The 72,089-nt window shown below is 40.8% G+C and overlaps 1 protein-coding gene, 2 long non-coding RNA genes and 1 pseudogene across 3 annotated transcripts; 2 read left to right on the top strand and 2 right to left on the bottom strand.

The window, feature by feature from the left end:
* Positions 1-235: 235 nt before the first annotated feature.
* LOC117717184 (uncharacterized) lies at positions 236-6,218 on the top strand. The gene is made up of 3 exons (XR_004607869.2): positions 236-676; positions 5,492-5,613; positions 5,693-6,218. It is a non-coding gene; the product is annotated as an uncharacterized LOC117717184 (long non-coding RNA).
* A 16,570-nt stretch (positions 6,219-22,788) lies between these two features.
* LOC143443917 (uncharacterized) lies at positions 22,789-26,820 on the bottom strand. Its single transcript, XR_013113331.1, has 2 exons — positions 23,930-26,820; positions 22,789-23,699 (listed from the first exon to the last, which is right to left on the bottom strand). It is a non-coding gene; the product is annotated as an uncharacterized LOC143443917 (long non-coding RNA).
* Positions 26,821-27,242: 422 nt separating this feature from the next.
* Positions 27,243-57,538, bottom strand: Hnrnpll (heterogeneous nuclear ribonucleoprotein L like). The gene is made up of 13 exons (XM_034514281.2): positions 56,894-57,538; positions 49,782-49,900; positions 47,076-47,313; positions 46,098-46,183; positions 45,304-45,400; positions 45,146-45,218; positions 40,968-41,039; positions 36,126-36,343; positions 33,154-33,275; positions 31,929-32,130; positions 30,617-30,674; positions 30,428-30,526; positions 27,243-28,315 (listed from the first exon to the last, which is right to left on the bottom strand). The coding sequence occupies exons 1-13, from the start codon at positions 57,233-57,235 to the stop codon at positions 28,260-28,262; spliced, it is 1,782 nt and encodes a 593-aa protein (XP_034370172.1). The 5' UTR covers positions 57,236-57,538; the 3' UTR covers positions 27,243-28,259.
* LOC117717468 (U6 spliceosomal RNA) lies at positions 31,417-31,513 on the top strand (annotated as a pseudogene).
* Positions 57,539-72,089: the final 14,551 nt, after the last annotated feature.

The following is a 72,089-nucleotide window of genomic DNA, read 5'->3' on the forward strand; positions in this document are numbered from 1 at the left end:
TTTTTTTTTTCCCCAGAGGATAAATTGATCATTTCATTCCCACCAACAACAGTTGCCTGACCCACGTGACCCTTCCAGTCTCCAGGGTTTTCCTGCTAACAAGAATTGACTGGAGAGCTATTGTTTTTATTGTTCTGTGTTTCACGGGACTGCGCACTGTCCTGTGCACTGTCCTGTGCACTGTCCTGAGCTGGAAAGTGCAACCAGATAATGGTAGAGAGGACCAAAGGTTAACAGATAGAAAAGAAGGCCAGAGCAGCCGTGTTGGAGGGATCAGCAGATCATTATTCAAACGTAAAGCGTCTGCTCTTCTCTGCCGTGGTCATGATAGTGACCTTGCATTTGCACCGTTGGTCTGTGTGACCACACCCAGGTGTGTTTCATCCTCTCCAACACCTGGCCTGGCATCTGGTGTGTAAGCCACTGACCCATCTTCTCAGAAATGCTTCCTCCTCTTGCCTTCAGTAATGTCTAACTTGTCCGTCTCCACCCTCAAAGCTGTCTCTTTCGATGAAGTTAGCTAGATATGATGCCCCCCCCCCCCATCCCTAGAGAATACAGTGTACCCCGGGAAAGCGGAAAGCCTTTGAAGAAGAAAATTCAGGAAAAAACTGATGCATGGTGATAAAATGCTGGTGAAATGAGCCCATCCAAGCCAGAGTGGATTATACCAAAGGTAGGTTTATTGGGAGGCTGATCTCGGGAGGGTGAGTTCACTGGTCCCAAGGCCAGGGAAGTTGCTATGGGGGGTTGGGGGGTGGGTGGGAGAGAGAGAGACAGCAAGCAGAGAGCCAAGAGAGAAGTGGAGGAGGGAGGAGGCCAAACCTCTCCTTATATAGAGAAAAACATCTGGGAAAGGGCAGCCCAGCCCCTGAGCTGGGAAGTTCAGGGTTAGGGGCAGAGTATGCCAGGTAGGGACTGAGGGATGCTGGGAGAACCTGGAGGCCGGGTCTGCTATGATGTGTAAAATATGCACCTCAGTCCTTTGTCCCAGGGTCTGAAACCAAACATACCAGATGTGATCAGTCCTGTGAGGGACCTAAAAAGAAATACACTCCTGGAACATGAAACATGGTCTTTCTGGTCTTTCTTGTGCAAAGGAAGAAAAATCAGTATCTCTAGGAATGTAAAGTGTGTGTGTACACCATCACTCTGCTAAATTACTTAATGCTTTGCTTGGTTTGGTTTGGTTTGGTTTTACGTTTGGTTGGTTGGTTGGTTGGTTGGTTGGTTGTTGTGGGTTTTTTTTTTTTTTTTTTTTGGACGGGGTTTCTCTGTGTAGCCCCAGCTGTTCTGGAGCTCACTCTGTAGACCAGGCTGGCCTCCAACTCAGAATTGGCCTGCATCTGCCTAGTTAAAGGAAAGGCAGGAGACACTACCACCCAGCTGTCAGACCACTTTAATTCACTCCTGGTCTGAGAGGCAGAACAACACAGTCGTGGCATTCACTCACACAAACACACATGCCCATAGACAAAAGCCATTAGGGCTCAAACCTAAGACAATGACTAACATGCTTATTAACATACCAGAGGTGATGCTGGCCACCAGCTTCTCCCAGCATCCCTCGTCCCAACCTGTTACAGTATCCTCCTGGCTAGCACACCTGTCATTCTACCCTGAACTCCAGCTTCCCCCTTGCTAGCTCCTTTGGCGCCTATATATCTCAGCCATTTTGGCTACACCAGTCTCTTGGCCAGACTCTTGGCTCAGGCCACCCGTCATGGTCTTCTTCCCCTCCCCCTCTCCTCACATGGCCAATTCACTCTGGACTCTGCCAGATGTCTCTGCCTCTGGATATATATTTCCTTTTATTTCTGGCTTATATTTCCAGTCATGTCCTCCTTTTATTTCTTTTTTTTTTAAATTCAAAAATAATAAAGACCAAATTTAAAAATAATAAAGATCAAATTTAAAAATAATAAAGATCAATATTTAGACAATAAAAGCAACAGTGACAGGAGCTTGGAGCAGCCTAGGACAGCTACTGTCTTCTTCAAAAGAATGGTTTGGGGTTTTGTTTTTCTTTTCCAGGAAAAAAACAAACAAACAAACAAAAAACAACAACAACAAAAAAAAAAAAAAAAAAAAAAAAAAAAAAAACACAAAACCTGACTGGCAGCCTGGTTGAAACATTGTAACATTTCCCCGGTAACAGGTGTGATTTTGAAAGGCTCACCTCTTCTCTGGAAGGTTCCCAAGACCATGCATACTCTTTAGCAAGGCTCTGCCACAGCAGGCCTGAGAGCTTGCTTGCGTGTTTGTTTGTGTTTGGTCTTGTTTTGTGTTCTGTGACCCTTGTTTTCTCCCCCAAGCTTCTCAGATGCATCAGAGAGAACAGTTGTCCAAACCTAGGCTCCATCTGAAGAATAGAATCAAACCTCTAAAGAACCAGAACAAGGCCAAGGCCATGGGAGAGAGGTCAGGATTCAAAGCCCTGATCCTCCAGTTGCCAGGAACATTTGAGACCACCCAGGCCAACCTCTGCATTTCAGATAAAGAAATGAAGGCCTGAGCCTAGGCTCCCTGTCACCTCTTACCTTAGTGCCAACCCTAAACCCAGAAATCACAGCCCTGCTCTCCAGAAAGATTAATGCCGGCACTTGAAGCTTCTTTAGAATGTGTTTCCATTTGTTTCCTCATTCCTGGTCTCAAGACTTCACAGGGAAGCCCTCCCTGTGCTTGTTTATACAGTTGATGTCTGAGCGGAGAATCTGAACCTAGGCCCTAAGTTTCCCAGTTCCTCATTCTAACAGTAAACAGAATACTTGCTACACTCTGCAAAATGTCAGCAGTCATTAAGGAAGGTGGTGCTTTGCCAGGTGTTAGTGTTACACACATTGGAGTTTCAATGGCTAAGAGCCAGCCTTTAATACCACAGAATGAGGCCACATAATAGCTCTCAAACTACTCAGTCAGCTCAGCTGAGACAGGGGGAGTGTGGCACATATCTATAATCTCAGCTGAAGCTGAGGCAGGAGGCTAGCCTGTACTACAGAACAGGTTCCAGGGTCATTGTGAATTGCACGAAGAGACTGTCTTTAAAAACAAAATAAAATACTTTAAACACATCATTCCTCAATGGCTAATGTAATGAGGGCTAAAAGAAAACATGAAATATTACTGAGTAGGCCTCAGGTAATCTATAAACTTGTTCTCGATTATAGTACTGGTCTCGATTACTGTTGTACTGTATTGTTATGCTGTGAGCATGAGAACATCTAATTCTGTTTTTAATTTATAGAGAACTTAGGCCCGGCATAATGTGAGATACTTAATGAATCCTTAGTCCCAACCATCTCCCTTTTTATGGGAAGGTCCCAATATCAGAATCTATAGTTAGGGAGACTGTATGTGGAGCTGCCCAGAGGGCTCGGAAAGGAACACGGCCTCGGTAAGGGTCATGGAGTACCTTCTGGCCTTCTCTCCTCTAGTTTGGAAGTAACTGAGTCCGTTTCCACATTAGATAGTGCGGTGCACACAAGTACTGGAAGTAGAACCCTAGTTAAAATCAGTCCCAGGAGGATGGGACAAAGAGGTGACCTGCAGCACTGAGTTTATGGGTAACTGCTCCGGACAAAAGGAGGCAGAGAAAGATCCTGTAGGTTTTGTGCACCGCATCTTGAGTATCAAAGAAACTGCAAGATGCACAAGGGCAGGCTATGGGGGAGGAGAGCAGCTCTAAAGGCACTCAGCAGAGACAAGAGGAACTTGGCTCCTGACCAGCCCTGAGCCCTGTTCAATTGATAGAAGCCTCGATGTCCCCTTAGGTGCTGAGCCGCTCTCCGTGTATCCTCAGGAAGCTGTACTTTCCCTGTACGTCATTACATAACACGGCTTATTTGTGGGAGGATGTGGTACAGGTCCTTGGAGAGAGAAGATAGCTTGACCTCAGACAGAAATACGTCCTCTGAAGTTCAAGTTGCCTTCTGCTAATTCCCCTGGAGACTGGTGTCAGGTAACCGAGGACAAGATCATAAACACCGTCCCATCTGTCCCATCCGCTACGTGGCAGCATTTGGGAGCTCTCTTTTCGGGTCTTGCAGTCAAACCTTTGTATAGAAACCTTGATAGAAAGGCAGCAGAGAGGTTTGTAATACAGGAAGAAAAGTATTCTCTATTCCTGCAGCTTGGAGCTTTGGGTTAGACACCCATGGGAATTGTTAAAAACACACGTGAACTGTGCCAGAAAGTTGAAGAATTGGGAGGCGATCCAGAGAATCCTCTAGTCCTGATGGAAACTTCAAAGGGAAAGGGATTCTTTATAATCCAAGGACAGTCCCAAAGGAGAAGCACGGAGAGGCTCTAAAGTCACAGATGCAGGAGACTTACAAGACTTCTTACCCCCCACAAAATACACACACACTCACACATCACATACAAATACACTCACCACATACATACATACACACTCACACACAACTGAGGGCCAGGGGTGCAGTGGTAGAATGGTTTGCCTAGCATACTTGTGTGTGAGAAAGAGTGTGTATGTTTGTTTTTTGTTTTTTGTTTTTCGAGACAGGGTTTCTCTGTGTAGCCTTGGCTGTCCTGGAACTCACTCTGTAGACCAGGCTGGCCTCGAACTCAGAAATCCGCCTGCCTCTGCCTCCCAAGTGCTGGGATTAAAGGCATGCACCACCACCGCCCGGTGAGTGTGTATGTTTGTATGTGTGTATGTTTGTGCATGTTTAAGTGTCTGAGTGTGTGTATGGTGTGTGTGTGTGTATGTGTATATAATGTATATGTGTATGTATGTGTGAATGTGTCACACATGTATGAGTGTGTGTATGTGTGTATATATGTATGTATGGTGTATGTGTGTATAATGTATGTGTATATGTATGTGTGAATGTGTCACACATGTATGAGTGTGTGTATGTGTGTATATATGTATGTATGGTGTATGTGTGTATAATGTATATGTGTATGTATGTGTGAATGTGTCACACATGTATGAGTGTGTGTATGTGTGTATATATGTATGTATGGTGTATGTGTGTATAATGTATATGTGTATGTATGTGTGAATGTGTCACACATGTATGAGTGTGTGTATGTGTGTATATATGTATGTATGGTGTATGTGTGTGTATGTCTCTGTGTTTTTGGTGTCATGTTGTCATGTGCATGTTGGTGTGAGTGTGTATGTATGCGTGCAGGTATGTATGTATGTGGTGTGTGTGTGTGTGTGTGTGTGTGTGTGTGTGTGTTTAACTAAAGCTTGAACCTCAAGCTTCTTTGCATGCCAGGCATTCTGCCACAAAGCTACATCCCCAACTCCAATACCACACAAAATAAAAATTTAAAAATAACTGTAAGTTAGAGGCTTCTTTTTGGTTTGTTTTTTCACTTTGCCCTTAGTGTTCAACAGTTTCACCAGGCTCTGGTATGCAGCAGGTCAGGAGCTGTTTTGGATGGCTAGAGTTGCCTTTCCCTTCCCCAGAACACCCCTTTCACATCTGTTATCTATGCCTTTTCCTCTTCTATGCAGTAGCTTGGAGCCGAGATGAGAACAGGAGACAGAAGTTTGGAGCAGGCATCCCAGAGGCGGTCCAGCTCTTATCCTTGGCCACGGAGAGTTGCCAAAGGGAGATACTGGTTTCTGCTTTAAATGTCAGAAGCATGGGTGAGGGGCGGGGATGGGGCTATAGTTTCTGGTCTGGTTTCTTACTATCTCTCTTCTTTTACACAGCCACCTGAAAGCTATTCATGAAGATGTGACCAAACTATCCCTTTAATCAACAGCTTTAGAAAGGATCCCAGGGCTTTCATGATGCAAATGGGTTACTTCTATTATAATCTTCGTAGGGATACAATTAGTCTTTGGGCCTGTGTACTCAACTGCTGTCTTAACTTTGACTCCCCTCATTTACAGTTGATCTGTGTTCACTCATCTATAGTTGAATGTCTTATAGCTAGGTCCCCTTATGCTCCAAGGTCTGAAAGTCATGCAAGTCCCTCAACAACTGGAGCAGGGGCTGTCCCTGAAGCTGTTGCCTGCCTATGGATCTCATTCCCCTAACTAGGAGACCCTTGTCCGGCCTCAGTGGGAGAGGATGTGCCTAGTCCTGCAGTGACTTGATGTGCCAAGATGGGATAACACCCTGGTGTGGGGCAGGGGAGGGGGGAGGGCTCCTCCTTCTCAGAATAGAAAGGGATGGGAGAAGGGCTGTGAGAGAGAGGATCCAGACAGGGGCTGCAATCTGGATGTAAAGTGAATAAATAAATTTATCAAAAAAAAAAGAAGAAGAAGAAGAAGAAGAAGAAGAAGAAGAAGAAGAAGAAGAAGAAGAAGAATAGAGATTGCAATTCCAGTCCATCTCCTAAATGATTTTAAGACCTCAACTCTTGAGGGAGAAGGATAAGGTTTCTAAGTGGGATCATGCATAGTCTTGGAGGCCCTTGTGGATGGACCTCTATTTCATGGTTGGCCTTAGACCCCACCTCCCATCACCCTGGTAACCCTAGGAAGGGAAATAGCACAACTATTCCTCCTTGGGGCTTAAAATAGCACATGAAAAGGTGGAGGTATCAGGGTTCTGACAAGGAAAGGCCACTTTCTCCTGGATAGAGACACAACACTCTAATCAGCTCCAAAGACTGGAGCAGTACAGACCGTTTGTCCATCCCCTTAGTCAATACAGCTGTCAATCACCTGGTCAAGACACCACCCCACAAGAAAGCTGATTCACATGAAGTCATGCTGAGGCGATGGGATGACTAATCATCCCCTTGATGATACAGTGTATTTATCCCTCCCAGAAGGATAAGTCTTTTCTGAAGAAATAACTGTTCCTTTTCCTCTTTCCGACCAAGCAAGCTTTCTCTGATACATTGTATCTGCATTACATAAATCTCAGAAACGAATGGCCCAGGCTTCATAGCCAAGGACATTTAGGCTTTAAACATAAGGTAGGTAGGATGGCCCATCAGTGAAGAGCATTTGCTGCTCTTACAGAGGGCCCAAAATCAGTCGCCACCATCCACAGCAGGTGGTTCACAACCACCGTCTACAACTCCAGAGGATCTGTCATGTAACTCCAAAGGCACCAACATACATGACATACACACGCATACATACATACACATGAGAGAGAAACATACAGAGAGAAACACACATATACATATACAGTTTGATTGATTGATTGATTGATTGATTGATTGATTGATTTTTCGAGACAGGGTTTCTCTGTGTAGCCCTGGCTGTCCTGGAACTCTCTCTGTAGACCAGGCTGGCCTCAAACTCACAGAGATCACCTGCCTCTGCCTCCTAAGTGCTGATATTAAAGGCATGCACCAGCACCACCCGGCCATAAATATTTTTACATAAAATAAAAAAATTGAAGCTATATCTTTCCAAATGCTAGCTAAATATAGACAAATGATGGGTAGGTGGAAGATAGTAGATAAATTTTTAAAAGTGACTCAGTGGGTTATATGGAAAAAGTAAAATTAGGTTTATCCCTTACACTAAACACCAGGATAAGAACTGATAAATCGAAGATCCAAACGTAAAAATGAAAATACAAAAGCAAAAGAGGCAGGAGAGTGAGGGATGGCTCTGTGGTTAAGAGCTCTGTCTTCGGACTTGAGAAATGGCTCAGTGGTTAAGAGCGCTGACTGCTCTTCCAGAGGTCCTGAGTTCAATTCCCAGCAACCACATGGTGGCTCACAATGGTTGTGATAATGGGATCTGATGCCCTCTTCTGGTGTATCTGAAGACAGCTGCAGTGCACTCACATACATAAAAAAAAAAAAAAAAAACCCAGCAGTGATGGCGCACACCTTTAATCCCAGCACTTGGGAGGCAGAGGCAGGTAGATTTCTGAGTTCCAGGACAGCCTGGTCTACAGAGTGAGTTCCAGGACAGCCAGGGCTACACAGAGAAACCCTGTCTCAAAAAAAAAAAAAAAAACAAACAAACAAACAAAAGCTCTGGCTTCTCTTCCAGAGGACCCAGGTTTGATTTCTACCACCCACACAGAGGCTTACAGCCGTCTGCACCTCCAGTCTCAGGAGATCCAACACCCTCTTCTGGTCTCCCCAGTACCAACATCCATGCAGGCAAAACATCCATCTACATAAAAGAAAGTTAAAGCAATTCTTTTAAAACTATTGTTTTAAACGAGGGGAAGATACATAAAATGCTTCAGAATGCAAGAGAAGCAAACTCTTAATTATGCCTCGTAAAACGCATAGCTAATAAAAGTAATAAAATATTAACAAATACGCCTCCATAGCCATATAAAAACCAAAGTGAAAAGCTGTGTGGAGTCCCCTCAAACTGGACCAGATGCAAAGAGGCCGTGCTAAAAGAATTTCTGAGGGTGGGGGTGGGGAAACCAATAACCTCATAAGGGAGGAGAAAGCAATTCATGTAAAAAGAAAAGCAAATGGAAGCACACTTGCCACTGCTCATGAGAGAACTGCAAGTAAAGTCTGCTGAGAAGCCGTCTACCTTTCTGAAAGACAGAAATCCAAATGTTTAATAATCGACTCTAGAGCTGAAGCTGGGGCTGCTCTTAAAATGTAATGAGAATTCACAATGGTCAGGTCTCAGAGGAAGGGGGACTGTTGTAATGCCCAGCAAAATCATGTTATTTTCCCTTGGACCCAGCAGACACAACTCCAAGAATTTATCCCAAATATAGCTACCAGAATTGTGAAATCACACGTGCCTAGTGTTATACACTGTAGCGCCGTTTGTAACGGCAAAAACCAGAAGCAAGTCAAACGTCCTTTGGTGGAGGGCTGTTTGGATAAATAATGGAGACCACACACAATGGATTGCTATGAAGCCGTTAAGATGGGGCCCGATGGGTAGCTCAGCAGTTAAAAGCATTGGCTGTTCTTCCAGAGGACTCTGGTTCCATTCCCAGCACCCACATGGCAGCTCACAGCTGTAACTCCAGCTCCAGAGAAACTGATGCCCTCTTCTGGACTTCCTGGGCACAGGCATGCAGTGGTGCACTGTTGGGAGCCGCAATATAATCTGCCACCCCAAGTTGGCGCTAGCCTCGTGTTTTCCCAGAAGTAAACAATTATCTGCGCAGATGCAAAGGCAGAGAGCCCGCCAAAGTCACTGAATATTGGGTGGTGAGCGAACAGCCAATCAGAATTGAATACGTCACTCTAGACTGTATTTAAGCCAGGCCCCTTCCACAGCTCAGCCCTTCCGCGTTTTCCACGTATGTGATACTGAGTAAAGCCTCGTTCTGCAGTAACTACCCGATCTCTGCCTCTCGTGTTTTCTCTTCCACGGATGGTAAAGGGGGGGGGGGGGGGGTGCGCGTTAGAGTGCACAGACATGCATGCCGGCCAAACAACCATACCACTAAAAATAATAGTAGTAATATTAACACACAACACAACTCTCAGGGTATACTGGTAACTGGGCGATAAATGAGAAAAAGAACTATAACTTCAGCCTGCCTCTGTTGGGAAGGGAGGGGTCTTACTTTATGAACAATAAAGAAAGGATAGAAGACAATGGACTGAAAACCATTATCACTGAGATGAGGAAGAGGGGACAGCTAGATGGGAGGGAGACGGCTGTGAAGCTAACCCTCTCTGTTATAGTAACGCCTTCGTGGCATTTCACTCTCAGGAATGTAGAGCATTGCGAGGCAAACTTGTGTTCAGAAAAGACAGCCCACCCCCGCCGTCAAAACCCAACTGAGACGAATGAAGCTAACAAGACATCAAGTCGATTTCATAATCACAATGAGAAGAATCATGTCCAGTGACTCCAGGAGACAGTGTTTCCGCTGAGCGTCCTTAGAAGGGTAGAGACTGGGGACAGAGAATGGCAGGGAAATCTGAAACCATTTTTATCAGTCTTCCTGGTTATCCTACAGGACAAATGACCCAGTTTCTTCGACAAATAAGAAATACAAAAAGGAAAAGGAAGACATTGTTTTCTGGTTTAAGAAAGAATTATGCTATAGGCATAGTGGCGCACGCCTTTAATCCCAGCACTTGGGAGGCAGAGGCAGGCGGATTTCTGAGTTCCAGGACAACCTGGTCTACAGAGTGAGTTCCAGGACAGCCAAGGAAACAGAGAAACCCTGTCTCAAAAAAACAAAAACAAATAAATAAACAAACAAACCAAAGACAGGAGGACCCATGGCTGACAAAATGTGCCCAGTAATGTTAAGGAAATACTCTTGCTTTTCAGTCTGGTTTTATTGAATTATATGATTTGCTGCAATTCCTCTTCTATTGAGCCTGAATTAATTGACTTAATTTATTCTACTTGGTGTTATAGTTTTTACTTGTCTGCATGTCTTGCTTAAAGGTAGGTTTCTCCCACTAGGGCTACTATGCTTTTTTTTTTTTTTAATTATTTTAATTTTATATTTTTTCCCTTGTTTTGTTGTTGTTGTTTTGTTTTTTATTTTTTATCTTTTGAAATGGGGTCTCAGTATGTATCACTGGCAGTCCTTGAACTCTGTGTGTGTGTGTGTGTGTGTGTGCATGTCACATGCATTTGGGTATTTGCAGAAGCCTGAAGACAATGCCAGATCCTCTGGAGCTGGAGTTACAGACAGTTGTGAGCCTCCTGATATGGGTACTGGGAACTGAACTCAGGTTCCGTGCAAGAACAGCAAGCACTGCTAACCAATGAACCATCAATCCAGCCCTTACCATGTTTTTTTTTTTTTTTTTTTTTTTTTTTTTTTATTGTTTTTGTCTTGTTGAGACCTGCACGTGCTTCATAGGCTAGTCTGGGTTCTAACCCACAGTCCTCAGTACCCCGAGTGCTATCACCATCATGCCTGACTGTTAGGGTAAGTTTCTATTTGTCTGCCTTGCCCATCAAAACTCAAAGCTCACTTTATTAGAAAGACACTTATAGAGGCCCAGAGAGGTGGCTCGGCAGTTTAAGAACACTGGTTGCTCTTTCAGAGGACCCAGGTTCCATTTCGAGAACTTGTGGCAGCCCACAACCATCTGTAACTCTAATTCCAGGAGATCTGGCGCCCTCTTCTGGTCTCTGCAGACACCGGACATGCAAATGTACACAGACAAACATGTAGACAAAGCACCCTACCCACAAAATAAAAAATAAAATATGTTTACATGATCATCTTCAGTATACAGTACTGTTTCCCTTCACAAGCGTTTATTGAGACCCTTCCTCAGATAGAATCCTCCCCTCCAAGAACCTTCATATTGCTTAAAGAGATAAATCTCATCATAGACACATTCACAATCAACAATTTGGAAAGGCAACCTATGGAATGAAGGAAAATATTTGCAAGTTATATACCTGTTGAAAGTTTAATATCCACAATACATAAAGAATTTCAGCAATTAAACAACAAAGTAAAAACAGTTCCAGAATAAAACTGATAGTTCTCTAATGAGGACATACAAGCAGCCTGTGGGCACAATCAAACATGTTCACCATCAATAATTATTAGGAAAATGCAAAATAAAGCACAGTGGGATATCACTTCTTCCCCATCAGGATAGTTACAACCAAACAAGACCCAGAAAGTAATTCGCACTGGTAAAGATATGGAGAAGTGAGAACCTTTGATAGGGATACAAAATGGTGCAGCTAGGAATTCTTCAACAAGGCAAAAATTACTGTGTGATCCTGCAATTCCAAAAGAGCTAAAAGCTGGATTTTGAAAAGATATTCCCATACATATAGATAGCAGGGTTATGCACAGTATCCAAGAGATGGAAACAAACCAACTGTAGTTCAGCAACACGCAAATGGATTTTAAAACGTGCTGTATTCCCACAATGGAATATTGTTCTGCCTTGGAAAAAGCTCTGATGAGCTCTGTAACACAGATGAAATGTGGGGATTGTCATGGTTTGCATATGCTTGGCCCAGGGAGAAGCACTATTTTGGAGTAGGTGTGTCACTGTGGGTGTGGGCTTTCAGACCCTCATCCTAGCTGCCTGGAAGCCAGATGAAGATGTAGAACTCTCAGCTCCTCCTACACCGTGCCTGCCTGGATTCTACCATGCTCCCACCTTAATGATAATGGACTGAACTTCTGAATCACTTCTGAAGTGAGGAATTTCACTGCCAATTCATCTCCCCTACCCCTCAAGAGCTGAGATCTCCAGGCAGTGGCAGTGGCCCCTCTCCCAACCCCAAGTTCCTTCCCCACCACTCTCCTCCCATTCTCTCTTTTTTAAAGATTTATTTTATGCATATGTGTTTTGTTTACATGTATGTCCACTACTAGAAAGGAATGTTAGAGGCCACTAGACTCCAGTTATAGACAGTTGTGAGCTGCCATGTGAGTGCTGGGAATTGAACCCAGGACTTCCAGAAGAGCAACCAGTGCTCTTATCCACTGAGCCATCTCTCCAGCCCCTCCTCTACCTCCTCCTCTCATTCTCTTAACCCTGCTCTTCGTCCCAGAGCAGATCAACAGGTCCCCGGAACCAAGCCCCTAGAGAGCACAGTGCCCCTTCTTACAAACACTTCTGATATTTTCTCTCAAAAGCCAGCCATTTGTCAGTCTTCATAGACTTGCTGGTTGACTTGGGAGATTCCTGGACTGAGGGTCATGGTTTCAATTCTGGCTTCTTCCATAAGGGGAAAGGGAGCTTGGCTGACTCCAACTTATAGGGGTTCTAGATCTTGAAGGAGAGGCAACATTTGATCTGACCTTTCAAGGATAGGTAAGATTTGCTAAAAATAAAAATTAATACTCAAGTTAGGGTGGGAAGCAGAGGCAGAGGGCCCAAGATGAGAAGTTCCTGGCTGTAGGAACGATATTTAGCTACATCAGACACTCATGAAGGAGCACGGCATGAACCAGAGGGGAACGTGCCCATAAACACCCAGGGCTCTCCATCCTGTTGTGTCTGACTCAATCTGAGCTCAGTCTGCTCCGTGTGCTTTGGGTAGGATAAAGACAGTTGAGCAGTGGTTCTCAGGGATGGTGTTTGGGTTGGTACAGGCAGACTGGACTGGACCGGACTGGACCACTCCACTGATGCCTGTGAGGGGCTGTTTAGGATAACTATCATTCCAGAAAGAGGGGTTCGTTCATCTGTGGCCCATCTTACAAAATTAGCAAAATTCCAGAACCTGTTTTCCCCATGGGCTCCATGCAGATGTGCCAGCTGTTTCTCAGGGCACTCATATCTCTCTACAAAATCATTCTCACCTGAGGCACAATGCCTCAGGTGCAGTGGACGTCCCTAGAGCCGCCTGCCCTGGAATTCCCTTGATTCCACAGCTGTCGTGGCACAGAGAAGAACCAGTAATCGGCTGCTTATCTCTGATCATCTGTTCGAAAAGTGCCTTAGGACCCAGGTTTGTTTATCAGAAAAACCAGGGTGAATGTTTTCTGTCCTCACATAGATAATGACAGGGAGATGGTGTGTGTCCCGGGGTAAGTAGTAGATCTGTAGGCAGCACCTACAATCCTCTTCAGACCCAAAGAGCATGTGTGCACAAGGAGTAGAGAGCATTTATATTGTCAGAGGAAGAGACAGAGCAGGGCGGGTGGACAAATCGTCCTGTGGGCTTAAAGCAAACACCATTTGTGCAGAACGCTATTTGCAGCCCGCAGACATTTTGGACCCACCCTTTTTCTTCCTGCTCTTTATTTCTTATCACCTTGACACCTAAGGATTCAGATCTGCTCATTAAGTTCAAAAGGAAGTCAGTGGGAAGACACTTCCTCTCCTGAAATTGGATCCCCCGAAGCTGAGCTTGGAGGAGGAGTCACAAAATGAAACAAACTCCTGGGATGATGGAACCTGGCAGACGTGGAGAAGAGGAGCCAGCATCGAATATTTATCAAATGTCCACAGGGTGAAAAATCTTATTAGCTGCCTGGAAATTTGGAATAATGAGTCCCTGCTTCTTGCCCTCAAGGACTTAGAGCCTCTAAGGCAACCACAGGCTCTCTCTGCTGTACATCCGTAACATTAGGGCAGTCCATCATTCCAAAGCTGGTCCTTGCCAAAGGGGATGCTCAGCTCCAAAAACAAAAACAAAACCACAGCAGCTTAGCCCAGGAACAAACTCTCATGCTGTACTGAGGGCAAAACACTTAGGGAAGTCAGTGATACAGAGACACGTTTAGGGGAAGGATTCATGGGGTACCCAGAACTAAACCAAGAGTCTCAGAGAGATGAGAAACTGAGGCCACTGGAGGCAAGATTCACACACTCTATTCAAATGATAGCCAGGGAGGCCAGAGCCTTGGTTCTAGCTCTCATTTTCCTACTATCTCCACAAGTACTCTAAAAAGATGACTTAATTTAGGGGCTGGAGAGATGGCTCAGCTGAGAGGACTTACTGCTCATACAGAGGACCAGAATTTGGATCCCAGCACCTACACTGGTGAATCAAGGAAAATCAACACCCTCTTATGGCTTCCATGGATATGACTTTTCTCTCTCTCTCTCTCTCTCTCTCTCTCTCTCTTTCTCTCTCTCCTCTCTCACATCACAAGAGGGGGAGGGAGAAAGAAAGAAAGAGGAAGGGAGAGAGAGAGAGAGAGAGAGAGAGAGAGAGAGAGAGAGAGAGAGAGGTTTCTTTGAGACAGGGTCTCTCTATGTAGCTCTGACTGTCCTGGAACTCACTCTGTAGACCAAACTGGCCTTGAACTCACAGAGATCCACCTGCCTCTGTCTCCCTAGTGCTAGGATTAAAGGTATGCACCACAATACTATAAATCTTTTTTTTTATGTTTTAATCTTGTTTGTCTGGTAAATATAGATCTACAATTGTCTTTTAAACAACGAATCAGAATACAATTTGACAAAATATTTTGACGCTATTTCTAGAAGCAACAGATTCTTTAAAGGCTGTGCACACTGGAGTCTGCAGTATCTCATTAGAGACCCCATCACTGGCAGAGTATTGAAACTGGGACTCTCTGAAAGTCTGGGGCAAGGGATTGCAGAGCAAATTCCAGGTGTCTGCCTGGAATTCTCCTCCCATGTCATTTCACACGGTGAGCAAACAGCAACGACCTTCTTTATTTCCAAGGAGTGAGGCTTATGGATCAAGGGATTGTTGCTGCTGCTGCTGTTTTTGTTTTGTTGGTGTTTTGTTTTTCAAGACAGGGTTTCACCATGTAGCTCTGGATGTACAGGAATTCGCTTTGTAGACCAGGCTGGCCTCGAACTCAGAAATCCTCCTCCCTCTGCCTCCCAAGTGCTGAGATTAAAGGTGTGTGCAGTCACCGTCACTCGCCAGGGAGCGAGTTTTAATCTCCAAACACGTGCCTGTGCCTGCTTTCCAGGAATTCATTTCCTTAGCTCAGTTTTGGTTCTGAATCTCACATAAAGTGTCTTCGTATATATCATATGTATTGAAAAGGGAGGTTGTCCTTGGACATTTTACTTCTTCTAAATTAAACTCCCTATTTCCTTCTGATAGTCTCGGTTTCCGACCCTGTGATTTAGGATGCCCCTTCTCCAAGCTGTGGGGATCGATCGAGCAGCAAGCACTTCCTTTTAGCGAGGACTCGAGCAGAGTCATGGCACACTTTGGCCACTAGGGGACGCTCGAGGTTCCCTTAATTCACTCTAGTTAATCAGCTAGGATAGTCAAGGGCACAATAGTTGTGCCAATCTGATTTCCATTCTCCTTGTCTCTCTACTGGAAGCACCTGCCTCGGGTTTGAAAAAAAAAAAAAAAAGGACTAGGAAGGATTAACCAAACCAAGGTGTAACCAATCAGAAAAGCTATCGTACAGATGACCTAGCGTTTTTTTCAGCCTACAATGTTCCACAAGGTCAGACAAAGGAGACCAAAATGATTTTTTATACACCTTTGGCACAGATTTGAGGGAGAAAGACTCCTCGAGTCCATCAAGACAGCGTCTTTAAACACTTCTCTCTCCTTCCAACAAACTAAACGTCAATAGCCAGCCAAGGGTGCAAAAAATAAAAATAAAAATACTCCATCCCTTCACCTGCATGCTACGCTCGCCAAGCAACTCATTATCTTTCTGAACCAGCTTTTCTTTTGGTTCACATTGAAACAGGATTAAAACAGAAAGCTACTTCCTACATAAAAATAAATCTAGATCCTGGATGGTAAACCTTGGTTTACCATCATGGGATGGCCTGGAGTTTACACAAAGCCCTGGGCACCTCTGTGTGTTCCCAGAGACGTTTGACTGAGGTGGGAGGAGCCAGAGTGGAGCATCAGTATTTGTCTCTCTCGGTTTCTGAACTGTGAACGTCTCATGACCAGCCACCTTGAGCTGCTGCTACAGGGTTCCAAATAAACCTTTCCTTCCATAGCTGGCTCCTGCTGGGTCTTTGATCACATCAATGAGGAATCACTAATACATATTACAAGTCAGAAGGAACAGGATTTATTGGCGTTCCAGTGTGATCTCTAACCTAATGCCTGTATGCTTAGTTGTCCAGGCTTAGGAGACAAAAATATCATAGCTTGGGCAATTTACCCCTCACTCTGGCTGCACAAGTATTCCTGCTCAGACGCAAATTTGCCAGTAGTTTTTCCTTGACATGATTCTTCACAGTGAGGCATGCCATTGAAGCTCCAAGACACGCTATTGATTCACAAAGTATACCCATCTAGATGTGGATCAGAAAAGCCTCCAAGGGCTTGGTCCTTATCTGACCTTCTCCAGTTAGATCTCAGTGAAGGATTTTATCTTGCCCTTGGCGGGGCTGTCCATCCAGAACCTGCCTCATGTGACAGGAGCTACTGTGTAGCATGTGACCTCTGGCCTGCATGCTTAAGAGTCCCTGGCAAAGCCCTTCCTTTCTTCAGAATTTGCTTAACCCTAAAGCAATACAGAATAGTCAGTGTGGAAATATATACTGCCCGGAAAGGCCTTCACTCCAGGTAGCCACTGAAGTTCTGTGGGTTCACCCTGCATTGCAGACGTGTCTTCCAGCCTTTCTAGTCTCCTTGGTTGCAGGAAAGGGATGAATAGCCTCTGGTGGGGCTGCCTCTCCTGGAGTACCTATGAATATAACACCCTGCCACTACCTTGTGTCATCCCCCTCCTGTGACCCGGAGCAGGGTTTATCTGCCAGCTTCAGGGTGCCCAAGACCCTGACAACAAAGCCCACCCCACTCTAATCGCATTGCTTATTTGAAGACTGAGATCGGAGGTTGTCCAAACACCTGTCGAATGCTACTGTAAAGGGAAGGGGCGCATGCAGTCATTCCAATTTTAAAACTCTCTGTGACAAGAAGGCAAGGATGCAAAGAAAAAGAAAAATAGAGAGAGGTCTGCATGCATTAACACGCTGATCTCAAGTACTTGAAGATGTTAAGGAGCCCCATAGGCAAAAAGCACACACGGCCATCTCAACTGAGTTTGCCTTGGACAGCGTAGATGGCTTGGCTCACTCGCTGCTTCCAGCTGAGCCTTGCACTGCACTGGACACTGCAGCCCTGCCCAGCCCTTCCCAGCCCTGCCCTGCCCTGCGCTCTGAGGCCGCTGCGGAAAGCACTTCCCCGGGACCTGAACTTGGGCTTGTAACTGAAAGGTCCCCAAGAGCTTCGTCCTAGAGGACCTCAGGTCCTGACCAGAGCGTTGCAGGAGCCTGCTGGAGCACCCAGGATCCTACAGCACGAGCGACGCCCAAGGGCGCTGGCCTGCCAACCTCCTAAACAGCCGCTGTGAGACTGCGCACGCTCAGGCTCCAGTGCTCGCAGCCAACAGGTGGCGCCACACGCCTGAATCTGACCTGCCGCTCTTACTGCAGGAAGCTCACCAACAGGGTAAAGGCAAATTTGTTTAATGAGAGAAAGAAAAGGGGAAAAAATCCACACGACACTCCCAGATCGATTTAAAAATGAAAAAGAGGGAACTGGAGAGAGGTGGCTCAGAGGTTAATAGCACGTGCTGCTCTTGCAGAGAACCCGGGTTCAATTCCCAGCACATATATGGTGGCTCACAACCATCTACAGATGGTTCTTATCCCAGAGGATGCCCCTTTCTGATGCCTGCAGGCACCAGACACACCATTTGCATGGACACACATTTAGACAAAACATTCAGACACATAAAATGTTTTTTTTTTTTTTAATTTTATTTATTTTTAAAAAAAAAAAAAAAAAAAAAAAAAACTTAAAAAAACACACACAGGGAAAGTTGCTGGCGATTACAGCACTGAATATCCAGAACATGAATAGCAACCGAGATTGTTGTTTAAGAAAATGAGGTGGAAGTCCTAACACAATCCTGGAGCCTGTAGTTCCAGAACTGAGGTTTAGGCAGAACACCAGCACTCTAAACTCCAGACCAGTGGCAGCCTGGGGTATGTAGGAGACCCTCTCTCAAACAGGACAGGGATGCAACAGGGCTCTCAACCTTTGTAGACCCTGAGACCTTAGCACAGCTGACTCCATGATGGAAGGACCATTCATGCTGTAAAACTTGGCATGTAGACAGTACCACCTGCCAAAACTAAAACAGACTTAATCCATCAAACTCCATAATTCCTGGCAGTGGTGACACAGGCCTTTATTCTCTGCACTCCAGAGGCAGAGGCAGGCAGATCTCTGAGTTCTAGGCCAGCCTGGTCTACAAAATGAGTTCTAAGATAGCCAGGACTACACAGAGAAACCCTGTCTCCAAAATAAATAAATAAATAAATAAATAAATAAATAAATAAATAAATAAATAAATAAAGTAAGTCCATAGTTCTGGGAAAGTCTACATGCACTAACCTTGATTTTAGCTTCTATAGTTCAACTTCTGGCTAACTGTTCTTGTTAATTGAAGTATCTCAACCAGAACATGATTTGGGGGGGGGGGTGCTTAAAAGCTCATCCCTAGGGCTGGAGAGATGGGTCAGATGTTAAGAACGTTGGCTGCTCTTGCAGAGGTCCTGAGTTCAATTCTCAACAACCACGTGGTATCTCACAACCATCTGTAATGAGATCTGGTGACCTCTTCTGGCAAGCAGGCATTCGGGCAGAGCATTATATACATAATACATCTTCACAATTAAAGTTTAAAAAGCTCACCATGAGGAAGGTTCAACGTTACACTGGGATCCCTAACACCTAATAAATGTAGTTGCTAGCCTGCTATTGAAGACTTTCTATTAGCTTAAACCTGTGTCTGAGCAACCTTCTCTGGTGGATACCCCACAACAGAGAAAGGTGTGTGTGTGTGTGTGTGTGTGTGTGTGTGTGTGTGTTAAATAAACACACATTTAATGTATGTATTGTAAAAGTAACTTTTATTCTCCTGAAGTAATTATCATCTCCAAGGCTTACTTCCTCTGTCTGCTAACCTAGGCATAGTCCTGAAAGCTTCAAGCCTCTGTACAATCTAATGTAGGCCTAGAATGTTTCAGCCTGAGACTTAGTACTGAATAAGCTCACCCCATCTAGTTCTTTCTGATCTCTGGCTGACTGGTTCAGCTCAGCTCTTCTGGCTCAAACTCCTCTCCAAGCTGACTGATTTAATCTGGCTTCTCTCAGCCTGTCCTGAATTGCTCTGCTTAGCCTCAAACTAACTCTAACAACCTGTTCTGATCTTCTGACTCCTTCTCATTCTCTGGCTCATTCTGTCTTTCTTTACCTGTGTCTAGCTTGTTCTCTCTTCAGCCTGTCTCATAAAAATCTTCTGGTAAAGCTGACTTCTCTCTCTCTCTCTCTCTCTCTCTCTCTCTCTCTCTCTCTCTCTCCACTGCTCTCTCTTAAGCAGCTTCCCTTTCTTCTCTGTTCTTGTGAGAGTTGGGCATATCCTATTCTGTAAAATCTTCCTCTGATTCATCACTTTGTCTGCCACTCAACTAGACATCACTTTCAAACATGGGTGCTTCCTTCTACAAACTAACTTTATCTTCACTGTTTGAGATTAAATATGTATACTAGCCAGGCAGTGGTGGTGCACGCCTTTAATCCCAGCCCTTGGGAGACAGAGGCAGGTGAATTTCTGAGTTCGAGGCCAGCCTGGTCTACTGAGTGAGTTCCAGGACAGTCAGGGCTACACAGAGAAACCCTGTCTCGAAAAACAAAAATAAATAAATAAATAAATAAATAAATAAATAAATATGTATACTAAAGGCTTGTCTGTATTCCATCCAGAGGGATTAAAGGTATGTGCTAAGGGCTAAGCCACCCCACAACTAGAAACAGTCTTTTTTTTTTCATTAAATAACACAATCTTGGGGTTCACAGTGTGATCCTGCAAAAAATGTATATTTTAATTTATATATGCTTTGCATGTAATAATATACTAAAGTTAAGTATACAACTAAATAAATGCCTAGCACATAGTAAATACCAATTAAATAGATAGTACTGGGTAGATGGAAAGATGGGATTTATTTATTTATTTGTTTGTTATTTATTTTTCAAGGCAGGGTTTCTCTGCATAACTCTAGCTGTCCTGGAACTCACTCTAAGTGACCTGACTGACCACAGACTCAGAGATCCACCTGTCTCTGCTTCCCAAGTGCTGGGATTAAAGTAGTGCACCGCCACCTCCTGGCTAATGGATGATTTTTTTGAAACATGTAGCCCAGGCTGACCCCAAAACTCACTGTTAGGTTATTGTTGCTATAATAACACCATGACCAAAACAAGTTGGGGGAAGAAGATTTATTTAGCTTACACTTCCACATCATACTCATTAAGCATCATACTCATCATTGAAGGAAGTCAGGGCAGGAACTCAAAGAGGGCAGGGACCTGGGGACCAGTAAGCCAGTAAGCAGCATCCTTCCATAGCCTTCTCATCTTCTCCTGCCTCCAACTCCCGATGCTGAGATGGATTAAATGTGCACTATGCCTGCCATAGATTTTATATTTAACTTTCAATCTCTATGAATTTCTACATTTTAAATTATTTTTTAGATTTAGGTATTTTATTACGAATATCTTTTTCGTCAATGCATGTATGTGTACCTTGCTGTGCCCTGTGAGAGGGTGTCACATCCCTTGGAGTTCCAGGGCTGGAGAGATGGCTCAGAGGTTAAGAGCACTGGCTGGTCTTTCAGGGGTCCTGAGTTCAATTCCCAGCAACCACATGGTGGCTCATAATCATCTATAATGAGATCTGGTGCCCTCTTCTGGCCTGCAGACATACATGCAGGCAGAATGCTGTATACATAATAAATAAACCAATCTTTTAATAATAATAATAATAATAATAATAATAATAATAATAATAATAATAAAAGAATTGAGTTCCAGTGGAAGACTGGGCCATTATATGGGCCCTGGGAACTGAATCCAGATCCACTGTAAGAGCTGCGAGTGCTCTTAGTTGTTGAACCATCTCCATTCCCAACCATGAATTATAAAATTTTAAGAACGTACTTGAAGGAGCTAGAGAGATTGGTTGGTGGTTAAGAATGCTCACGTCTCTTCCAGAGGACCTGAGTTGGGATCACAGCCCCTCACCAGGTAACTCCAGCTCCTGGGAATCTTACGTCTTTTCCTGGCCTTCCTGAGTCCCTGTACACAAGTGGTATAGGTGGTGCCAAGGGTGAGAGGGGGCCTTTAAAAAAGAACATATTACAGCCAGGCATGGTAGAAAACACCTTTAATTCCCAGGGCTCAGGAGACAGAGGCAAGCAGATGTCTGAGTTCAAGGCCAGGACATTCAGGGCTACACAGAGAAACCCTGTCTCAAAAAGAAAAAAAGAAAGAACAAAGCGTGATTCATTCCTACAAAAGAAAGTTCCATGGCTGGGATTTAAAGGGTTAATTTTTATGTGGAACTATCAGACATTTACAAAAGCTGAGAGAATGATAGTGAGTTCCCCAAAGTCCTTCACAGATTTAATAATTATCAGCACCTGGACAATCCCATGCCATCCGTACCCCAGGCTCCCTTCTGTCAGTCAGCTCAATTATATAAAGCAAATCCCTGAACTTGCATAATCACTAGCAAATACTTTCCCATGACATGGCATTTTTAAACCCAGTGTTTATTTCATGTCACCTGTGTGTACAATCTGTTCTGTACAACTGTCTGGAGATTTCCAGAGACACTGAAAATCTTACCCATGCCAGCGTTCAACCCAGAGATTCAAACTGAACAGAAAGAATCAGTTGCGAGAACCAAAAGCAACAATTTCTTTAGCTGAGAGTAGGATTTCCACTCCTTGAGGGCTGTTTTCTAAGAAAAGAAGGCTGCCTTCCTCCCAGTGAGACTCAAGGAACATTCTTCTATCCATAGTGACAGGCTAGGCTGAATTACTGAACACAGGGAAGGGGAAACTCAGGGCAGATGTCATCCATTCCTCTAGACACAGGAAGGGTTTAGTACAACACTTGGTATTGCAGGGACATTCTGTTGTCTGCTTAAATGTTATTTTCATGTGGAATTACTTTTCTTCAGGAACTTTCTGGCACACTCCTGCATAATATTAAGAGCCCTTTGAAAAGAGAAAAATGGAAAATGGACAAATAGAGCCTACTCTGTGCTCAGCCCTAAGTTTTTTTAAAAAATCGGCACACTGACATTGTAGGGGTCCATGATTTTCGAAGAGTGATACCCAAGACTCAGATAGTGTGCAACAGGAAAGAGTGTTTATTCTGCAGAGAGCCTGTATGCAGGGATCTACCACACACTGGGGTGGAAGATAGAGGTGTGGACTTTGCAGGGTCCATGTAAAGCCTATTAGGGTAGGAATGAGTGACTTTTCCCTTGATTGTTTGGCTATTTCTAGGGTACAGGTGCCTTTGTGATTGGTTAAGGCTCTTGGGGGATTTGGGGGGCTTCTGCTGATTAACTATACGTGGCTCAAGCTAGGTAGTGGGGCAGCTTCCACAGCTCCTGATTGGCTGTGAGGGGTGCTTTTCCCTGGAATTGCCTTGTTTTAGACCTTTGCAGCTCTGGGAACAGAAACTTAGGCCTAGTCTCCCACACTGCCAGTTTGTAGCCTGTCATGGAGTCAGTCTGGCTCTGGCTGACTCAGTCCTATCCCCACTTGCTTCCTGGCAGATGCTGACATGACAGAAGCTGTATTAGAGTCCTGGTATTTTCTAGCTGCCTCTTTTGTATTATAATAGTAGTAAATACTTTTACTTCTGTTAATACATGTTCACAAAACAATGTTCTATGCTGAATCCTCCCAACTCTAGAAATCTGTATTCTATAAAAAAGACAAAAAACCGAAAATGCAAGGGGATCCAGCAATACACACACATTTCACTGTTTAGGTTTGTAGCTGGTGCAGTGTCGCACGGGTATAGGAATCTTGGTGTTACTTGCTCTCTTATTATAGACCTTTTCTTCCTCTCCAAACAGGGAAAGTGTGATCATGTGACATCAAGCAGAGTCTGGGTCTACCACGGAATTTCCTATTTCCTCCATTCCCGTATGAATTCTCTTGTTCAGGTGTCCTCTTCACACTAGTTCCACTCTCATCAGTCTTTCCAGAGCCCGAGTAAGGATTCCAAAAACCAGCATCCCATCCTTATGGTCTCTGCACCTTGCAGATGAGAACCACAGGGTCGGTGCATGTTTCTACTGAGCCATGAGCAAACAGACCAAGACACAAAGGTGCAGGAGAAAGTCCAGAACCCTCAAACACTTCCAGGAGATGGCCAAGGATGTGACTATGGTGTCTGTGGTCACTGGTCAGTGATCTGAAATTCAGTTCAAGAACTCCTCAAAATCCTTTTCAGCCTTGGAAACCTTGGTCCTCCTGGGAAGGTGTAAGTGTCCCCTTGTCCATGTTGCAGAGAGGATTTGGGCATATTTCCTTGCAACAGCATTGCTGATGCTCTCAACAGTCTCCTACGAGTTAAAGACAGAGATTGGCCTTCAAGTACCTCAGTGACGAGTTCAAAGCTGGCTCAGTGGCACACGCCTATAACCCCAGCACTCAGTAGATAGAGGCAGGAGTATTAAGAGTTTAAAACCAGCTTCAGCTACCTAGCATATTTAGGCCAACCTGGGCTACATGGGATTTTGTCTCAAAAAAGCAAAACAAACCCACAATATTCTGATGGTATGGTGGTATGTACCTTTAATTCTAGCATTCTGGAAGTAGAGGCAGGAAGCACACATACATTGTCCACCAATACTGGGATTATTGACCTGGTGTCCAGAAGGAGAGGTTTGACTATAGGGTTTGTGTCAGGTGAGATTGGAGGCTTCAGGGAAGTGGGGCTTGCTGTTGAATGTATGTTATTATAAAGCAGGGATGATTCTGTGACTGGTACTTTAGTCTAGAAAGCAGAAAGAGGAAAACAAGTGATGGCTGTACGTGGAAAGGGATCAGCAGTCCTTATTACTAGAATAAACACAGCAAGCACTGAGAGGCCAAACCTACTCCTTCTTGGGACAGGACTCCATCAAAAGAAAAAAAAAGCCCGAGAACTTGACCTGAAGCTGAACCCAAGCTCCACCCAAGTACAGGAAGGACCCCTAGGCTTGTCCTTGGCCCATACCCCAGAGTTGCTACTCCCTAGCTACTTCTTGGCAACAGTCAGATTAGTCTGATTGTTTCAGATACACTTTCAAACTGTAATTGTTCATGGTCTTGCTTCAGAACACCCACCTGTTGGTTTACAATAGTCATTCTATTAGATACTTGCCGGGCTGGACCTCTCAACTCCTTACATACTCCCATTCCCTATAAAAACAATGCCCTGCTAAGAATTCAAGGCTGCTTTGCCTTCCTGCCCTGCTGTGTCAGGGATGAGTTGGAGGAGAGCCCAAGCCCATAATAAAGAGACCCTGATGCAATTACACTGGATTCAGCTCCTCCGTGGTCTTTTGGGGTTCACGAATGCTTCCTAGCACAAGTTTGTTTGTTTTGTTTTGTTTACCATAACAATTGAATTTGGAGATCTGCCTGTCTTGGTAAGCAAGGATAAGCTAGCTGGGTGGGATACTGTCCTAAAATTACCATTCCCACCACACCTATCCTAAATTCACTCTGTCCCAGGCTGACCTGAACTCAGGAACCTGCCTTTGTACATTTCTGACAAGCCAGTGAAGCTGCCTTTGTTCTTTTAGGTCCACGAAGCCCCTCATATAACCCATATTCATCCTTATATTTTGCAAAGTTGAGAAATCCTATTTATATATTTTTGAACTCATGTATTTAGAGTTTTTCTCCCCATAGCCTTAAGGGCTGTCCTGAAGATCACAGCATTTACCATTCTGCTAAGGACATTAGACACACCCTCACCCTGGACTCCTGCTGTCTCTGATTATCATGGAATCATTAACCTTGACAGAGAGGGTATTCCCCAATAACCTTGGCAGGGAGAATATTTTCTGAAGGAGAACATGAAGTAAATTATGTACATTATTAGACAAACAAGCCTCATGCCTAGCAGCTGTCAACACCTGTAGAGGCTCATGTCCTCCTGGCTCTGCTCCAGCAGCAGAAACTGTGTCACACTGTTCCTTCCACATGGTCACACAGAACTCGGCAAAGGACTGTGTTTTAATACAAATTTCTTTCCTAGAATCCAGCACATTGCTGCCTACTCATACCGCATATTTGACATGACATGAATACTCCTTTAACTTTGGAAATGTTTATACCATCTCATTTGCTAAAAGATAGTTCTTAGAATGAGATGTTCATATTTGACACATTCAATAAGCAGGAGGAAGAGGATATAATTTTTTAAATTTCCCAATCCCATATGGTCCAGTTTTTCTTCATATGTCAATCTCTATCTCAACATGTGAATCATACTTTCCCACATCAATATCCTTGTACTATTACCCAAGTCATTTAATTCTACCTTTAGGTCTCAAAGCAAAGCTAACTAACAGGGATCATATCCGTCTTTAAAATTTTAAATTCCATGCATTTTGTCTTTGGCAGGCACATACACATGCACTGAGTGCTTGTGAGAGTGAAAGGACAACATATGGGAATCAATACTCTCCCTCCACTATGTGGATCCCGGGATCAAACTCAGGTTGTGAGGCTTGGCAGCTAGTACTTTAACCCGCTGGGCCAGCTCACCACCTCCAACTATTTTAAAGATGATCAAAGCGAGGTTTGGAAGAATTAAGAATTTGCTCAACATGCATGGCTAGACAGCATAGTAGTTGGAGCTAGGACTAAGCCAGGGCGTTCTCCTCAACATGACAGCTCTTGGGCATTGGCTAGGTTTGGGGCAGTGTATAAGTGTCTATCCATCCACACTTCTTACTTTGTATTTCACCAAATCTAAAGTGTTCTTCTCTTCTGTGTCCTATTTAAGGAGGGTGAGATGGGAAAGGCAGCATTCACAAACTCTGTTCACATGCAGGGCAAGCATGCTCAAGCAACATTTGTGAACAGCAGCACACGGTTTTACACAGCTGAGCATTTGTCACAGATATCCCCAATCATTAAGACAAGTGAGCAGTCGATCCTACTTTATGCATATTTAGTTACTTTTAAAGTATGTAGCAAAGATTAAAACATTTTTTATGGCTGGGTGTTGCGCTGGCAGTGACAAGCATATCTAATCCGAGCACTCAGAGAGCCAAGGCAGGCACATCTCTTAAGCTTGAGGCCAGCCTGATCTACATAGGGAATTCCAGGACAGCCAGGGCCACACAGAGAAACCGTCACAAAATACAAAATTATGGTAAAGTCTGGTGTTGAAATGAGGAATGAGTGAAGAAAATACATGACCTAGCTACACTTCCCAGCTCTCACACTAGGTGGCCCACAGCTACCAATCAACTCCAATTCTCTGAGAGCCAATGTCTTCATATGGCACTGTGCACACTGCACATCTCAGCTACACCTACACCTATACACACCCCCCACATACAGCAAGTTCTAGGACAGCCAGACCTACATAAAGACCGAGAGAGAGAGAGAAGGAGGAGAGAGAGAGAGAGAGAGAGAGAGAGAGAGAGAGAGAGAGAGAGAGAGAGAGAGAGAGAAGGGAAAGAGGGGGAGGGGGAGGGGGAGAGGAGAGGGAGAGGGGGAGGGGGAGGGGGAGGGGGAGGGGGAGAGGGAGAGGGAGAGGGAGAGGGAGAGGGAGAGGGAGAGGGAGAGGGAGAGGGAGAGGGAGAGGGAGAGGGAGAGGGAGAGGGAGAGGGAGAGGGAGAGGGAGAGGGAGAGGGAGAGGGAGAGGGAGAGGGAGAGGGAGAGAAAAAAGCCAGACCTAAATGGAACTTGAAAAATCTATTTAATAATTTAAAACTCATAAAACTGCTAACTATGGACTGCCCATGTCTACACAGGTAAAAGCTATTCTCTCTTCTTTAAGATGAAGATAAAATGGCCACACCCACTCTTTCTCTAATCATTAAGAAGGTGTGGCTGCACGACAGCCTCAGTTTCATCACTAAAAAGAGAAAAGAACCAAGTCCAGAGGGAGAATGTTTAATAAATGGTGTTGAGACAAATAGCTGTTTTGATCAAAAATAAAATTAATTCTTAAATCTTACACCATATAGAAAAATACATATATTATGATGGATCAAAGATTAAGAAATAAAAATGCAAATATTCCAAACTCTACACACAATTTTGGAAGGGCTCACAAGTTTTCTAAACTCATTTATGGAACCCAGATTATTATATAGAAGAATTGTTAATTTTAACTTCTATAGTATTAAAATATCAATGTCAAATACTACATGTACTTTTAAGATTAGGTCACATGCAAAATAATGAAGATGAACACATTAACTTATTACTGTAACTTTATAAAACCTCCAAACTGGAACTAGGAACAGAAGCATGTCAATACAAATGAATGATGACTTTTTAAAAGAAACACACCAATCTGAGTTTGAGTGCACACCACACAAGTGTGTTCATCTGAGTTTGAGTGCACACCACACAAGTATGTTCATTGTCTATAAAGCCTTTTAGAAACCAACATCAGCTAAATCTGTAGTTCTTGAAAGTCAACATATGCAATGTCATTGTCAAATTTGATTAAAATAATAAATACAAATTATATGTAATATGAGTAACTGTAACAGACTCAATCATCTACTGTAGGAACTCAGTATTAAAATGCAATACTTTCACCTGCATTAATCTCATACACAACGGAAAGACATTTGCAGATTATTACCATTAAGAATGCAAATACATTTTACCATGAAACAAAATTCGTAATAATGTTAGAAATCATACATTTGAATAATCTACAATGAAGCTGTAGACAGTCTACATTATGGTACTCTATCTTAAGGTGAAAACAATATTTAAGTTAACAACAAATTTACTTGAGGCAAAATATGTTTATTACAGAACAGGATCTTATAGTAAGCAAGGCAACATTAGATCAACCATCTTAGATTATTATGGATAAAGTATAGCTTTAAAACTGTAATAAAGATGAACATAAATTCTAACATGCTCTTCTCTTCTTATAAATGGGATGATGTAGAAAAGCAAAGCTTCAATGTATAGGGGTTGGAACCATCTGTAAAAATTGAAAAAATTCAAGTTGTAAAAATTGAAAAAATTCAAGACCACTTTGAATTAGAATAATTATTCTATCATTTTACATTTTACACATTACATTTTTGTAATAAAAATACAAAGAAGAAAAACTTTTAAATATTTATGTGTATAAGTGTTTTGTCTATATGAACATCTGTAGCTATCTGGTGTGCATACCTGGTGCCCTCAGAGGCCAGAAGCCGGTGCCAGACCCCTGCACTGGAGCTACAGCGAGCTACTATGTGGGTGGCAATGGAGCAGTCAGTGCTCTTAATCACAAAGCCATCTTTCTAGTCCCAGGAAGGAAGCTCTCTATGTAAGGTAAATCTTAACTGTCCCTACTTAACAGACAGTAGGCTCCACAAAACACTGTCTGTTACTACATTCTACTGTCCTAAGCATTAAGAACATGATTTTTCAGGTGAATTAGTTCATCATTAAAGATCAGTAACATCAAGATAAAACAGCTGTCACATCGGAGTTCACTTTAATAAAGCACATTGCCAATGGTACAATACCTTGGTAGTAACTTAAAGTTGAAAAGTTTCTATAAATGAAACCATTTGACATTTACTTCTCTGGATTTCGAGGTATTTCTCTTAATTAATTTTCAACATACACAAAATATTACCAAGCTTCTATAATTTTCAACTTTGGAAGTATTATTTTCTGCTGGGCCTCCACAAGCACTGGGGTGCTATATTTAAGGCATGTTTACACATATAAAACATTCAAGTAATTTAAAAAAATTTTGTCCCTCCCCTTTTATTGGAATGAAGTCTTGGTGTTATGTTGCCCAGGCTGGTCTTAGAACTCGTCAGCTCCTGACATTCCCACCCAGTCTCTTGAGTATGTAGAACTAAGGCAAGTACCCTAACCCTGTTGGTTTGTTTCCTTTTTCTGTCACTGCACTCACGCATAGTTGTTGTTGTTATTATTATTATTATTATTATCATCATCATTTTGAAATAGGTCTCATACAGCCTAGGCTGGCCTCAAATTCTTGATCCTCTGGCTACCATCTCCTGAACACTAAATTACAAGTATACTACTACAAATAGCTAATACTTTTAAAAGATGGAAATTAAATACCATTTAGATCCAGGATCAAAGTAAATTGTACAACATAGTTTCATCTGTTTATAGCATATGAAGAAAAAAAAAAAAGAGTCATTTACCCTTTGGAGACAAACACAATGGGACATTATTTTTTTCAGCTATCATACAGGAAAAACTGCAGATGTATGACTCAATGTTGTAAAATACTGGGCAACGGTCACTGTAATGTATCACAGGTGGTTCTTTGACCACAACAACCTTCTTAAAGGACAATCTAGGAATGCGTTTGTAAATGATAATAATACACATTAATGCCCTGTAGTAAAGAAACTGACTTTTCCACTTTAAAAATGCCAACTCTTAGCTAGGCAGTAGCTACACAAGCTCCTCACAGTTAGGTGCAAACAAGTTCCAAGCCAGATTGGCTGGTGTACATACTGAGTTCCAGACCAATCAGGGCAAACAGTAAGAACCTGTCTGAATCTCTCATTCCAGAGTTTGGTTGGCCTTACCGCCAGCTGAGAAACAAGATTTGCAGCACAATCAGTATTTGCTGGGAAGGTTACTGACAAGAGAATTCCTTCACATATAGATATTCATGTTATGACAGCAACAAACTAGGCTTAAGGCCAAAAAACGTCTGTAACTTTGGGTAGAGTTGTCCTTCCCCAGCTACCTCCTGACAATCTCACACAAGACTAGTGACTCTGTTAACAGTGGGAACAACTGACCTGCTTCACACCCTGCAGTTTTAACTGTAATCCTGTCTAAGCCCTCAGGAACTTACTTCCCTGTGGTTTCACTTAGGTTTCCAAACAACCTTTGGAGATAAATAGCTTCAACCCTCAAAATCATCTGCGAATACTGTCAAGTCAGTGGTGAGCCGCTTCTCTGAAGAAGCCCAGTACTTTTTTCCTGAGCACCTGTGTCATTCTCCTCTTACAGGTAGTCAGTAAGTACTACAAGCCAGCTGTGCTTCTTCACACAGGCCCGGCCGTTTCTGAAGGCAGCGCCTGCTGGCTGGATCACTTACTTGGGACTCGTATCTGGTAGTGGTTGAGGGCAGTGAGTGCCTCCACAGCATCAGTCTTGCATTTCCACTCCAACAACCCAGACAGGGTTTTCGCAGATGCTTAACAAAACAGACACAAACCCAGAGGTTACTTACGTGTCAGCAATCTTCCTGCAAAATGTCAAAACTTCCCAAGCGATGCTCCCTTACCTTTTGCATCAAACACTTTATATTTGATGAATGGAAGAACTTCGTGGTCGTTACACAACTGACAAGAAAAGGTAAAACTTTGTCAGAAATATAGTTAAATAAAGCTCTTTTTTAAAAAGCTAGCTTTATGGTAGTATTTAAGCCTTTAGTATAACATGAATTCATGTTTGTTCAGGTTAACATCAAGTTCTGAGGGAAAAAACCCAGTGAAATTTGTTTGAAACTATGTAAATAATTTCATATATAATAAAACAGATTGTTTTACGTTATAATACATTTCCTCAGACTTTATGAAGAGTTACCGGAATACTAAAGAGAGGAAGTACAATTCCAGAAAGTATTACTATTCCTGAAATGCTACTACAGTTATGAGTTACAGTGGGAAGGGAATACAAAACTCAATTATTGGTGAAATTTAAAGTAAAGCAAGTTTCCTGTTGTTTCTGATTTTTTTTTTTTTTTTTTTTGAGTCAGGCTCCTGCTGTGTAGCCCAAAACAGCCTTAAATACACATCAATCTTCCTGCCTCTCAGCCTTCCAAGGGCTAGTGCTAGTATTATCTACCACACTCAGCTGAATTAGCTTCTTTGGCTTACCTTGTCTCAACTGAGCTTTTTTAGGTACTTGTATTAAAGTAACTGTAAAGTAAAGAAACGTCAACCGAATTCCCAAATGATTGAACTATAAGGCAACAAAAGACCAACAGACTTGTAGGCTGCTGGGAGGCAGGCAAGAAGATCCTAGAAACTTCTGGTTAACCAGTCTAGACAGCTGGCAAGTTCTAGGTTCAGTGTGTCATGTTCACTCTGGCAATGCATATGCTAAAATTGGACACAAAGACTTAGCATGACCCTTGCCCAAGGATAACACACAAATGCATGAAATGTTCATACTTTTTATTTACTCATTCATTCATTCGTTCATTCATTCATTCATTTTTGAGACAGCATTTTTCTGTGTAGCCCTGGCTGTCCTGTAATTTGCTTTGTAGACCAGGCTATGCTCAAACTCAGAGATTCACCTGCCTCTGCCTCCCAAGTGCTGAGATTAAAAGCATGCACCACCACCACTGGCAAAATGTTCATATTTTAAAAGCAAATTTAATTAATATACACAAGGTGGATAGAGATCAACAGAGGACAACATCCAACACCACCAACCTCAAGACTCTACACACACAAATCCAAACCAAACTAACAACAAAAAGCAGGATTTTAGAAAAATTTTAAACTGAGGCTGAACTATGAAATATTATATAAACTTAAAACAACACAAAGATCAGCATTCTACACCCACTTTTCTTTGGTGCCTACCTTTGTGAAGGTCTCCTCTGTGACACATAGTGGGACGTTGTAATAATGCAGCACACATGAGGGTGGCTGGATTATATTCTTAGATGCTTGACCAGCACTTGTAAAGCGATTATTTTTGCTCATTGCAAAATCTTTGTAGCTGCTTGTACCATCCTCTAGCTCAAATATTTGACTTGGAACAACTGAATGTTGTTTAGACACACTGAAGATTAGAAAAAAAAAACACAGTATCTTGTTAGACAAAAAGCAGTGGGTAGTCACAAATATTTTGTTGATTTATAATCAACAAAAAAAAGGTATTATTTAAATTTAGTGCAGATAACCATTTATCCAAGGGGATTGGTCCAAGAACCCAAACCCCCTGTCAAGGAAAATAAACAAGAAGATACTCAAGTCTCTATCAAATGCTACAGTATGTACATTTAACCTATGCACAACCTTCTGTGTTTTACTCTTTTGGTTTTGGGGGTTGGTTTTGTTTTTGAGAGAAGCAGCCTGGAACTCACTATGTAACTCATTATGTAACTAAGGATGACTAGCTTTCTGATCCTCCTGTCTCTACCTCCCAAGTTCTGGGATTACAGGTATATGGCATGATGCCTGATTTTATTGCCTTCTTTATAATGCAATTCACCTCTATAAATTTCTAATATATAACACAGTATAAATACTAAATGTATAGATATATTATTTAAGAAATACTATGTTTATGTTCTGTACAGATATACTATTTTTCACACAAACATTCTCCAATTATGGATAGTTAAATAAATAGGTACAGAATATATCAACTGTATGCATTTTGGGTTATAATCAATCAATCATTTCTATATCTTAGGTATCAATTATAAAGAAAATATATCAAATATATTCTCATGTTAAGAACTTATCTGTTCAGTGACTAAGAGTACTTACTGCTAACTGCAGAGGGCCTAAGTTCAGTTCCCAGCACCAAGGCTGACTGACTCACAACCACCTGCATTTCCAGCTACAGGGAATGATGCCCTCTTTTGGACATTTTTGGGCACTTGCACTCATATATACAAACATTTTTAAATAGAAAATACATTTAAAATTAGAACAATTACATAACCTTAAAATGTGTTGCCAATAATAATACTAATATTGTTACCTTCAGATTATGCTCAGTTATTACAAAATACTCTAAAGTTAACAAGAATTTCAAAATATTCTTTAACATTTATAACTTAAGACAAGTAATTACCAAACATTAAGTCTTTTCCCAAACAGTTTGACATTATTAAGGTGTGTGACAGCTCTTTCCACAGCATACTCGTCACCCATTTCTACGAGGGCTGTGCCAGGAATGGTCTTCATAAACTTTACCTGCAAACACAAAAATGACCCCAAAGATCATTTTCTAGAGTCTTACAATCCGTCATTCATGAGATAGCTTTAACTCTTGCAAAAACTGAGTGAAGTTAAAGGGGACACTGTACTGTAGCTGTACTCCACACCAACTGAGCACAGGTTACCCCAAGGTTTTATCTGTGTGCTCTAGAGGTAATCTACTCAATTCCTCTACTCCAGACTGTCGCTATCCGATGAAGATAATGACAGAATCCCTAGGTACTCAGCCTACTTCGTCAACATTCATTCAACAGGGCTGGAGAGATGGCTCAGCGGTTAAGAGCACTGACTGTTTTCCCAGAGGTTCTGAGTTCAATTCCCAGCAACCACATGGTGGCCCACAACCATCTGTAATGGGATCCAATGCCCTCGCCCTCTTCCTCTTCCGGCGTGTCTAAGAGAGCAACATGTACTCATATACGTAAGATAAATAAATAAATAAATAAATATTAAAAAAACATTCATTCAACAAATATTTGAGTATCTGTTTTGATAAGCACTGTGCTAAGTAATACAGATTTAATGGTGAATATAACCATCTTCGCCTTTATATTTAAGTGAACAACTCAGAAATGTCAAGGCGATACATAAGTAAATAAATACCTAGAGATAGCACGGTAGTAGGAATTGCAATGTTGGGCACTTAGAACTATTAAAGCAAACAGTAAACACAAAAACTTGCATACACTTTCCTTCTTACCTGTTAACCTCAAGGGAATACTGAGAATATCTGTAAATCATAAGTTCACCATTTATTTATCCCCACCACTTCCAGTTTTTAAAGGATACCCTAGCACTCTACATCATACCTGAACAAAACTTGGTATACCAGAAATTTTCAGCTTTACTTGAAATCAGTGATTTTGCTGTAGGCAATACTTTATCCCTTGATTTAATCCAGTAATATCCTAAAAACTAAGTTATTATAATTATATAGTGTATTTACTTAAGTATAAGTTAATATGGTTCTTGACTTGTATATCCCCCTGCCCAGATAAATTGGAAAAGTGCCCTTGAGACAGCATAGTATTTGTTGCTCTTGCAGAAGACCCAGGTTTGATTCCTACCATCTACATAGTGGCTTACAACCATCCAGAACTGAAGTTCTGGGGATCCAATGCTTTCTTTTGAACTCCACAGGCACCAGGCACACATAAGCCACAGTTTTTAAAAAAATCAAATCACTAAAAAAGTTTAAACATGAATTAAGGATTATGATGATTTGAGTTTTATGCATCACAATCCATCACTAATCATTATTAGAAACCTGGAGGCTGAAGAGATGGCTCACAGTTAAGAGCGCTCATCCACTGCTGTTCTTCTAGAGGACCAGGTTTAATCTCCATCACCCACATGGTAGCACACAACTTTCTCTAACTCCAGTTCCAGAAGTTAGAACTGGAACTTCTGTCTTCCTTGGGTAATAGGCATGCAAGTGGCGCATAGATATCCATAGAGAAAAACCACAAACATAAAATACAATAAATGAAAGTTTAGAAAGTATTAAAATTTTGAGGCAATATGAAATGAAACAGTAGAATTAGTTAAACAACATACCACAACCTAAATCATGAGACAATTCCTAACACCAAAGACAGATTAAATTTCTGGAATTTAGTTGTCTGCCTACCCTTAGACCAAACAGCACATCTTTTTTCTTCTTCTTCTTAGTATAATGAAATGATGAAGATGACTCTTGTCTAGGATCTCAAGAGCTGCTGATCAAGGCTTTAGAACCGATGAACTAAGAACTAGGAACACCAAGCTGTAAGCCATGCTCCCAACTCCCTTACCAGTGCCTCACAGATTTATACTTTCTTATCACCAGGGAAAGAACATTAAATCACTTACAATAGAGGGGAAAAAACCTACACAATATTGAAACATGTGGGTCAGTTTCAGATATTAACTGAGCTCAAATAAAAACATATTGTTCCTCGTAAGATCACTGAGGTTGGTTCAACAGTTAATACTTGTTCTTACAAAGAACCTGGATTTAGTACTAGCACGCACATACATGGTTCATACCATTCTTAACTCCAGTTTCAAGGAGTTCCAACACCCTCTTCTGATTTCACATGTGATACACAGGCATACATGCAAGCAAAACACTCATACACATATAACAAAAATATTAAAAAAAATAAAATAAAATTCAAATCATGCCATTTAGAAAGCAAGTGTATAACACCACTCCCCACCCCCAAGTCAAACTTTGAGACACATTTACAAATATCTAGCTCCAATAACTGTTCTTTTAAATTCTATAGTTTCACATGTTAAATGTTAAAATTTTAAATCTAGAGTATGATTTTGGGGGGAGGAGGGGTTTGAGACAGGGATTCTCTGTGTAGTCCTGGCTGTCCTGGAACTCACTCTGTAGACCAGGCTGTCCTCAAACTCAGAAATCTGCCTGCCTCTGCCTCCCAAGTGCTGGGATTAAAGTCATGCGCCACCACTGCCCAGCTAGAGTGTGATTTTTATTACCTGTATCTTATCATGTTCATAACATTATAAAGTAGAAAAACCAAGAGTCAAACTACTGCCAATCTAACACTAGTCCACTCAGGCTTTAGCCTTTAGTACACAAGGAGGGGATTAAACTGCTCTTTATACTGATAATTTAAAGCATATTTTTATTACTAACCAGATGATTAGTAATATTTAAGTGTTACTGATCACTTACCACTTGTATAGTTTATACATGCTTTTAAGCTTATGAGTCATTAGTGAAAGAATTAAGATGTTCCTGATTAAAGTATGTGTAGCATTTTCTGAATTACCACTAGATATTCCACCCAAATAAACTAAGAAAATAAAATGTACCTTTTCAATATTTCCATACAAGCAGAATAGGTTGAAGACTCTTGAACAATTCATTTTGAGCTGATGTAATCCACTAACCATGACAACAGAACCCGATGGACTTCCTCCATGCATGTAAGAGGAAGAAGCTTGTGGTAATGGATAAGCAACAAGTTCAGGTGTATCCCTAGAGCCCATTCTGTAACGACTTGGTAAAGGCAGTAACGGGCCATGTGATCCTGTAAAAAGAACCAATAATAAATAAGTAAAACACATGTACATATTTCCATTTACAAAAATTAATAGATATACTTCACCATCCAGGACCTTGTGTATTCTAACCCAAATTAAATTCTCAAAATTAGTTTCATGTACCTCGAAAACAAACAAACAAAAGAACCCCTCAAGTATACAAATACTTAAATATCTACAGGAAACTAATCAAAATCAGCATTTACATGTACCATATCCAACAGACTTAGCTATGCCTATATATACAATAGTCTAAATTTATATTTTCAAAAGGTTTAAGACTAGGCTATAAGATAGAGGGAGTCAGTGTAAAACTTTGGGATATATATATAAGTATGTGTGTATGTATGTATTGTATATGTATATATATGATGCTATAATTCGCCAGACATGGTGACATACACCTACAATCCAGTAAGGAATCCTTAGGAAGGCAAGAGGATTCAGAACTGAAGGTCATCCCCAGTTGCATAAAGGACAGCCTAGGTTATGAGATCCTTCTTAAAAGAAAAAAGGAACACCAACACAACAGAAAACCCACCATATAGAGACTATTAATTCCACTGTATATAAATATCTCCAATTTAAAAAAAAACTGCCTATCCTTTAGAAGAACAAGATATAATCAAATATAAGAAACTAATTCTATATACCTTATATAAGAAAAAACATTTCAAGCCAGTGTTATGGTACATGCGTTTACTCCCAACACTAAGGAGGCTGAGCCAAATGGATCTTTGAATCCAGCCAAAGACTAGAATTCATTAGTTAGTATCTCATCATCTATACAGTCTTCTATAGAGTCTTCTATCACTCTCCATTAATACTTCACTTGGTGTGGGTGTAGGTGTCTGTGTGTCTATGATGAGTGTCCTATGGTAAAGGTGAAGACAGAGGACAACTTGCAGAAGTCTGTTCTCTTGTTCTATACCATGTGGGTTCCAAGAATCAAATTCAGGTTGTCAGGTTTGGCAGCAAGTGCCTTTACCCACTGATCCATCTCACAGGCCTGCAATCTCTTCTCTCTCTCTCTCTCTCTCTCTCTCTCTCTCTCTCTCTCTCTCTCTCTCTCTCTCTCTCTCTTTTTTTTTTTTTAAAGGAACTGAAGAAATGGCTCAGTGGTTGGGAGTACTAACTGCTCTTCCAGAGGATCCACAATTGTCTATAACACCAATTCTAGGGAATCCAGACATACATACAGGTAAAACACACTGAGTTGTAAACTTCATGGTTTTTGCTCTACAATTTCATTTTCAAGCTTTTTCTTAAGCGTGTAAGAGAATAGAACAATTGTGTAAAAACTGAGGTACTAAACGTAGGCAGAGAATACATTAACAGCAATTAAGAAGAACCCAGAAGCAGCAACTAAGATGGAAATCTATGGTGCACAGAGTGCACAGACAAACCCAGGGCCGGAAGAGAGGCCAACGGTCAGGAGAGCTCACTGCTCTAACGGGCCCCCGTCTGGGTTTAGTCGATTCCCAGTACCCATGTCAAGCATTGCACAAGTGGCTACAATTTCAGTTCCAGGGGATCTTATACGTTCTGGCCTCTGCCGGCACTTGCACATGTGATGTACATAAACCCATGCAAGCACACACATTAAAAACAAGTTAAAAGAATCCTCATGTAATAAATTAATAAATTAAATCTAGAGTTCTCCTAAGTTAGTGGTTACAGAAGCATAGTCTAGAATATACACTAAGGTACAATAAACACCAATCTCAAGCTGTTTCCTCATTTTAAAAAGAAACCATTTTAACATTAGGTTTTTTCTTTTCTTTTTCTAGGACTCAAGAACTTCAATCAACATTTGCAGAGACATTAAAGACATTATTCAAATTATACTGTCTCCTTGCCATGAGCATTTGTTTATGCCACAAAGATACTTCACTAAAATCACCATTCCTTTCTCCTGTGGACAGTAAAAAGACCTGCAGCAGAGAAGCAGTAGAAACTTCTACTGAGCTTGAGTTAGACAAAATTCATAAATACTGATGAAATACAGGTTAAGTAACAGCCACAACCAGTACAGGAGAATAAATATGATTTTAACTACGACCATTAGTCACCAGAATTAAGTTATCTACATTATTTAGACTGTTGTGTATAGCTATCAGCCCTAAATAGTGGATGCAAGTCTTGATGCCTTAAAAAGACTAATGTTTCATATAATCAACTCATATGGGAAAATGCTATACAAATGGCATTACAAACATTCTGACATCATTTCCTGTCTTTCAAAATACTGATCCAGGAACTATATCCAAAAATGGTAGCCATCAACATGTAAGTGCTTGAAGCTCACTGTTGAAGTATGGTTCAAAGCCAGCCTGCTTTACACTGCAAGTTCCAGGCCAGCTGGAGATACGTAATAGTGAGACCATGTCTTTTACACACACAAAAAAAAATGTGACAGTATAAAATTTATTCTGTGATAGAGGAATGAATAAATTTAATCTAAAAATATGCACTTGACTCTTTTAGATCAATACCTAGAAACATCCAAAATGCAAATCAAGCTGCTCTGCTTAACTGCTGCTCTGAAGGTACACAATTCTGATCTGCACATCTGTAAAATCTCAGTATCTCCAGGACAGTCTTATCTTCTTCACACTTCCTCATCTTACTTCTCTCTTTTTAATTTACAGTCTCTGACCTCTTAAGCCCGTGTGCTTACTTCTCTTAGGAAGCAGAACAAATCCGTCTCCAAGTTCAATATCTTTATGATGTAGCTGAGAATAGATGAGCTCATACAACCTAAGACAATAATTCCCTGAAGGCAACCCTCCACCATCCCCATGACCCCTATTTAGCACCTATCACTCCAAACTGCCCTCTTCTCTTTACGTAAGCTATATTTTTAAATTTATTCATAAATAATAAAATCAACTATCAAAGAATTTCACAACAGGCTTTTTTTAAAGTAAAAGGTTCTAATATAGTATCTAATTTATTTGTCTACCTAATTCTTCTCAGTAAAATATGTGACAACAAAATACTATTCCTCAAAACCTATTCAAAGGAAATAGTTTCAATATAACTACAGAAGAGTTCCTTGTTTTTCACTTATTCTTTTGAATTTTTCTTGCTACTTTGGCAAATGTTTAACCAGGTTTTAGCCTTCAGGTGACTACATTTAACACTATAAATAATGTGATCCTTCTGTAATACATAGCATAATAGGATTCTACTTAGTGCTTCTTTACTGCAGAAACAAAACTATTCATATATTCCTAAGCCACAGAAACAAACAAACAAAATCATGCCAGGCCAGCAAGATGGCTGCCTCTAAGTCTAGCAACCTGAGTTCAATTCCTGGGTACCACATGGTGGAAGAGAACTAAGTCCTCTGACCTATCCACTGGCATGCCCACAGAAAATAAAAGTGTAATAAAAAATGTTTTTAAAAAGGACTGTACAACATTTACTGTTTTAACAAGAAAAATATTTCAACTTTCTCTACCATACGAATTACTAAAAAACATTGAAATTTAATCACAGACATACAAAATACACTGTCAACTTTTAAAGAAGACACTGGCTGTTTTTCCTGAAGACCTGGATTTAATTCCCAGCACCACATGCAGGCAGCTTACAATTGTCTAACTCCAGTTCCAGGATATCCAATACACTCTTCTGGCCTCATCATGCACCAGGCATATACACTGTGCATAGATATACATACAAAAAAACTGTGACAGTATAAATTTTATTCTGTGATAGAGGAATGAATAGATTTAATCTAAAAATATGACTTGACTCTTTTAGATCAATACCTAGAAACAGGCTAAACACCCATACATAAAAAATAATTTAACTAAAAGAAAGAAATACAGCCAGTAGCTAAAACTCCAAGAATGGTCATAAAATGTGAAAATAATTTGTAAACAGAATACCAACTTTATGATAAATATAAACACTTCACAAAACATAACAAAAGTTCAACTTTCTTCCACCATAAAAAAAAGAACAACTTTTCCACTTTGAAGCATAGACTACATTAAAGTCAACCACTAACCCCTGAAAATTAAAAAATATTTTTAAACAATGTATAGTCGATTAACACAATGTTTAGTAACAACTCTCAACTTCTGTTTTCAAGAATAATCTGAAGCCTAGATGTCTCCTAAAGAAAATTATTCTTCTGAATTTCATAATATCAAAATTCCAACCTAGCAAAGAGTAAGAAGAGGTTTCAAAAGTGGAATTAAATACAAACAAATTTAACCAAAGCCAAAACACCAACTGTAAAACTAACCATGCTTCTTTCAATTGCCAAATAAAAACAAACCCACTAAGCAGTAATACCTCTTTCTGGTCCTCTAAGCCAGAGTTCCTTACAAATAAAAACCAATCAATCATTCATTCAATCAATCAATCCAAAAAAAAAAAAAAAAAAAGTGTCCAATCCCCCCAACCAATAGCTCTCAATTTATTCAGATTATTTAATGTATCAATATCCTAAGAAAGCAAAGGTTTTGGACAACTTCTTGGAAAAAACGACAACTGGCAGTTAGGAGCTAAGGAAAAAGACACAGACAAGAAATAGAAATGCACACACTCTAGTGGGTGATCTATACTCCCTTCCTTCTGCCTTGACAAACTTACCATAGCCATCATGTCTAAACGAAGAAGGGTGATCTCCCAAAATGGCTTGTCTCTGGCGACCCTTTCCTCTATCTGACACAAAAGTAGAAACATGGTTTTAACAATTTTGATCCAAGTACTTAAAGAGAGTTTTCACATGGGAAACACCCATTCAAAGCATCCACATACTTCATAAAAGAAATATGACTCCTGGTTAATTTTAAACATCCATTCATATCCAATTTAAATACAAACACCAAAAGTTTAGGAAAACAATTCTATCTAACAAATTCCACTGAAAATTATGTTCTTGATAAATGCCAAATACAATCACACTTTCAAATGTAAAAGATTAGATGCTTTGCAGGAAGTGAATATACACACTGCTAGAGCTTGACACTGTACAGAAGTTTTACCAATACATGTCTTTAAAACAAGCTTGTAAGTGCAGTACTTTGAAAGACAGTACCTGAATCATACTATTAGCTTCAACAGCAACACATTTTCAAAGTGGGCTTCTTTCAAGAAGTTTCAGCATAAGCCAACAACAACCTGTATTACATGGTTTCACAATCAGTAAACACAGAGTATTTTTATATGTACATACACATATTTACAAACACCTACTGACTTGAGAGCTGAAAATTTGCACATCACTGGCTTATGTTGTATCATAAATAGGTCATTTTCTATTGACCATAACATCAAGCAGAAGTATGAGCAATCTCCAGAGTTTAAATGCCAAGATAAACCTAACCAAGGGGGCTACATTATTGGATGAGAATACTACAATACTCTAAAGATAACTTTTATTCTAGCTATATTTTCAAAAATGGCATGCCAATTTCCTCAAATCTTATTTGAGAGATCATTTTTAAAAATTACTTCCAGGTTTCCAAAATAGGGCTTCTAGTGTCTGTTAGCAAATTTCATCATATAATACTTTTAGAAGTTTGCTGATTGAATTATAGTGCCCAAAATACCCTTAGTCACCTAAACAAGCAAGGTTTATGGAAGATGAGAAATGCTTTAACTTTCACATCAGCCTAGAGAAGTCTATTTTTAATTACCTATTTTAACCAAGCTATTATCTAGTTCAACTTTTATTCAATTAAACAAACAAACTCCTAACCATCCCTTTTGGCCACTGTTAACCAATACCAGCAATAAGACGTTCACTATCTTTCTTTACATTTACAGATAATCTAAATTTCAAGAAAATCATTTTTTACACAGAATAGGAACTGATCTTCCACCCACATTCTAATTTAAAACCTTATAGCCGGGCAGTGGTGGCGCACGCCTTTAATCCCAGCACTTGGGAGGCAGAGGCAGGCGGATTTCTGAGTTGGAGGCCAGCCTGGTCTACACAGTGAGTTCCAGGACAGCCAGGGCTACACAGAGAAACCCTGCCTCAAAAAACAAAACAAATGAAAACAAAACAAACAAACAAAACAACAAAATAAACCTTACACTTAGTTCTTAAACATTCTTCCAAATGCTTTTGAATACTTAATATGACCTCTCCTACTCAATCACTGCTTCTCCAGGCTTAAAAAAAAAAAAGAGGATTCCAGCATTTCCCAATATTTGTCTCAATCCTCTTACGTTAATCCAGTCTGTTGATTTCTAAACTGAATTGTCTGCTTGAGCAGATACCAATAAACACTAAATTCAATTCCTCATTTCTTATAAAAACCATGTTTTCATGAATTTAACTGTTCAGGCTAAGGATTCTCTGGAATAAAATAAAATATAATCACATTTTTCAAAATAAAATTGTATTTTAATGAGTATTTTATAATAAAGATATATGGAGATCTTGTTTTCCTTTTATTTATTATTTGTTTTGTTTTAGAGACAGTGTTTCACACAGCTCAGGTTGACTTCAAACTTCTGATTCTTTGCCTCTACTTCCCAAGTGCTGGGATTATAGGTGTGCACTACCATATCTGGCTCTCCATAAAGGTCTTTGGACAAAGCAAACAAATAATTTTAATGATCTGTCAATTTGAGTCAAGTTTAAATTACTACAGAAACTATGTTTATGTTTATAAGCTTCAAGTCTAGCCAGAAAGCTACCTATCAATAATAAATTAGAAAAATAAGAGTATTTTCCTTAAAAGCATAAATTATTTTACTTCCTTAATTATGTTTTATTCTTCAAATATCTACATTATATACTTCTAAATAATTATCTAACTAGAATTCCATTTAAAAAAAAGCTGGCTTTGTGTAAAATTCAGACCTTTTAAAAGAATACACAATGTTAAAATGTATAAATGTTTTGATGGGTGCAATGGTACACACCTTTAACCTAGCATTCTGAAGGTAAGGGCCTGCAGACCTCTGAGTTCAAGGCTACCCTGATCTACAGAATGAGTTACAGTCAGGGCTACACAGAGAAACTCTGTCTTAAAGTACCCCCCAAGATTCAATAACTGTTAGTGGTCAGAAGTGAGAGATTTCTCATCAACCATTTGTCCTCTTGTTTGAGTTTCTAAGGATTTGGTTTCTAGTATTAGATTCAACTGTATCAAGCACAGACCAAGCAAATTTCCATAAGTATCAACAAAGCTACATTTTACAAAACAAACCTATTTACAATTCCATGCATAAGATGAAATGATTTCCTGGAAACTAAGAGCAAAAGAAGTCAATCTTAGCATCTGAACATTCCAAGGACCACATTCACTCTCTTTGCTTTGACTTAAGTACACGTGTGGTAGAGTACCTACTGCTCAAGGTATTTTGGATATTTTCTAGCTAACTTTATAGACACATTCATCTTAAGTTTTTCTAATATGTAGTTCACTGTCAATATTGTAGTTGAAATGTAGCCAATACTGAAGCCCCCTTGTTTTTACAAGATTGACATTTTAATTTTTATATTCCAAAATTACCAGTTACTTAACAATTTATCAGTGAAATCTATACTTGTGAAATTTAGCATTTATAGGCTATTGGTGGAAATGCATTTCAAATGAAATGCTCTCCATATTCAGATTTACCAAGTTTAGAAATATTCTATCTTGAAAAGGACACGTTATTTTCAGCTATATTTGAAATGTCAAATTTTCTGGTTACATAAATTAACATGAGTAAAAAAAAACCCTTGTTACAAATGTGACAACTTATAAACAACCACTTACAAAAAAATCAAACCACACAGAAAAACATCTTTACAAATAGTGCACCTTTTCATTTTGTTAGAACCTTTGTTCATGTTTATAATTAGGAAAAACAAAACAATAACAAAGTACACTTAGATGCAACAAGTGTGTACTATTTGTGCTGAGGACCACACGCAGGGTGTGTGCATGCTAAGTGCATGCTTTATACCACCACCCTGGTTATCCCCAGACAAAGACACACCTTTCGAATCCACAGATCTTTAATGTTTGTGTGGATTGCTTAAGCATTATCAATTCCCAAGGTCTGTAGATAAACTGACCCTGGTTAAAAATCAATTAACAATTTAAAATCTAAGCTGAAAACAGTTACATCAATGGGCAGTTAACTTTACAACATTGCATAAAGTCTAGTTTTCATAAATAAAAAATCTACAACTGAAACCTTAAGGGAAATCCAATCAGTATACATACAACTTGAATAAATGGGCACAGTCTATCATGGTGTTCATCCCATGCAAGTCTGAAGTACTGTTAAATGTCGTCCTTTAAAAACTTGGGGTGATGATGCATGTAGTATGCAGTCAAGGTGAATTGCAAGTCTGAGTTTTTCAGAGGGCTTTTGCTGATGACGATGTTGTGCATGATGAAGTGTAGAGTCAGCCTGCCGGAGTCCTCTATCCTTCTTAATGCCTCGTCCAGCTTGGGGGAAAAGTCCTTTCCATAGAGAAGCAGTGTGCAAGTTTGCAGTTTGTAAGGAATATTCTGAATCAGTTTCCTCTCCTCCAAAGAGAGAGAGCTGCTTGGAGAAATGCAAGTCCTTGAACTGCGGGCGTGCCTGTATGTGAGGGCTCCTTGTTGAACTACATATAAATAAACTCAGCAGGTACCAGTAGGGGGCACTAATGTCCAAGGTTAATTTCCAGCATTACACGGGCTTTTGTAACAACAGCATTCAGCAACGAGATTTTCATTTTAATTAACTAGCTCATCTCAGAAAAGAATTCAACTGCTTGTAAAAGTTTCTCAGCAGATTTCAGTACATTCTAAAATTCGTAATATACCTACCTCGTCTTCCCAAATAAGGTTTAGTGTAGTCCCAACTGTCATTGTCATTCCTAATAACATTTAGACGAGTTGGCTGTTGAAAGTGAAGATAAGTATATTTAAATTGAGTACCCAAGTATAAATATTCCTTTGGTAGAGTGTTGAAAAGAAATACTTACCCTTGCATATTCAATTTTTAGTGTGCAACATCCAGCATATATATCAGCTCCATTGAGTGCTGCTTTAGCTTTCTGGGCGCAAAGGACTGACTCAAACCTAAGGCTTTATTAAGGAAATGTGGCTGAAGGATTCCTAAATTGAGTTGCGCTTCATACCCAAGGAACTAAAAACAGAACCAAAACTAACTGTATTTCTGGGAATTTTCCCAAATAAAATTTCTAAGTAAATTTTTATTTAATAAAGATCTATTTTAAAGATTGAGAATAATAAAGAAAATATAGCATGACCAACATTACCCACATTAATCCTTCCAAATCACTAGGTCTATAAAGTAAAGAACAGATTATGTTCTAGCCCTCTAGTGAAAGGCAATCTATAACTATGAAACAGAAAATGATTTTACTCTCAAAGAACACGCCAAGAAATAACAGTTGTTAGAGTACCTGGATTAGCCTGTGGAGTCCATGGGTTCAACCCTCAGTACTGTAGGGAACTATTTTATAGGATGAAGTTATCAAAATAGTAAAATTCCCTATAAATATTGCAGTTTCATCTTTTAAGCAGGGTGTGGTGGTGCACACCTTTAATCTCAGCACTCAGAAATGGCCCATCTCTGCACTGATGGCCAGTCAGAGTTACACAAGCCCCTATCTCAAAATAAGGAAACAAAGAAAACTTAAGACTGATCTAAGATAAAAATACAACACTTGTCTAAAAATGCTCAAGAAAAAAATATCAGTATGAATTACAGACACTTCTATACATCAGTAACACATTTACAAATAAAGGATATTCAACCATTGCTTGTATCCCATTTCTCTTGAATATAACAATTCGTTGTACTTTTCCAACAGGGTTGCATACAGTATATAGAACATCCTATGAAGAAAAAAATATATATACACTTTTTTATATTTAGAAAAACATTAAAATTATATTACATTGTTTTATCTAAAAAGTGAAACTTTATAAGACATTCCTCTTAATTACTAAGCATTTTTTTTTTTAAAGAGGATCTCATTACGTAGCTCTAACTGGCCATGCAGACCAGGATAGCCTCAAAATAAGCAATCTACCCACTTCTGCCTCCAGAGTGCTGGAATCCGAGGCATGTCCCACCATACCCAGGTATTAACCACTTGTTTTAGGGTAAAGAGTGGGGCTAGAGGAGCAGTGGTTCCCAACCTTCCTAATGCTGTGACCCTTTACAGTTCATTATGCTGTGTTGACTCCCAACCAAAATATATTTCATTGCTGCTTCCTATCTGTAAATTTGCTACTGTTAAGAATCATAATGTAAATATCTGATATGGGACCCTGTGAAAGGTTGAGAACACTGGGCTAGACAGAGGTAGCTCAGATCCCGATTAGGTTTCCAGCAACACAGCTGCTAACAACCATCTGTAACTCCAGTTCCAGGGGATTTATGATGTTCTCTTATGGCCTCCAAGGGGACTACACACATGTGGTGAACAGACACACATGCAGGCAAAACCACCCATACACAAAAAAGTAAAAATAAATATTAAAAAAATTATCTAAGTATGCTGTTGCACATCTTAAATTCTAGCACTTAGGAGGCAAAGGCAGGCAGATCTCTGTAAGTTCCAGACCAAACTGGACTACATAGCAAGTTTCATGCCACCAGGGCTACATAATGAAAATGTATCTCAAAACAAAGGAAAACAACAACAAAAACAAATACTGGTTGGCAGATAAAACCTTACATGTTAGTTGTTGTAGAGGTAGTTTGTCCTTCTGAAATACATACCACTGTAATTGGATAAAGAGGATTCTGAATAGAGAGCAGGAGGACTTTGTTGCCCCCTGATGGATCATCAGTATTTCCTGGCCGAGTGATTCTTTTGCTTGTAGAATAGTTGAAGAAAGCCTGTTGGCCAGCAATGTACACAGGCACATCTGCAGCAAATGTCACACATTCTTTGGCACTATCTATATTTTCAAACTCCACTAGAGCCTGTCGTTTAAATGGCATCATCATCACATAGCTGAAAAGGAAGAAATATCAAAATACAACATCATTCATTCTCAGTCAAGTAAAAGTAGACTTTAATCCCCTCAAATGAAAGCTTATTTATCTTATGCCCTATTCAAGTTCAATCCCATTATCAATCACTAATACCCCTCCTGCGAAGCAATTAGAAAACATCAAGACACAGAAACTAAAAATTCCAAAGTCAGCAAAACCCATAGTTAAACAGCAGGAACTAGCTAGACATGGTGGCACAGCTATAATCTCAGCACTTTGAAGTAAAGGCAGAAGGGGACTTGAAGTTCAAAGCCAGACAGTCTCAAAAAAGAAAAGAAATAGCAGAAATGGCCACACAACAGTAACTAAAAATTAATTATTTCTATATTATTTTATTAAAAACAGATAACTAGAAGCAACCACAGATTGACCAAAGTTCATAATTTACCCCAAGATACTTTAAATAGTCCATGAAAATACATCTAAGAGAATACAATAATCATGGTTTAACCATGAACAGGAGGATGAAGTATCTACTTTTGAAAATATATTCCTTTGAGGAGAATATATTTTAATAGACAAAATGAATGATAAATGGAGAGATCCCAGCACTCAAAAGACCAAAGCTAGGAATATCTCTGTAGATTGAGGTTAGTCTGTTCTACACACTGAGTTCCTGGCCAACCAGGGCTACATTATAAGACCCTGTCTAAAAAAAAAGGAAGAAAAAGAAAAATCACAATGCATGTCTTACAACTACAACAGGAAAAACAACATATTCTCAACTGACAGGAATAAGAACTTTCAATTGTCTTAAAAAAAAAAAAAAAAAATCAACATGATTTAACCATATCAAAAAATCAAATACATGGAGCCAGATAGTCAAACCACTCTGCTTAACAGATATCCAGGACACAGCTTGTTAGAAATTATTAGTAAAAAACAACAAATCCACACTTCAATACATAATTCAGTAAACTGCTACCTTCTTCATTTATAAAACGAGAGTTATTAACAAGATTAGGGTTACCACACAAACTGCCTAGCAAGCAGTCTGGTATACTAAAGGATCTCAATACGTAGCTATTCCTCTATTTTCTTCAGAACTTGCCACACCCAACTTTATATCCTCAGAAAATAGAAACAGCCTGGCACAGAGCATACTATTAAGTATATGTGTTTACCTAGGAGGTTGGTTAGCTATCCCCACCCACATCATTAAAAATTAAACAGTAAAACATTGGTCTTGGATTTAAAACTACAACAACTATAGTACAATTCTAAGTAAGGAATATTTCTTATAGAAATAAATTCCTCAATAAAGTTTTCAAGTTTTTTATATGTAAAAAATATAAACCCTGAAATCAGGTCTATTATTTTTAAAAAGGTGGTGGTGGTAAAATGGCTCTGTAGTTAAGAGCACTTACTACTCTTACATGGTGCAAGTTAAAAATGTTCTCCCTGGAAACAAAGAAAAGCAAAAATAACAGTAAAAAAGGTACTGGCCTATGATAGATTTGGTCATAATAATGGTCATAATAATTTGGTCAGCTTTCTAGCTGAGCAGAGTGGCACACACGTTTGATCCCAGCATTCAGAAGGCAGAGTTCTGTGAGTTCCAGGCCATCCTGGTCAACACAGCAAGTTTCAGGAATGCCAGGGATGCATAGAGACCCTGTCTTTTAAAAAGAAAAACTTTCTCTACCCAAAATAAGACATTAACTAGAAGCAAACTCAAAGATTACCAGACAATGACTTTGTATGAAGACAAGAAGAGGAGAATTTAAATGGTTCAGACATTTCAACATGTGCTTAAACAGCCTGGTGAACAATTTTTTTTTTCAAATCTTTAAAAAGAATTCATGAAGAAAAGCCAAACAAAAACAAAAGGGCATGAGGAGCCAATATTTCCAAGTCAATACCATACAAATTTTGCCTACTAATTTGTTGAATGGCTGGTGATCTATCAGAATAAGCACCCCAGGAAGGCTCAAGGGCTCAGCGGCACAGTGAATTCAATCTTAGCACCAGAACACAAACTGTAGTACCAAGCTTAGAAGTTTCCAAAAGTGGGGCTGACAAGACCTTTCACTGGGTAAGAGGACAAGTCCCAGGACTGAGTTTAATCCCTGGAACCCACAGGGTAGAGAGACTTGACTCCCTCAAGTTGTCCTCTCACCTCCATACACTGTAAGTAAATGTAAAAACTTAAATTAAAAAAAAAAAAAAAAGATTCCAAAGATGCCAGACACCTATACACCTATAATCCTAGCACTCAACAGGCTGAGAAAGGATAGATACAATTCCAAGCTAGCCCTACTTTGAGAGGGAGTGTCCCCTCGCAAGAGAAAGAGAGAGAGAGAGAGAGAGAGAGAGAGAGAGGAGGTTTTTTTCATAGAAGAGCATATACAAGCAAACAGTACATATAATCAACTCAAAGCAATCAAGCAAGGCATGCCCTCCCATATTATTTCCCACTCTCCTTACCATATTGTCCCAAATTTCTCCAGTGCCTCCACAAGGTCAGCTTCCACGACAGATTCACAGAGCCCTCGAACATGAACAACAGGGGAAACAGAAACTTTATGATGACTTCCACCTCCCTCCTAGGGAAGAGAAAACAATTTCCAGTTAACGTCAAAAGTCTAAACTGCATCTTTCAATAAATTCAACTCTACATTATAAAGCAAACACGCAAACACACACACACACGCAAACACACACACACGCAAACACACACACACACACCTACAAGCTTTGGTTTTTCAAGGCAGGGTTTTTCTGTATAGACAAGGTTGGTCTCAAACTCTGGGATATGCCTGTCTCTGAAATTTTCATTCCTAAAAAAGAATGATCTTGAGACCAGCAGGTCAGCTCAGTGGGTAAAAGGCACAGACACTTGCCACCACACCTGACACCAAAGTCCAATCCCTAGAACCTATACAACAGTGGAAGGAGAAAACTGTGTGCACAAATACATTTCTTGCCGGGCGGTGGTGGCGCCCACCTTTAATCCCAGCACTTGGGAGGCAGAGGCAGGCGGATTTCTGAGTTTGAGGCCAGCCTGGTCTACTGAGTGAGTTCCAGGACAGCCAGGGCTACACAGAGAAACCCTGTCTGGAAAAACCAAACCAAACCAAAACAAATACATTTCTTTAAAAAGTGTTCAAAAGCCAAGAAAGGAGATGTGGTGATGAGAAATGTTTTATTTACTGAAGTAAGTGGTGGGCTCATGAGTAATTTTTTTCATACCTTTTTGTCTTACATAATATATACATTTATGATGAATACATTTACAGTTATCTCCTACTCAATATTGTTTGCCCCCCCCAAGGGGGGGTTTAATCCCTGCATATTATATCTATATAAACAAACAGACACCTTTCCACTAAAGTTAAAAGAAATAGGGTTGTGGGCATCACAATACTTCATCCCTAATTCATTCAACATTCTTAATGATGATCTTTTATATAACCTTTATCATTTTCATAAGATGAAAATAAGTCGATGAAGTAAACCTAACAGGGTCCGTTTTCATATTTCTCCAACTATCTATCATACCACTTCTAACTGTACTTTTTGTCTATTATAAAATTCACCTTTGAATTCAACTGTGTCTCTAGTTTCCTCCCTCTTGCTTTATCTTGGCAATAACTTTTGAAGAGGCCTTTTAGCTTTGCCAGTTTTTCTCTAAGAATTGCCCATCATGAATAATGGGTATACATGAATAATGATGAAAACAGTACAAAAAATGGCTAGTTTTCAAATTGATCTTCTCATAAAAATGGATTACAGAGCAATTTTTAAAAATCCCTCAGAGAATTCTCTTACTATGTACAGCAAAATCATTCCCTGAAAGCTGAGGGACATGAAAATGTTACTGCCTTGATCTGGTCTATGTGTTATATAAAAATCACAACTCTGTAACACACAAATATGTACTATTATTGTGTCAAAAAATTTTAGAAAGAACACATAAAAGAAAAGCTAAACGATACTAAATATAATATAGTATTTGTGGGAAAGGTGATTTTCTCAACCTCAAGGCAGAAACAACCTCATACTCCTTGTACTTCCTTATTCCTTCTCAGTCTATGATTCTTACAATTATCTTGGTATTTCTCTAACTTTAATTACATACCCATACATACTTCTGTTTGAGATAGGGTGTTACTATGTAGCCCTGGCTAGCCCAGAACTCATTAACCTTATTTCTAGGGAGCATGCTACTCTGCCATACCCATCTTTAACAAAAAACTTTCTATCATTCACTTTAAAAACAATTAAAATTCCAGTTATTTCCAATTGAAAAGCTGACAATTCACCTTTTCAAACTACGTTTCTACCACTTCAAGGCTTAGTTTTTGTATCCTCCATTCTACTCCAAAATATTAACTTTTTAAAGATAAGCTCTCATATATCCAAGGCTAGCTTCAAACTTGCTATGTAGCAGAAAATGACCTTGAACTTCTGATCTTCATGCTATTGTAGGTATGCATCAAAATTCCCTTATTTATGCAGTATAGGAAATCAAACCCACGGTTTCACACACACAAGGCAAGCACAACTTTAGCTATATCCCTAGCATTGACACTCTTCTTAAATCACCATTTTCTCTATTTGATATATAGCTATGACAAGAAATCTAAACTCTTCTGCAGCACAGAGCTTCTTTTAACCTACTCTAAATCACGTAGGTAGGTAGGTAGCTGTGGTATTGAGGAATACTACGCTTCTCTCATGCTAGGCAAGGACCGCTGAGTCTTACATCATTATCCTGGTTCCTGATTTTTAAACTAGTTGGTAAATGATTATTGATAATCCCTACCTATATACCAACTAAACTGGATGTGGCAGCAAACACCGACAATCCCCTCACTCAAATCACCAGCATCCATGATTCAACACCAGGCTATGTACCTATTAATACTTTGAACATGTATTCTCCAGCTTAAGGAATCATTTTTACATGTTTTCCCCACAGCAGTCTTTTCATTTCAACAGCTAGGCTGTTGTTTTCTATTATTTCCCAACCTCAAAGTAATATTCCAAGTGTATATACCCAGCAAACGCAATATACACGTTTTTGTTTTGTTTTACAATTTTCAATCCCTTCTTTGGACAAATTGGGTCAAACTATAAGGGAAGCTCAGTGGGTCCTCACTAATAGGCTTGAGGTTGGTCTGTCATGCCCACGGTAATCAACAGCCACTCAAGAGCAGTCTCAAGGACAAATTCTCACAAGCCAATAAGCCTTTGTTCTATATGGCTAGATAGAGTCTTTCACTTGGAAATCTTAGGCCACTTTACTGTTTCACTACCTTACACGAGAGTCTACTCATTAAAATTTGAAAACTCTTAAATAGTTATCTTATTAACAAACAAATTACCTAAGTTATATGATTTTTGGCTATTTGAGCATTTTCTTTCCTTTTGGGGCTTTCTGTTTGGGCAATTTTGTAGTTAGTTATTTTGGCAGTATCTTAGAGCCCAAGACCAACCTCAAACTCATTATGCAGCTAAGGCTAGCCTTTAACTACTGACTATTCTGCCTCTTCCCAACTGCTATTGCATCCCTGACCTTTCTTGGCTTTCTGAGATGGGTCTGTAGCCGAGGCTAACCTCCAGTCTCTGTCCACTTATAAGTATCAGAAATGCTGGGATTACAGACATGTACCTGGCTCTTAGTTTTGTTTTTAGACATCATTTCACCATATTGGCCAGCCTGGTCTTGATCTCCTAGGCTCCAGCTATCCTCCAGACCTTTAACCTCCTGAGTAGCTGAACTATAACTGTCTGGCTATCACTCAATCTTTGACTTGCCTGTTTACTCACTAGTGGAATACAGTACTTGAAAAACTTGATCTTTAAAACGACACTCCATCTTAATTTACTTTTGGTAAATAAATTGTCTTGGTAAGTGAAGCCATAACACGTGAAGGTCTAGTTTCTTTCTTAAAATTAAAAAAAAAATACAGAAACTTGATTATGCCTGCTAAATTTAAGAACGCTACTTATGGGGACCAGAGAGATGGCCTATCATTGCTGCTTCTGAAGAGGACCCAGGTTCAGTTTCCAGTACCACATGGTGTCTCACAACCATCTGTAACTCCAGTTCCAGGGGCCCAGTGGCCTTCTTCTAACCTCCATAGACACTAGGCATGTACATAGTGACAGGTAAACAAATACACAATAAAAAAAAATTGTTAAGGCATCGTGGCATACACCTTTAATCCCAGCAGAGATTAAATTTAATCCTAGAGAAGGCAGAGAAAGGCAGATCTCATATTGAGTCCCAGGTCAGTCAAGGTACAGTGAGACCCTGTCTCAAAAATAAATTTTAAAAATCATACACTATTTATTTATTCCACATGAATGAAGTAACTATAATACATGATGGCATGAACTTCCATAATGAAGCTTTGTTCAAGAGTGAAACCAAATTAATCAAAAGCGCTGGGAGTTTTTTCTCTATGGGAAGTACAGTAGACCCTGAGAAGTAACTTATTTGTCCAATCCAAACCATTCAAATCAATCTCAATCCTACCACCTCCCCTTCTCCTTCTCTTCCTTCCCTCCTACTCTCTCTCCTCCCTCCAAAGTCTTGTTCAAGTGAGCTCCACAGCAATGCGCCCCATGTACTGGAATTACAGGTATGCACCAAACCCAGCCATGTTTCTGCAAACATTGAGACCACTGCTACCACTTTAACTGTTCCTCTTAATTCAGGTTCTTCCTTAGACTTAGTTACTAAGTCATGAAAAGTCAAAACAGTATCAGTCCATTAAATCTTACTTTTCACTTCACAAATTAAAGTTAAAAGATAATTCATTGCTGTTCCTAATCTACATTTACAGTTTGACCACAGATGTGTTTCTTCTATAGGCTGAGGACCACTTAAGTTGGGCCAAACTCTTCAGTTAAATAAAAACCGTATTTCAACATGATAAAGTACTAGACTCTCTACCTCAATTACGCACGTTTCATAGCTGCAATGATTTCAAAATAGTACTAAAAATTACAAGGAAAAAATTTTGAAAAGGGGGCTAAACAGTTAAGAGCACTGCCTGCTCTTCCGGAGGACTCAGGTTCAATTCCCAGCACCCACATCGCAGCTCACAACTGTCAGTAATGGAGCTTCAAATGATCTGACTGACATCTTCACATAGGTATACATGCAGGCAAAAATACCAATGCACATAAAATAAAAATAAATCTTTCAAAAAATTTTGAAAGTGGAAAAATATGAGTCTTCACTAAACTCCACATTAGCCTCTCAATTCTAGTGTTAACGTTACAAATTAATTTATTGTAGAGGACTGGCACAGGGTCAGAAACGGTTTCTTTCACATGCTAGTCAAGTGTACCACCACCGACATCAAGCTACAGTCCTAGCTCCAACTATACAGTTAAATAAAAGCAGCTCGCCTTAACCACAGAGAGATGAACAACAATTTGAATTTACAACTATATACATTAGTTCCTGTCTTCATCATTTAAAAGCTGCTTTAATTAGTTAACTTTAGCTTCAAGTAAGGAAAGCATGTACAGACCAACTTTTATATTTTACAGACTAAGAAAACTCAAGGGTAGCAGTTAACTGACTTTCTCGAGGTCACAAAAACCGTATGCTATGACTAGACTCCTGACCAACCTTGTCCAATGCCACTTCCACTGCTTGACTTTACTCACTAGCGTTCAAAACCTTAACTATTTTTGAAACAAAATTTGTGTGTGTGAACACATGTCTATGTGTGTGCACACCAAGCAGTTCACATACAAGTCAGAGCACATCTACCATGTGGGCTCTGGCAACCCAAACTGTAGGTTTTCAGGCATTAGCAAGCACTCTTCCCCACTGAGCCATCCATGGCTCCTGCCAACTGTTGTAAGGATCTTTCCAAGATACTTAAAAGACACTTCATAGTATTGTACAAACAACCAAGGCTTTTGGCAAAAGAACCAAGGCCTTTGGCAAAATCTCTTATAACATTCCTATTTCTAAATCTTACAATATTTGATTATGATCTTGAGACTCCCTAAGAGAATCATCTCCTTTATTCACACTTCCAAGTTACATTCTGAGTATCCCAAAAAGCTTGATAGAAAAAATCCAAATAACTAACGGCAAGGTGCTTGATCTTGACCAAAAGGCCACGAACCAGTTGTGTCCGTAAAGTTACAGCAAGAAAAAAAGATTCCTTTAAAAATATGTGGTCAAATTTCCCATCACATTTTATTTTTCTAATTATCAGAATTTTTACATAAAAATTCACACTAAGCCAGTGAAATGGCTCAGGTGGTGAATGTCTGCCTGGGACTGTGGTCCCAGGACTCACATGATAGAAATCCTCTGACCTCCACACTCACCTGCACGCTCCAACACACACACACAACACAAATGAATGTAATTTTCTTTTTTATTCAAACAGGGGCTGAAGAAAGAGCTCATCCAAAAAGCACACAGTACTCTTGCATAGAGGGCCTGAGTTTGACTCCCAGCAACCAGGTCAGGTGACTCACAACTACCTGTAACTCTACCTCTAAGGAAAACTAAAAAACTTATTAGGCTGCCATGGGCACTTGTTATGTACCCACTAATATGTAACTAATTTTTTAAAATTTAAGCTAGACCAATACAAATTCGAACTTTTGAAAGATAAGCGGCCTCTAATTAAAAGGGTTGGAACACCTTAATGTTGGAAGATGTACATAACTTCAGCAACTTCCACTAAGATTTGCTCTCAAATGTACTAAATGTTTAAAGAATATCGTAAGTCGTCGAGACAGTTTAAAGGCTCCAAAAAGGGTCAAAACCGCTCGGATTGCTTTGTTTCCTTAAGGTCTCCACGGAACTGAAGCTGTGGGTTACGCTGTCCACATTCCTTCAGCCTCCAGCTAACATTTCTGATAAAGGAGGATTCAAGGAATGTGTGACTACAGCTCTGAATTCATTTCCTTCTGTGGGGACAAACTTGAAGTACACTAGCAATGAAGAACTCGCCACTCGAAAACCTTTTATTTGACAGCAGGGACACACTAACTAGATGACCTGCCCACACATTTTTGTAACATTTTGTTAGGGAAAACTATCTTGAGCCATCGCCCAGCCTGAACTCCATGCCCACAGAGACGTTTCGATAGAGAGACGTTAAACTAGCAAGGGAAGTAGCGTATAGGGAGGCATGGGGGCGTAATTTGTCATTTAATCGCGGCTTTCAAGGAGACGAGGCCACCAAAGCCTTCCCGTTATGGTGCCCAGCGTGAGGAGGCTGCGGGACGAGGAGGCCGGGTCCCAGCACAGCCTCCGAGCCAGAGTTGTTCAACTAACAAAGAGCTGATCCCGCCGAGGGCGCGCGGCACAGCCTCCCGGAGCGGAAGCGACGCCCGCCCCCGCCGCCCCCACCCCACAACCCTCCCCAAGTTCGGGGCCCGGCACCCGAAGCCCAAGCCGGCATTCGCCCTCAGGATTCGGGAAACGTGCGCAATAAATAAATAATAAGCCCGAGTCCCCAACGACACACGGGTGGCGGGCGGGTGGCCAGGCCGAACCCCGCCGCCGGGCCCTGCTGGAGGGACGCGGCGCCGCGCTTTGTTACCGTGGACGGGGGCATGCTCCGAGGGCCGCCGCCGCTGCCGCCTTCGTCGCCGCCGCTACCTCCCTCATCGCCGTCGCCTTCGTCGCCTTCTTCGCCATCGCCTTCTTCTCCACCGTCGCCTTCCTCGCCGTCGCCGCCGCCGCCGCCGCCGCTGCCTCCGTCGCCGCCGCCGCCGCTGTCGCTATCGCTCCCCGCCTGAGGCGTCGCTTCCTGGCGATTCTCGCTCTCCTCAGCCGAGTAGACGATCTCTCCCTCCTCGGTCTTGAGGCGCTTGGCCTGGCTCTCGAACTCCCGATCCTCCTCGTACGTCTCCTCCTTGGGGGAGGAGGAGGTGGAGGACATGGCGGCGGTGGAGACGGCGCGGGATACGGGCCTCAGATGTCGCCGATCAGTCCCCGCCGCGGGCTGCGCCTCCTCAGCGCGGGTCTGAGCCGCCCCGGCGTCCTCCGCGGCGCGCTCCAGGAGCCCGTGACTGAGAAGGGAGCGCGGGCTGAGGGGACGCTTCCCTTTATCTCCCAGCCAGCCTCCAGCCTCTCCCTCCGCCAGCTTCGCGGCTCCCAGCCCCGGGGGGAACGCGAAACTAAGGATGGGGCCGGGGCCGCGGCTTCCGGTCTTCCCTCCTCCCTAATCCGCTCCCCGCCGCTCAGGCGGAGCCTCCACCCCTCCTTGACTGCCGCCAGGCGGGATCGAATCCTCAAGCCCGAGAGTTCCCGCCCCCTAGCCGAACTTTCGTTTCCCATTGGAAGAGGCAAAGTCTATCTGGCTTCTAATTGGCTAAAGGAACTGTTTGTCAAAATCCAACCTGGATCCTCGCCCGTCTCCAGTCCGGACCATGCAACGCCCGTTGCGCGCGGCTCCACAGCGGTTGCGGCCCCGCGGCAGTTAGCGCTGTTAGGCCCTGTCAGCAGCCGAGGTCCCCGGTGAATCTGGCGAGTGGCAGTGCGTTCGGCACAATCGGGGCTGTGGGTGTTAACCGCCTTCCCGCAAATTTGAATGTTTTTCTTCTCCTTTTGAAAAGATGAGGGAAACCTCGAGAATCCCCGCACACCTACCCTACACAGACCAAGAGTGCGCGTGGCAGAATTTCTTCAAAGTGTGTGGGCTCTGCGCCACTAGCTAAATGTTGGAGAACAGCTGTTAGCTATTACTGAATGTGACGAGTCAACAAGATGATCCACACAGGCCGGCGCAGAGCTTAGGTTATTTGCAAACCGGACCTTTTGCTGCAGACATACAGATATCCAAGTCCCTGCTGCAGTTATGTCTTCTCAACCTTCATCTAAAACCCCTTCTTCTCACTGTTCTGAATGATCCATTTCATTCATTTTCCAAAATAGGAAACTATCACAATGCTGTTGGTTCCCGACCCACAACTCACTTCCTCTGAAGCATAAGGACTGTTTTAAGGTTTTAGTTGCTTCTATTTGCGAAAGGCCTTTTAATATCTAAAAGTGTTTTTTAAAAAAACAAAACTGGAAGTGCTTAAGGGCAGGAACTGTGTTCATTTTTGTAATCCAGTTTCAGTACAGTACACCCCAACCCGATCCACCCGAATCGATTTCAGTGACCAACTTACTGAGTGATCCTTCCTTGATAAAGGGACAAAGTTTCTTTTAAGCAAGAAACCTATCTTACCCTAAATGCCATTACTTTACGCCTTGGAAAACTAAGATTAGTTCTATGCACCTCTTTGGAACGAACGTGCCTCTTCTTTTCCCAGCTGAGGGTTGTTTCCTCCTCCAGCCTGTTTTTCCCCCAAAGACATTTCTTCCCCCCAGAAAGATGTGTGTGTGTGTGTGTGTGTGTGTGTGTGTGTGTGTGTGTTTTCCATTGACCGTGCTTTTACCATATGTTGTTTTCTCCTTTGTACTTTGCATCGCTTGTCATTTTAGAATCCCAAGAAATCCATGCATTTCTGCATGCTACACAACTCTGTGTGTGTGTGTGTGTGTGTGTGTGTGTGTGTGTGTGTGTGTGTGTGTAAGGCCACTGACAGAACTGAAAATTAGAAATGTGTTTTTAAAATTAAGATAAGACCGAAGAAGTATCAAAGGAGTTGCAGAGCTGGAGACGGATAAGGAAACGTCACGAGCGAGAGCAAGTGCACCCGCAGTAAGAGGAACATTGCACCAGTTTCACCCAAGTTTTTGTTTGAGTCAGATGTCACATACAAATTTACAATGCAAAAAATTATTCTGCAAGAAAGTTCGGGTACAGAAGTTTTAATAATTAAGATCTTAAAAGCCTAGGTTTAGGGCTGAAGAGATGGCTCAGCAGTTAGGAGCACTGGGTGCTCTTCCTAGGGATCTGACGATCTCTTCTGGTACCTTCATAGGCACCATGAGCAGTGTTCTTCAGGAACTGTCAAATGGCCACGTTTGTCAAAATGTTAAAACAAAGGAGGTGAAAAATAAGGCACCAATCCCCGAGCAGAAAACCCACCAATCCCTGAACTCCCCAAGCTCAAGACTTGAAATCCTACCAATTCTGACTTCGAACATCTCCACCTTCCTAAGAAATCCTCTATGTGCCTGCCTTTTATCCAATCCCCTGCTGCCCTCTCCAAGGAGCAGAGGGCAGCCACCTCTGGACTCCTCCCTCCTCCCCCTGGATTCATCGCTCCAGTAAATCTCTTTTATGAGATTTTCTTCCTGCTACTACTGTTTCATCGGAAAAAAACCAGGAAACAATGGAGAGAAGAAGGGAAGAACCAAAGAAGCTGAGTGCCCCAGCTCAGCTGCGCATGCCCTCCCCTGGGAGCTGCTCGCCTCTGCTGAGGAAGCTTCCTCTCAAGGCTGTGTGGTTCCTGGGCTCCTGTGTCTCAGGATGCTCTTCCATTGGGATGCCTTCTCCCCTCATATATGTGTGGTTCCTGGTCTTCCAAGTCGCAGGATACCCTTCTATCTGACCAGAAAGGCCAACACAACACACATTCATGTGGTACACAGACATTCAGGCAAAACACACATAAATGAATACATGTAAAAAAAATAAGTTTAAAAGCCTATCTTTAGCCTTTCTGTCCTTATTATGAATGTATCTAAATATGTATTTATTTATTTTGGAGACCAGGTATCACTGTGGAGCCCTAACTGGCCTGTAAGTTTTGTATGTAGTTCAGGGGCCCTCTGGCAGTCCCTTCATCACTAATCCTGGGATTAAAGCCATCACTACTAGTCCTGGGTCTTTGTCCTTTTTACAGTAGTTTTAGCATCAAAGACCAGGAAAGAAGGATAAATTAATTTTAGCTTGTTTGCTAACATTTCTTCCAGTGAGGTGGGTAGTTCCCAACATTTCTATTTCAAACTGTAGGGAGCTAGAAACACAGCTCATTGGAAGTGTGCTGGGCCCTTGGCTTGAATGCCCAGTACCAAAATATTTTTAAATTAAAGATGGAAATATAGAATTGGGAAATTACTTTTTTAAATTGTTTTTAAGATGGTTGTGCATGCCTTAATCCTAGCAGTCAGAAGCAGGCAGATCTTCTTGAGTTCAAGGCCAACCTGGTCTACATTCCAGAACAGACAGGGCTATGTAGAAAGACCCTGTCTCAAACAAACAAAACAAGATAGTATTTGTCTGGTTTGGAGACAGTGTGACTATTTAAATATACTGTGCTGACCTCAAACTCAACAATCTTCCTTGCTTTGCCTGTTACTACCATGCCTGGCTATTTGGGATTTTCATACAAAAGGTGAATTTAACGAACTATATTCACATCCAACTATAGATTTGTTGGGAGGGACTTATGCAGATTTTCTAAATACTTGTTAAGACATTTCCATTTTCAAAGCCCTGAATTTCAAACTATGGATTATAGGCCAAATTAAAATGCAACTCTCATACTAGATAGAAGTTACCTTTAGAAATTATAGTAAACCAGAGTATTCTAGTTGAGATTTACCATTGGGGTGAATTAAATTTCTATATACAAATAAAATGATTAATCTATAATCTACTCATACTTCCCAGAATTATAGTGTTAGTAGAAATTAGAGAATGAATTACTATCAAGAAAAGCAGCTATAAATTATTAGACCTCTCCATGTTCATTGTAGTGACAGACACAGTCATTAAATCATTTTCATTCATGAATAGCCCTGGCTCTGGAATTTAACTCCTTGGGGTTCCTGTCCTAGAGAGAGAGACAGGCTCATTTTGTTTTTTGTTTGTTTTGTTTTGTTTTGTTCTTGGTTTTGTTTGTTTGCTTTTTGAGATAAAGTTTCTCTGTGTAGCCTTGGCTGTCCTGGAACTCATTGTAGACCAGGCTGCCTCCTAAGTGCTGGGATTAAAGGCATATACCATCACTGCCCAGCTAAGAGCCAGGCTCTTAACAGCACCTCTAAAGCAGGATTTTTGTTTTGTCTTAAACTTTTCCAAAATGGCTCAATTACAGAATGGACAAAGAAATAATAATGTTTCTGATAAAGAGTTTGTGACAGAATTTATCAACATGATTCTTTCAGTAGTTAGCACATGGAATGGCACGTAAGTGGTAGTCATTATTATTGCATTTGAATTATTATATAAATACACACATATATGCATGTTTGTTTATACCACTCAGGTACATACTGTATCAACTTGATTGTAAGGTTTTAAACACAGGGTCAAATTGCCCGAATTTAACTGTGCACTGCAGTTTTAAACACAGGATCAAATTGCCCGAATTTAACTGTGCACTGCAGTGCACTCCTGTAATCCCCCCGTTTGGGAAACTGAGGTATGCTCTCATGTTTGAGGTCAACCCCATGCTACTAGATACAGGAAACACGTGAGAATTCAGGAACAAGCTCGAAGCTTTCTATCGTCCTTATCACCTAGACTGTCTTATTCTTTACATAGGTAGCAATGAGATTTAAACATGCAACCAACATTTGGGGATGAGCTATGAAGGAATTTAATTATCTGTTTCCCCAGACCTGCCCTAGGCCCACAAGTCTAGTATTGCTGCTGTATCCCCATGGAGTTGTGGCAATGGAAATTCTTGGTTGCTGCCTGCCCTCCTCAACAATAGCCAGTCTAATTAGAGGCTTGGAAAAGTGGCCAAATACCTAATGCATAAGTGATTTCAGATATTCATGGCCTTGAGAAAGAAGTTACTCCTGACTTTCTTGTCATTTCTGGCTACCAAGCACTGAATAATTTTTTAATCTCATGTAGCTCAAATCATGTATCATATATCTCATGATTTATTATTATTATCTTTTCTTGAATCTTTTTCAGGAGATAGTGATGAGCTAGACAACTTTATTTATTTATTTATTTATTTATTTATTTATTTATTTATTTGGTTTTTTGAGACAGGGTTTCTCTGTAAAGCCCGAGCTGTCCTGGAACTCACTTTGGCCTCAAACTCAGAAATCCACCTGCCTCTGCCTCCCAAGTGCTGGGATTAAAGGCATGCGCCACCACTGCCAGGCAACTTTCTTTCTTTTATTACTTAGTTTTTTGAGAGATGATTTCTCCATTTAGCCCTAGCTGTCCTGAAATTTACTCTGTACACCAGGCTGGCCTCAAACTCAGATATCTACCTGTCTCTCCCTCCTGAGTGCTGGGCTTATATTCGTGTATCACTATGCTTTCATCAAAGAACCTACTGTTGCTGTCTGGATGTCTTATCTCCAACAAGCTGAAACATTGCTCATAGGTTAAACAACTGTCTGATACCACATAAGATTTTCTTGGAAAGTATCACCATTTCTGATCTCTGCATCATTTGAAGTGGGGCTACAAATTGTGGGGTTTTCATACACAAACTTAATTTTCAACATTGTTGCTATTTCACCTACTACACAAAACTCTCATTTTATGCCTGAACTCCTGTAAAATTAAATAATCCTTCATGCATACTTTACTGTGAGTGAAGATTGGAGCTGTAGAGATGTTTTAGGTCAAGGCTCCATGTTTTACATGAAATCCAGCTCTTCTGAAACAATCTATTTATTTCTGTAAAATATTGATAAATCCTTTACAGAGTTCTATTTCTGGGACCCTTCTGTTAGTTTGACAAAAATCACCTAGAACCAGAATTATAGACTTGTTTCTTTTACTCTTCCAGATGTTGGTTAGTTATGATAGAAAGTCACTGTTCAGGAAGAATGCACCATACAGGAAGTGCCTGAGGCAATATTAACTCCAAGTGTAGTCAAGTGTAACCACAGTGACATATGCTTTCGAGAGTTCTGCACTTCTGTTTGGTGGCTCCAGCTCCCTTCACAGTATTTCTCTCTCTCTCTCTCTCTCTCTCTCTCTCTCTCTCTCTCTCTCTCTCTCTCTTTCTCTCTCTCTCTAAGAAGTCTGTGGCTGGGGATGGTGCTGCACCCCTTTAATTTCAGGACTCAGGAAGCAAAGGCAAGTGGACTTCTGAGTTCAAGGCCAGCCTTGTTGGTCTACAACAGTGGTTCTCAACCTTCCTAATGCTGAGACCCATTAATACAGTTCCTCATGCTGTAGTGACTCCCAACCATAACTTTACTTTCATTCATAGCTATAAATTTGCTACTGTTATAAATCATAATATAAATATCTGATATGCAGCATATCTGATATGCCACCCCTGTGAAAGGGTCATTTGACCCTCAAAGAGGTTGAGACACACATGTTGAGAACTGTTGGTCTACATTGTGAGTTCGAGCCATCTAGGGTATATATATATATATATATATATATATATATATATATATATATATAATCAATGGTAGAGTGTTTGCCTAGAGTATGTGGAACCTTGAGTTTGATCTTGAGCATCACAAAAAATAAAATATAATAATCTGGTCCATGGTGGTAAGTACCTACAATGCCAACACTTGGAAGTCTGACCCAAAAGGATCCAGGGTGTAAGATCAGTCTCTACTACATATGTAACTGTAAGATCAGTCTCTACTTCATATGTGACTGTCTCGCCAAAGGGGAAACTTTGTGATAAATGAATAAATGATAAAATGAAATTGACCTTAGAGCTACTCAGTCATATGCCAGATGATAAAATTCAGGCTCTAGGTACAAGACATTCCCCTTAACTTAGAAATAACATTGACATCATTTCTACTTTTCTCTCTGACATGTCAATTGGGAGTATTTTACATGGCAGAAAGATATTTTTATCACCAGGAATGTTGGCAGATGCCTTGAACTCAAGCACAGGGAGATCAAGATCTCAAGGGCATTCTAAGCTGTACAGCAAGACCCTGCTTTTAAAAGAAAAAAGGGATTGGGGGATAACCTAAAGATTTTATAGCTCCCCAGTTTGATTTTGCTGTCTTTGTTTCTCCTGTCTGGACAATGTTTTTATATTCTGAATATGTTAAGAAACATGAATCAAACGAATGATTTCTATAAATATATAATTTATTTGAGGTGTTTTGTTCAGTCATGTTTTGCCTGAATGTATGTCTATATGAGGGTCTTAGAATTCCTGAAAGTAAAGCTACAGACAAATGTGAGCTGGCAAGTGGATGCTGGGGATTCAACTGGGGTCCTCTGAAAAAGCAGCCAGTGTTCTTTACCCCTGGGCCATCTTTCCAGCCCCAACAGGATTCAGAATTATGTAATTGTTTCTTTTATTGCAATTTTCTTCTCCCAACTGCTGCAATACTTTGCTCATCCACAAATCAGAATATAACAGGCCACCTTGACTTGAAAACAGATATGTTATAGTAACACCAGTGAGCTATTGGCCTTAATCTGTGCGGTCCAATATCACAACTAACGGTCACATTGGCTGTTTAAATTGATGGAAACAAAACTTGACAGTCAATGGCTGAATTATGCTGGATTACACATCAAGAGACCAAGAGCACAAATACAAGTGGCTACTACGTTGGACAGAACTAATAGAATGGAAACATGAGCACGGGAAATGACTGATGTTCATTTACCACATACACCATCACCTGACCCAGGACCATGATGAGGTGCTTGCTGTTCTAAATGAAGCTCTTTTTCTGGGTCAGGAAAAATGTATATGAGTATATGACGGCTGGGGATGGAGGAAAGTCGGGGCAGTGTTAGTCTAGCATGCAGGAAGCCCCGGATTAAATCTCCAAGCACTTCACAGACCGTGCAGTGGTAAAAGACGCAATCCAAATATAGTTAAATTTTTATTGATTGGCTGCTAGCAGGATGAACAATCTCTGAGCCAAATTTGAGATTGCTGTGGAGAGGTATGGGGAAGAACTTTTAAAAGGGAAAACCACGAAGACTCTCAATATCTATGTAAGCAAGCAAAAACTAGTTTATTCTGCCCAATTAAGTGACCCAAAACAATCTTTGGGTATCTGCATAAGCAAATTACAGAAGGAAAAAAAAGCAGTTAATCATATCTGAACAAGTAGATAGCAAGAGTTGTACATTTTTGGGTGGGGTCACTGGTTCAGGGTTACTGGGAACTTATCTTCCAGGGACTAGAGTCAAAGACAAACAGCTAGTAATTGCCAAGATGGATTCTAGCTTCAAATGGAGTTTCTTTTAATCATTATACTTTGGCTGCACAGAGACTTAGGGACTAGCCTGGGCTATGTGAGAACTTGCCTCCTAAGACTCCAAATTGCATGAAACAATGGATGCAAACTGAGCAAATTATGTGTGTTCAGGAATTTCAAAGACTGAAATAGAATTTACTCTGTAACTACATTTAAAATGAGGTCATATAAAAACTATTGTATTTATTTAAATAACTAAATAAAAGTGAACAAAAAAGAAATTAATGAAAGAAAAAGAAAAACAGACAGACAGACATGGCCCCTTTTGTGCACTCGATATATCAAAATGTGTATGGTTAAACTTGGTAAACTAATTGGAATAAGCCTATGAAAGATATTTTTCTTTTCTTTTAATGTGTGCGACTGTTTTACCTACATGTATGTCTGTGAATCATGTGCATGTCTGGAGCCTACAGAGGCCAGAAGAGGGTCCCAGCACCAAATGCTCTGATAACGGAGTTATAGACAGCTGTGAGCTGTCAGGTGGGTGCTGGAAATCTATCCTGGGCTGTCTGAAAGAGCAGCCAGTGCTCTTAACCATTAGACCGTCTTCCCTGCCCCACGAGAGGCATTTGAACAAAACTAAGATGCCTAGCATCTTTAATCCCAGCACGCAGGAGGCAGAGGCAGGCTATCTCTGGGTTTGAGGCCAGCCTGGTCTGCAGAGTAAGTTGCAGGACACCCAGAGCTACACAGAGAAACCCTGTCTCGAAAAAACCAACCAACCAAACAAACAAACAAACAAACAAAAGTAACAAGTCCTTTAGGGTCAATGACTCATTGGATAAAGGCACTTGTTGCTAGGCCTGACAACCTGAGTTCAATTCCCAGGACCACATGGTACAAGAAGAGAACCGAGCAAACTGTCCTCTGATATCCACACATGTATGTCACACCCACACACATCCCCAACCTCCACACACACACTTTAAAAGCCCTTATACAGTCCTGGCAATGCACATCGACAGTGTAGTCCTCCACTATACACAAAACTGCCCTCACTTGACTCTCATGAAAACCTCTTATAAAGGAGACTGAGGTACACCTTACTGTCTCCATTTGGCAGGTGACATTTAGAAAGACATGTTTTCTTTCTAAATTCTCATCTGCTTTTCACTACACTAATAATTACATATGAATTATTACATGTGTGATCTATGTTGATTATACCAGAATTGGAACCCTTAATTTTTCCCCCTCTCTCTAGGTGGAACTACTCCCAGGAATATAATTTTTAAGCAACCTATAATTTTTGTAAGCTATTGGTTTTTTTGTATATCTCTAGATAAAAATCTTATCTCAATATCTCTTAGTAAACTAAGGACTTCAGTCGGGCGGTGGTGGCGCACGCCTTTAATCCCAGCACTTGGGAGGCAGAGGCAGGTGGATTTCTGAGTTGGAGGCCAGCCTGGTCTACAGAGTGAGTTTCCAGGATAGCCAGGGCTACACAGAGAAACCCTGTCTCAAAAAAACCAAAAAATAAAATAAGATAAAAATAAATTACCTTGAGAGAAAAGATTTGAGTGGATGGTCGTCAGCTGACATTCATCCTAAAGCCAAGGAAAAAGCCAGGTTCAGAACTAACTGTTTTGGTTAGGAGAGATGACAGAGGTTCTGGTTAGTCAACAAAATGTTGGACTGGGTATGAGGACTATCTTGTACCTCACAGGTACAAATTGGCATAATTAAGCTCTAATTGTATTTTGAGAGAAAAGTTTCATTTTCACAGGAAGGGTGATATGTAGGAGGAGCTAAGGTGGGAGGAGTACTGAGAGGGAGAGAAGGAGTAAGAAGAGGAGGAGAAGAAAGAGAGGAGAAGCAAGGTGATGAAAGAGAGAAAGAGGGGGGAGACAGGGAGGCAGATGTTCATGTATCTCCACCAGTCAAAGATAGTTGATATATCTAGGTTGGGTAGTGGGTTACACCTCTGATTGAGCAATATCATACTTATAAAGCCTATGATTAACATTTTTTTAAAAAAATGTATATGTGCAAAAAGAAAAAGGGGGCAAGTGATAGGGGTTTTCTAAGGGGGGGGAATGGGGAAAGGGGATGGCATCTGAAGTGTAAATAAAATATCTAAAAAAAATAAATAAAAATAAGGACTTCAATCAATAAACATTTGTTGAAGTATTGATAAGTACATTCACAATTTTTGTTGAAGTTTTATTTGGTTGCTATTACTGTTATTTGATATAGGGTCTTACCATACAGCCCAGGCTGGCCTAGAGCTCACTGTTTAGCCCAGGCTGGCCTCCAGCTTGAGCTACTTTTCCTGGCTCTGTTTCCTGAATGCTAGGGTTAACAGGTAGGAGTTTCCACCATGGGCATGATAGTCTTGATACAAAGTCAACTGTATCAGTTAAAATTTAATTGTCAGAATTCATTTCGGCTATTTTAAGTTAGAAGTAGTGAATCACTAAAAGAATTAAAAATACTGACTGGAGACCAAGTATGTTGGCATGTGACTTTAATCCCAGCATTCAGGAGGCAGAAGCAGGTAGATTTCTGTGAGTTCAAGGCCAGCCTGGTCTCCCTAATAAGTTCCAGGACAGCCAGGGTTATGTACAAAGGCCCTGTCTCAAAACAAAAATTAAATAAATAGACTATACTAGACTACTGCCAGATGTGGTGGCACATGCCTTTACTCCTAGCACTCAGGAGGCAGAGGCAGATAGATCTTTGTGAGTTCAAGGCCAGCTTAGTCACATAGTGTGTTCTAGTGAGACCCTGTCTTAAAACAACAACAACAAAATTAAGACTACTCATGGAGTAACTCAGAACCACACCTCTGATCTAGACAAGCAGGAATACTAAGAAATCAAAGCTACGGTACCTAAACACTGTAGCCACAGTCATGGAGGACACCATGGTCAGGGAGCTGCAGAATCCTACCATGCTGCTCAACAAACATGACAGGTGTTGGAAGCCAACCTTTAGCAGAAAGTGGCTAGAAAGCAGCTATCCACATGCTAGCCACGCCTCCAAGGCTTACATCATATCCACGCACCTACAAGGGGCGTGGCAAAAGTGTATAAATACCCTAGATTTCCCTTCAAATAAAGAGACTTGATCAGAGACTTGATCAGAACGTTTGTCTTGTCTCCATTCCTTGTGTCTTTTCTCCTTATCCTCACTCTCTCTCCCTCTAGACCCTGACAATGGCAGTTTGAAGCCAGGCAGAGGCGGGCAGGCCACAACATAGTAACTAACCAGGCTTTTTAAGTCTTTTGTCTCAAGCCAGGTAGAGTGGAGCCGGTTGCAACAGACAGGTACACCTCAGATGCTTCTGATAGTCATAAAGCTAGAGACTGCTACAGAGGAAAAAAAAAAAAAAAAAAACTGGTAACCACGCCCATCAGCAGAAACACAGAAGCACCTACTGTTGGCCGAAGAAGCAGAAAGCCTCCAAGACAAATTTTACCTACTTTTCAACCTTAGATTACTCCAGCCCAGTGTCATAGGATTGCCTAATGATCTTCAGATTACCAACCTCAATCCTAAAAAATTAACTTTAAAATAGAGAATCTATTCAAGAAATATCTAGAAATAAGAAAGACTAAATTCAGGTCTCCATTAGCTGTTATTTACTTACTTTCTGACATTTTGGAGGTACCAGGAATAATAGTTTATTACTGAGGCAGATTTAATGATTCATAATCCAATCAACATCACTGATGCCTAGTCAAAGATGGCTGTTATTGTTGTTGTTTTGTTGTTGTTGTTGTTGTTGGTGGTGGTGATGGTGGTGGTGGTGGTGGTGGTGGTGGTAGTGATGGTGGTGGTTGGTTGGTTTGGTTTGGTTTGGTTTTTTAAGACAGGGTCCTATGTACCCCAGACTAGTTTCAAACTCCCTATACAGCCAAGACTGTCCTTGAACTCCTAATTCTCCTGCCTCCCAAATGCTTGTACTATAGACATGTGCCACTATATCCTACTATGAATTGATCTTTTTTTCTTATTTCAAACAATATCATCCTGAGCACAGTTTTCCCTCCCTCTGCTCCTCTCAACTATGCACCTCTCCTTTTCCCAGGTATAACAACGGAACCAGACATAACTAGTTACAATAAGACACAAATCCTCATATCAGGGCTGAGCAAGACAACCCAGTAGAAAGAAAAGGGTCCCAAGAGTAAGCAAACAAGTAAGAGACACCTCACTCCCACTGTTAAGAGTCCCTCAAAAACAGCATACTAACAACCATAACATATTTGCGGAAGACCTAGTACAGACCCATGCAGGCTCCATGATTGCCACTTCAGTCTCTATGAGCCCCTATGAGCCCTGGATAGCTGATTCTGTGGTCCCCCATCTCCTAGTGGTCCTCAATTCCTCTAGCTCCTACAAATGAATTGATTCTTATTCTTAGACGCCGCTCCCCCCAGTTGTGAAATCATGTCTCCCATTCTGTTACAGTGCTAGATTCTTCTAGGGATATGACTTCCTAGCTAGAGACTATTCTTGCCAGCCTCTCTTGCAGCTAGATATGGTACATGGCAAAGTTCTGGCCAATGATATATCTACATCATTTGTCATTTGTTCAAATGCAGGTGTGCTGAGTTAGTGTCTACAATCTACAGCACTATAAGACATGACTGGGTAGCGGACTGAAAGGATCTGGATCTAGATGATTTTTGGGAGCAGCTTCATCCCTCATGTAGACCTCATAATTCCTGGCTGTTTACATGGAAGGAGCAAACTTACATTATCCCTATGTAGTTTATTCTGAGATCTCTTGGTTATAGTATGATTGGAACCCCGCCTTTAACAGCTGAGCCATCTCTCCAGGTATGATAAATTTAAGTCTCAACCTCACATATCTATAGTGAGCCTGAGAGAAGGGAATTAGATTCCTCAGAACCATAGATTGGTTTCTTGAATACTGTTTGAACATGTATTACCTAATTACTGAAAATTTATTAATCAGTCATTAATTTGTTAGTGCCTTTGTGCCCTTGCCATATAAAAATCATTTTTTTCCAGGCAAGGTAACATAGCAATTCTTTAATTCTAGAACTCAGGCTGGGTGGTGGTGGCGCATGCCTATAATCCCAGCACTTGGGAGGCAGAGGCAGGTGGATTTCTGAGTTCGAGGCCAGCCTGGTCTACAGAATGAGTTCCAGGACAGCCAAGGCTACACAGAGAAACCCTGTCTCGAAAAACCAAAAAAGAAAGAAAAGAAAAAAAGAAAAAAAAGAAAAACAAAAAAACAAAAACAAACAAACAACAACAAAACAAAAATTCTAGAACTCAGAAGGCAGAAGCAGGTAAATCCCTGTGAGTTCCAGGCAAGTCTAGCTTACATAGAAAATTACAGACCAGCCAGGGCTGCATAGTTAAGATCCTGACTCAAAAGCAATTTTTAAAAATTATCTTCCTAAAAGTGGTTAAAAGCACTTGTTGGTTTTATAGAGAACCTGGCACCTATATGGTAACTTAAGAACCATACATAAATGAGTTCCAGGGGACCTGATGCTCTATTCTGACCTCCATGGGCACCAGGCATGTGAGTGGTGTACAAAGATACATGCAGGCAAACACTTACACACATAAAAAAAATTAAATAATTCTTTAAAAAAAGTTCCCCTAAGTAAAACTTTCTTTGTCAACGTGTATTATTTTTATGTCTCTGATACTTTGTTGTAGTGAATTAATTAAACTGCTTTAAGCTCCTGGCAGGGTGCCTTGACTAACTCAATAGTTAGGCACTTCTAAAACTCCCCCAGCCAGCAAACACTCCCCTCCAGCATTCCTAACTTAGCACCTCCTAAGTCTATATTTTATCTTTGCTGCCCTGGCCCCTTCTGAGTGGCTCCCTATCTTTGCAGCCTAAGACACTTCTGGGCAGCCCTTCTGGGGGCCACTTTCCTTCTTGTACCTACATTTCGGATATTATTCCCTCCCAGCACGGTCTGTCCTACCCCTTCTCATGGTGGACCCTTTCTTCCTCCTCTCTTCCCCCTGGGAACCTAGAAGTCCCACTTCTTTCATCCTACCCAGCCACTGGCTGTTGGTTCTTTATTGATCAATCAAAAACCAATTGGTGACAGGGAATTTCAGCATTTGGAGAGCAGATTCCCAATTTGGAGGGTTGAGTTAAGACAAAGCATTAGAACCAATTCCCAACAATACTTTATACAGCAGAGACCTAATAAGCATTAAGTTTAACCGAATGCCTTCACTGTAACTAGTTTCTGACGAAGTGTGCCTTTGACTACAACTTCAATGCTATGATTTCTGGGCGGTAACGGTGATGGGGAAGATCGTAGCTGAGGCACTTCAGCTTGTTGAGTAGACAGTGTGATTTCAGGGAGAATATCTCTTCGCCCTCATTTCTCTTTCCCACTGTGTCTGAACTACCACATAAGTGGTGGAAACACAGATGGTGTAACCGTTGTCGTCATTGCCTAAGTCTTCGTACAGATAAGAACTCTCGCCTTGGATATAGAGACTATGTCTGATTCATCTTTACAGCAGTGCCCGCCACAGTCTGGTGCTGCAAATGGGTAACTTAAGCCAGCTATAGTGGCTCGTGCCTACAATCCCCGCATGTGAAAGGCCAAGGAAAGAGGATTCCATGAATTTAAGGTCAACCTGGGCTACACTATAAATTTCAGATCACGGGGGGGGGGGGGAACAAAAATGGGGGGGAAGGAAGAAGGGAGGGAGGGAGGGGGTTAGTCAATGGACAGAAAGGGGTTCAAGCAGAA

The sequence above is a fragment of the Arvicanthis niloticus genome, chromosome 11, assembly GCF_011762505.2.
Source record: "Arvicanthis niloticus isolate mArvNil1 chromosome 11, mArvNil1.pat.X, whole genome shotgun sequence".
Lineage (NCBI taxonomy): Eukaryota > Metazoa > Chordata > Mammalia > Rodentia > Muridae > Arvicanthis > Arvicanthis niloticus.

Coding starts and splice junctions, on each gene's coding strand:
- Hnrnpll (XM_034514281.2), bottom strand. CDS start 57,235: ATGTCCTCCACCTCCTCCTCCCCCAAGGAGGAGACGTACGAGGAGGAT. Junction 45,401..46,097: donor GGGATACAAGCAATGGTTGA/ATATCCTTTATT, acceptor ATAAAGCCTTAG/GTTTGAGTCAGTCCTTTGCG. Junction 33,276..36,125: donor TGTATGGAAATATTGAAAAG/GTACATTTTATT, acceptor TTGTGTTTGCAG/GTAAAGTTTATGAAGACCAT.